Source organism: Phascolarctos cinereus, unplaced genomic scaffold, assembly GCF_003287225.1.
Source record: "Phascolarctos cinereus isolate Bilbo 61053 unplaced genomic scaffold, phaCin_HiC Scaffold_5;HRSCAF=322, whole genome shotgun sequence".
NCBI lineage: Eukaryota > Metazoa > Chordata > Mammalia > Diprotodontia > Phascolarctidae > Phascolarctos > Phascolarctos cinereus.
The window spans coordinates 121,476,614-121,548,702 of NW_027555958.1; the positions used below are offsets into that span (position 1 = coordinate 121,476,614).

The following is a 72,089-nucleotide window of genomic DNA, read 5'->3' on the forward strand; positions in this document are numbered from 1 at the left end:
GAGAAACAAGCACCCAGGAAATCTGCATTCATTGCCCAAATGTGAATTATTTTTACTTATATTAAACTTTTTAAAAATGTAAAACATGGCTCTTTCCCTTTTGTATAAGAAATAAGCAAAATTGGAGAAATATTTTAAACATTGGCACCATTGGTATTTGGATAAGTGATAAACTATGAGGATGGATTTATTACATTTGCTAGACCCACTAAACACTATTTGTCAACCTGAGTATGTTTCCTGGAAGCTAAACTTTGGGCATTTCTGCCATTTGTCCTAATGTCTGTTTTTATTTTAGTGACTCTCGTTTAGCAAAGCCTTGGTCTTGAAAGTTGTCCAAAGCCCATTGTTTGCATATAATCAGAGGTACAGTCCAACTATTAAAAGTGTGGGAGTTCTTGGCTACAGGTGGTATTTGGCATATTCTTTTACATACATCTGAATTGAGCTCACAAGTATCAGTTTCTACTGGAGAGCAATTGCTCTCCAACCCAATAAAGAGACATGCAAAACAGAGAACAGATTTTGGCTGATCAACTGCTCAGGATTTTTCTTAGTTATACATGAGATCATCTCCCTTGAACGAAGTTTTTCTCTCTGAAGATGACTTTTAGGACACATTTGAAAACTGAAATATGGTGTCATCGCTAAACTGATTATTTAATCGATCGATGTTGCATCTGATGCTTATTCTACTAATCCCAGACCAAGAAATAGCTGGGCAGGAAGCTGATTACTGTAATGAGCCCCACAAGACATTGCAAAGTTCCTTGTAATTACTCAGCACTCTGGGAGGGGTTCAACATTTTATGCTAAATTATTTCCAACACAAATCATGCTTGTTGTGTCTTGTTTCCTCATTAAATATGCCACCATTCCCCCTTTTCCATCCTAATTTCCTCCTTAACATTAGAGCAGAAATAATGAAGGCTGGTGTCAGCCTGGTACTTTGGGGCTTAAAAAGCACATACTTTATCTGATTTGATCTGGAAAATAACCCTGTTAGAAGCATTTATACCCACCTTCTGTATGGGGAAACTGAGACTCAATGAAATTAAGTGATCTGTCCAGGATCACATAAAGTTGAAGGAAGGATGCAATCTGAGGTCTCTCTTGATGCCAAGTCTGAGGTTCTCTTTCACTAAGACATTAATTATAATTTTATCCAGATCTGTTATTTCATTGATAAAAGGAACTCCTAGTTTGGAAATTCACTCCACTAATGTGTATTAGCCACTGTTCTACATCATTTGGGGGTCCTGAAAGATTAAGTGACTTTTCATAGGTCATATGTCAGACATGGGACTGGAAGCCATGTTTTCCTAACTCTGAGACTAGCTCTCTTTACATTATACTACTATCTCATGCTTCTCATATGATAGAAACAATATTATGATGTTAATCATAATTATTTAAATTATTAATGAAACTCAAATACTAATTGGTAATTTAATTAATCTTTAAAAAACATTGAATCAATAATGATTAACTAATGATAACATTATATATTGAATTATAAGCACTTTTAGCTTTTCACATCTACAATCTCATTTTTTTTCTTCCCAGAACAGCTCTATGAAATAGAGGGGATAGGAAGGATAATAACAGTAATAATGGTGATTCAAGTTAATGCCATAAGCACTAATTAAGCACCAACTACCAATAAGGCACTCAGCAAGGGTTACAAAGATACCCACACTGTGCCAAAGACCTTGCCTTGATTTGATATATTATAGTTTTATGAAGTAATTACATGCATTATTTCATTTAGTCTTCACAATCCTATGATGTAAGTAGGGCAAATATCTTACCAATGGGGAAACTGATGTTTAGAGGAATTAAGTGAGCTCCCCATCACCACACAACTACTAAGTGGCAGAACCAGACCTTAAACCTAGCTCTCCTGATTCCAAGGGCAATCTTTCTATGGGGTCAGAAGAGATAATCATTGTAAAGTGCTTAGCACAGTGTCTGGCACATAGCAAACATTATATAAAGCTTAGTTATTACTGTACTACTACTAACTGCTACAATAACAACAACAACAACAACAACAACAATTGCTACTAGTAGTAGTAGGAGGAGTAGTAGTAGTAGTAGTAGTAGTAGTAGTAGTAGTAGTAGCAGTAGTAGTAGTAGTAGTAGCAGCAGCAGCAGTCTGCCTGATGTTAGTATCTCCAGTTGACAGATAAGGAAGTTGAGGCCCAGAAAACTTAAACAACTTGCCTAAGGTTGCATGGCTAGTTGGGGCTAAGTGACACAGTGGATAGAGCATGGGCCCTCAAGTCAGGAGTGCCTGAGTTCAAATCCAGCCTCAAACACTGACAGGCTATGTGATCCTCAGCAAGTCATTTAAACCTCATTTGCCTTAATTTCCTCATCTGTAAAATAATCTAGAGAAGGAAATGGCAAATCACTCCAGTATCTTTGCCAAGAAAGGCCCAAATGGGGTCATGGAAAGTCAGACATCATTGAAACAACTCAACCAGCACTGCTAGCTAATATCAGAATTAGAACCCAGATGCCAGGGTCTGATGCCAGGGCACTGGACTATTTTTTTGACTTTCAGGCCATATAATGATTTCTAACAAAGCCACAGGTTTTTTTAAAGGTCAAATGGAGAAAGCTGCATTTATCTAGCCAGTTTTTCACACTCAGACATGAAGGCTTATGTTCATGAATCTATGTTACATTGGGAGTAGTGAGTGGATTGTGCTCAAATGACCAGTTTTGACATGATTATAAATGTCCTTTCAAAAGGGAGATACTTGGTCTTCTGTTACCCTAGTTGTCCACTCCCCTTCAATAGCTCTCATCTAATCCTTGATACTTTTCCTCCAATGAGGTCTTGTTTTATTTAAAACTTCTTTCCATTCAGTGGCATTTGTGTCCCAGCTGGGAAAGAAAATGCAATCTGTCCTGGGGAAGTTTAAGCATGAGTCATGTGAAGATCAGGAGGTGGTGAGAAGGGGCTAGTTGGGTAAAACTCATCGTGGAAATGTCAAACCAAATATCATATGTCCATCTGACTCTGGTCTCTAGAGCTCATGACATTTATCCCAAGGCTGCTAAATGGGATCAATTTAAATGGGGGAAGAGCTTTTTTCTTATTAAAAGTGAAAAAGAAAAAGATAGCTAGTGCCAAGGAATTAATTTGTAAATGCATGTGCATGTGCTTTCTTTATTTTTAAAAATGGCTGCCCAATTTAAGGTTGCTGAGCATAATGACTACTGATTCACATCAGGATATTTATAAAAGCCAATGGATTTATAGACCAAAATAATTTTTATTTATTTTTTTTAATTTCATGACACTTTTTTTATATTACCATTATTTTTCAATGCCCCACAAAACTAAAAATTCCTTTGTAATAAAGAAAAAAGTTTAAACAAACTCAATAAGCATGTTAGTTGGGTCTACTAGTGCATACTACCCTCTACCTCTGCAATCTCCTATCTCTTTAATGAAAGGAAGAAAGTGTATTCCATTGTCATTTCTCTACGACCAAAACAGCATTAAAAATAAACATAGTTTAGCTGATTTTGGTGATGTTTACATTCATGTTATTCCTTACTTGTCTACAATGTTCTCTTGGTTCTACATAACTATGTTGGTTCTTACAGATCTTTCTACATTTCTCTGAATTCCTCATATTTGGTCCTTTTTAAGCCACAGTAATATTCCATTATGTTCATGTATGGATTTAGGATGTTCTAACTGTAAAACTAGATTAGGAGTAAGAAGGCCTGGAGGCTAGTAGCTAGCCATGTGATGTAGGGAAAGTAACAAAGTCTGGTTCTCCATTCCCTGTCTTAAAATGATGGAGCTGGATGAAATAATCTTTTTTTAAAAACAAAGTGTTATTGATATATACATTTCCCCCCGTATTTCTCCTCTCTGTCCTCCCAGAGAGCTGTTCTAAATAATGAAGAATTTTTTAAAAGAAAGAAAAAAAAAAGAAAAAAGGCAGCAAACTGATCAATACATTGAAAAATATGTGACAATATATGCTGTTTTTCACATTTATGTACCTATGACACACACACACACACACACACACACACACAGATGCGCAGGTGCAGGTATGCACACATACCTCAGTAAAGCAATGAGGATGGGAGTCTTCTATCTCTTCTTTTGAGAGAAAGCTCAATTTTTGTAATGATGCAACATTGTTGCATCACTTGTTTTGTTTTTTCACTTGTTTTGTGGTAGCTATTCCTTCCATTTGCATTGTTATATTCATTGTCTATTGTTTTCTGGGCTCTGCTTCACTTCATTTAGCACAGTTCTTGTAAATCTTTCCATGCTTCTCTGGACATCATAGTCATCAGTTCTTATATCACAGAAACATTCCATGACATTCATGTACCGCAATTTGCTACAGGATCTTTCACAATCCTTCCAGTTTTGAAACTCTGTGATTCAGATGAGATCCATTAGAACAAATCGATTCTTTAAGTATACCCAGGGAGTTTTATCTCAGCAATTTAAAAATCCTAAGTTTTCAACCCATATAAAAACTTTCTGGGGCAAAGGGTCAGGAGCAAGGAATGAGGAAAAATGAAAATGATCAGAATGTTTGATTTATCACATGGATTAAATTAAGGGGTTAAGTCAGGTTAAGGTCAGTAATTATTTTTTCAAAGCTCCCTGTCTCCCTGTCCTTCCTACTTCTTTGTGCTTTCCTGGTCACCTTTATATTCTCTTCTCTTCCTTTGGGCCCTTAAAGAAACAGTTCCGTCTGGCCAAAGTTTTAGGCAAACCAGGTTTAAGCAACAGGAAGAAACTGCTATGAAATTAGTACATGCAGTTCTTTGATATTAATGAAACTAATTGACTAGCAAAGGGATTTAGTCCTGCAAGTGGAGTCATCATAGTGATTCTAACCACTAAATCAACACCATCACTATTTTTCCCACTTCTGAAATGCTCTGTGTAGAGTGCTTAACATTTTCCATGGCCTTCTTAAGCCAAAATCTTGCCCAGCCAATCTTGCCCAGTTAAAACTAACTTCACAATCAAAGTAGGACTATTGAAGTCTGTATGTACCATTGTACTGTCAATAAGAAGAATGATAACTAGTATTTATTTAGTGCTTTCTGTGTACCAGGCATCGTGAGAAGTGCTCTATGATTATTATCTCGATTGATCCTCAAAAGAACTCTGGAAGTAGGTGCCAATATTATCCCCACTTTGCAGATGAGAAAAATGAGACCAAAAAAAGGTTATAAGCAAATTGCCCGTGTCACACAGCTAGTAAGTATCAAGGCTGGATTTGAACTCAGATCTTCTTGAATACATGCCTGGTACTCTCTGTCCACTGTGTTTCCTAGCTGGAATCTTAACACCCTACACACAAAGCCTTTATGAGTTATCATAAATGAGATTTATAGATGAGAGTAGGAGCATAAGTGTAGAGTGGATATTATAAGAACTACTCCTGTTGGAAGGGAGCCATTCATTCATTTAATAAGCATTTAAAAGTACCTACTATTCCTCACACTAGTTATACAAAGGCAAAAATAAAATAGTTCTCGCCTTCAAGAAGTTTATATTGTATTAGGGGAAAGGGTGGTTGGAATTCATACCTGAGAAGGGCAATTCAATAGTTAAATTGTTTTTCCATTCTACAATGAGAAATTCCATTAAGTTAATTTTTATGAAGATTTAGAGGAATAAAATATATGGAGATGGAAATCAATATGAGATCCCCTTCAGCATTTGGGTGTCCTTGAAACAGGGCCCGTCTCTGCAAGAGCAGCTTTGGCAAGAAACAGACTGTTGAGCAAGGTGACATTATTGCTGGAGCCTCAGAACTTTAATTTTTCAAAAACAAAACATGCACGAACTTGGCTCATTTGCATAGAAAGTTCTGGGGTTTTTGTTGTTTATTTGCTTTCTCAGATTGCGATTATTTTCATTTTTATTTATATAGCAGCTTCTTCCATATAGAGTATTTCTCTTGTTTTTGTTTTTGGTTTTTTTGCTGTTGTTGGGGAGTTTGTTTTGTTTTGTTTGTTTGTTTTTGTTTTTTACTCTGGTGCTATAACCAAGGTAAACCTGACCAACAATATTTCTTTCCATTGCTTAGCTTAAAATATTCAAGAGCCAAGAAAAAGCATGAACTTCAAGGGCTCTAGGAAATGAAATATCTAGAACTGGCATGTCCCCCTTTGCTGGGAGCACAGTTCTCTGCATACAGCAGGAGCTTAGTAAAAGTTATTGAATTGATTTGAGGCTGAACAAATTGGGGCTTATCAGGGGAGGCTTCCCCAGAGGAGGTGACTGTTGAGTATGATCAGGAAGACAATGATTGTTAGGGAAGCTAAGAAAAAGTGAGGGGGCGCTTTCAAAATGCCAGTGATAGACAAGACACAGAAGTAAGAAATGTGGGTATAAGATAAGGAGTCTTACTTTTCTACTATTTATTTATTTATTTGTTCATTTGTTCATTTATATATTTGTTTATTTATTTATTTTTATCTCTTTGGGGTGTATATGCTCAATGATGGATCTGACAGTTGGGTCAAAGGGTACTGATAGCTTGGGAACTTTTTTTGGATAATTCCATATGGTTTTTCAGAATAGTACCATAAATGGCACTGATGAAGTTCACAAAATGCTGCCATGAGCCTTGCAGAGAGGAGATGGCGTTGGCATCATGGTAGAAAGAGGCCTTTGACTAGAGCCTGTGTCTTTACTTCCCCCACTACCATTATCACTATACTTTTAGTACCAACACTAGACCCTGTACCCTCACCCCTGAGGTCCGTCCCCTTTGGTAAATTAAATACACTCTGCAAACTTGGCTCAGAAGATTCCTTCCTTCCTATGTCTTTTTGTTTTTTTACAAAAATTGGGAGAAGTGTTAAGGTTCTACCTTTGGTTATGTAAGACAAATTTATGAATACAGCAAGGAGACGTGCCTATAGGCGGGAACATACTTAAAACTGTGAGGTGAATATTATAAGCTATGGGGCATCTGGGCTGGAAATCAGAAAACCTGGCTTCCCTTCCTGGCTTTTTCATTATCTAGCTATCTGACCACTGGTAAGGTGACAGGGACAGGGTGTCACTTTTCTCTGTGGTCCACAATTTCTTCATCTATCGAATGAGATACTATTTGTAAAGTGTGTAGGACAGTGCCCGGCACATTTTTGTTGTTCAGTTATTTCAGTTGTGTATAATTTTTTGTGACCTGTTTGGGGTTTTCTTGCCAAAGATACTGGAGTGGTTTGCCATTTCCATCTCCAGCTCATTTTACCGATCAGGAAACTGAGGCAGACAGGGTTAAGTGACTTACCTGGGGTACACAGCTAATAAGTGTCTGAGGCTAGATTTGAACTCAGAAAGATGAGCCTCCCTGACTCTAGGTCAGCCACTCTATCCACTACACCACTCAGCTCCTGGCATATGCTGTTGTGGTTGTTGTTGGGTTTTCGGTTGTATCTGACTCTCTGTGATCCCTTTTGGGGTTTTCTTGGCAAAGATACTGGAGTGGTTTGCCATTGCCTTCTCCAGCTCATTTTACAGATGAGAAATTGAGGCAAACAAGGTTACTTGCTCGGGGTCACACTTTTAGTAAGTGTCTAAGGCCAGATTTGAACTCAGGAAGGTGAGTCTGGCACATATGCTTAATAAATGCTTGTCTTCTCTGCTTCCTCCAAACAAGGGATCATACTCAATGACCTCTCTGTTCCTTTCAAAGGGGATAAAATCCTACTATTCATTTGATACTTTAATTAAACTAGACAAAGGGTAATGTCTCATTGACTGAATATTGACCTTTGTAGAATAGAAAGCCTTAATACATAACAAAAATAGGCCTAGCCAAGTGGAAAAGATGTAGAAATAAGGGAGCAAGCATTTATTAAGTGCCTACTATGTTCCAGGCATTACGTTAACTACTTTAAAATATTTTTTTTATTTTATCTTCACAAAAACCCCACAAGATAGTTGTTATTATTGTCCACATTTTATACTTGAGGAAACTGAAACAGACAGGAGTTAAGTGACTTGCCTAGGGTTACTAGTAGGTGACTGAGGCCACTTTTGAACTCAGGTCTTCCTGTCTCCAGGCCCACCAAGCCACAGAGCTGCTAACAATAATAAATGCAAAAAAATACCCACTGTAACTTCTTCCTTATTTTATTCATTGATAGCAAGTATTTAAAATATCAGCATCTCAGGTTTTGAAATTATACTATCAGTGAAAGAAAATTAGAAAAATGGTACTTTAGAGCTACCAAAAGTAATTTTCTTAATGGTACCTTTAATGTAATTTATTCTCATTTCTTAAAAAAATCATTAGTTAAATTATTTCTAAAGCACTTACTACTACATGAGTAGTCACATGGTGGTATATCAATTCTTGATTATCCATCATTAGGATTAAAAGAAACATGTGTAGTAAGTCATTTTGACATTCAGTAAATTGTTAATATCCACTATAAGCTTATACTCCTACTCTCACCTTGAAATCTCATTTTAGCCCATAATTTCAGTCTCATTTTAAATATTCAGTCCCATTCATCCATCCAAGGAGGTTAAGTTTTATTCATATTTATTTATAAATACAATAGGTATTAATAAATGCTTATTAAAAGAATAAGTAAATGATGCCCTTCCAACAAATGTCATTTGTATAATGATCAATAATAAATCATAAAAGGGGTCAAAGTAATCCTAAGGCTCTGTCTATAAGATGCAAAGGTGTTTTTGTTTGTTTGTTTGTTTGTTTGTTTAATGAATGACAGAATGGTACATACGGGCTTAGACAGTCCTGCTTTAATGGTGAAGCTGTTTTTGGCCAGGTGTCCAAAAAGCAGCAAACAAGAGTAAGAAAGAAGGAACCCCTCCCGATTAATCACCCCTATAGAGGCCAGAGTTGACATTCTGAAGGAATCTCAGACACAAAGCAGTGGGTCCTCATGGTGTCAGAGACAAAGATTTTGATGCTTCTCCAAAACTGATGGACTTCTCTGTCTTTTCTCAATGAGAAGAAACAATGCACTGACTTCCTCTCTTTCACAACCATCTCAGCCCATCTAGCACATGACTTCCTACTGAATATTTATATTTAGCATAAGGTGTGTTTTTGTTTTTCCTTTGTGTTCTTGTAATTGTCCCATTCCTTAGTTACATAATTTCTATGCATTTTTTTAAATCATAAACTATAGTTTATGATTTTTAAAAGCATAAGACAGCATGATATAGTGGATAAAGGACCCAGTTTGGAGTCACAGAGATTTGGGTTCAAATCTTTCCTCTAACTAAACTAGCAGTTTGACTATAGGCAGGTTATTTAAGGTCTCAGTGCCCCCAGGGAAACTCTCTAAAACTACAAGTTACAGTGGAATTGCTAGTTTGCATTAGTGGAGGAAATTTCCTCAGTGGAAATTCCTTAGATGAACGAAATCACATGTCCACCTCCCCCCACCCCCACCCCTGGGTAAAAAAAAAAAAAAGCAGGAGTCATATGTGATTGTCTTTGTCTGGCACCTAACATTGCCATATGCACATAAGAATCTTTATACTTTTTATTGGTATCTTTTTAATATATCACCTTCATTTCTAAATATATCCTTTCATCTATGCTCACTTATCCATCAGTTTGAAAAAAAAATCTGCTTAGTAAAACTAACCAGCACATAAACAGTCTGACAGCATGTGCAATGTTCTACACTGATAGTCCACCACTTCTGCAAAGAAGGCTGACATGTGATCTTTGTCAGTACTATTTGATGAGAACTCGAAGAGGAATTTAGTCTCTTGTTAACAGTAATATCCGGTCCTGTCTAGTTCTGAGCATTGACCAATTTTCCTTCCTGGTGACAAAGGGACTCTTTTGTTTGTTTGCTTCTCCCTCCCCCATTTTTAGTGAATGTTCTAAAGCTGTAATACCACATTTTAACTATGCCATAGACTTACCAGAGAGATGATGAAGAAGAGACAGGAGCAGAAAACAAAATGTAGGCTATGATCTGTATGATTAAGCATGTATATAATCTATGGAAAAGGTAAGGTTTGTTTTTCTTCTTTTCTTTTTTTAAAGGCTTAATTAAAAAAAAATTCTAGGAAGCAAGTATTCCAATCTTGCTACTCAACTTGATATGAGAGGTTTCTGTGCCTCTGGAATTGATTTTGAGAGGCAGGGTTGGGTAGTAGGATTCAATCTGTGTTCTGATTAGATTCAAGTCAGCAGTGGGGAGGGAGGGTCCATAGTTCATGACCACAAAAAGTCAGCCTGTTCTCTGAGGTGGGGGCCTGGAGCCAAGTCACTTAGAATAACCAGGTCATTGGTCCAGTTTATCTTGGCCCAATCCGAGCCATGGTTCCACTCATTGTCTTGGCTCCCTATGGTGATTATGTGAGCTATGGGAATTGAAGTTGGAAAAAGAAGTAACAGGTTATCTAAGCCAGCTTCCTCTCTCTATAAAGGGACCAATGATGTGGTCTTCAATGTCTCTAGCAGCATGGCTATCATTGCTTTTTCCTTGAAAGGTCAGTCTGTGATGACTATCTCTTTCAGGAAGTTTGTTTCAGTGCATTCCATCTAATTTTAGGTTTCCTTAATTTCATCCCATTTTTTAAAGATATTGGCTTAAACTGTTCCAAATGACTCCCTGCTCCCCTGGCAATGCAATGAGACAGAGATTCTTTGCTGATACATAAAAATAGGGCTGAAGCTAGGCAGGAATCAGCCACTTATAAAACGTTTTCCCAGCCAAGGGTCAGAAAAGCCAGCTCTAGATTGGCTTCCCTGCCCATGTTGATACATCATGTGATGGACTTTAGTGAGATGGATGACCTCAGTGAGCTCTTAATATCCTTCACCACCTTTTGGCTCCATCCCCAGGATTGTCTGTAGAGTATTGCACTATCTATTATCTATTTGAGTGAAAGATGGTATTTGTAGAGATGCAAATAGGGAGAATAAAAGAAAGAGAATCACATGATTCACTGCTCTGCAGCAGTGAACCCGAGGCAAAGGGAGCTATTTTCCATGCCAGGAGGGGCAGAAACCATAGCAAGGTCAGGAAGCATACAGCTCCAGGGGCCAGACAAATGTGGTATCCACCCTGTCCTATGCTGGGCAGTGGACAGAAGAGTTGACTTTGGGGGCAGTTACTATCATAAGTAATATGAGGAGCCTCTGGAAGCTGAGGAAGGGAATAGAGAGAAGCCATGGGGATAACATAAGCATAAATCATTGGATATCATGCTCTGCATAAAGATGAAGGTGATATCATATCCAACAATTTAATGTCCATGAATTTATTTATTTATTTATGACACAGGAGAAATTTTAGGTTTTAATGTAATTCTACCTCATGTAATTTTAAGGTGGTCAAATGTTTTCCCTTTAAGGTGAGCCTCAGTTTTTGTTTTTGTTTTTAACCAGTAGCAACTAGAGAAATATCCCAGGAAATGTTCTTGGCTAGCAGTAAGTTTAAAGCATTACAATTATTTTGTGAATAACTATATCAAATTTTAACCAAGTGATAAAGTAGCTTAAAGAGCAATTCATAATGCTTTAGCTTAAAGACTGGTATACCTTTCCTGGAACGTATGGGTTGTTCAGGAGGACTAACATGTCTGGTGTGAGGGCTTACCTAGCAATGTGCAATGGCCATACCCCAGTAAGCTATTGTAGCACATGGGCTGAAGCTGGGTAAGGGTAACCAGCAGGCCTCAAACCCCTCAGTGAGTTAGGGGGATGTCTACCCCAAGCATGTGAAGACTTTCTAAGGACAATCTGTTCCAATGGCCATGAAGGCTGAAGCAGAAGCTGTGGAGCTCTTAGAGCTTGGTCAGATATCTAAGATGAAAGGTCATCCACTATATCCTGTGCTATCACCAATCATCTTGACTTTTGTCTCATCACTGGACTTTGATGATGCTGGAAGAGAGTGGGGTGACTTTGTGCAACTCTGCCTCACTTAAATCCAACTCGCCCGTGAGTCAAGTTATCCCTGTGATGTTATTGGTCCTCTTTGAAAACAAAGAACCAACAATTTTTCCTGGAGCCGGCCAAGGAAAAGGTACAATTTATGTTGAAGAGCACTAAGCCAACAATAAAGAGAAGTAAGGGAATTCGAGTGCTAACTAACCCTTAGTTCCATATCCTGCCCCAATACTCTATCCTGAATTTGACTAATTGGAAATATGGTTAAATTAAGTAAATGTATTCTTCCAGTTCAAATTCCCACTCTTTCACCTGAATATGATTCTTCCTTTACTGTCTTAAATGTTGAGCTTCCCTCTGTTTATTATCTTCAGTTTATCTTCTTTCTATTTTGTTTGTACAAAGTTGTTTACATGTTGTGTCCCTCATTTGACTGTAAGCTCCTTAAGAGTAGGAACTGTCTCTTGTTTTTCTTGCCCAATATTTGGCACAAGACCTAAACATTTATTGGCTGACTGACTAAAATTCGTGTAAAGTACAACACAGTAATTACTTTGCAAACAATAGAAAGTGCATTGATGGTTGTTGAAGAGACCTTCATGTAGTCCACTTACCCCTCCCCACCAAGAAACAGTGTGTTGTGGTGAAGCAATATCAATTCTTCTTTACCCAAGGACACTATTTTAAGCTCCTTGAAAATCCATACTCCTGCTTGCATTTGGAATGATTTAGGTGACTAAAAAGAGACTGCCTATTTCAAAATAAGATGGAAATTTAGCCATTGCTAAATGGATCAGAGACAAGAATATGAAGTTTATAATAGATTACTGAAATTTAAAAATGATTTACTGCACATGTTTTGTTGAAACATAGATATGCAATGTGTTTGTTTCAATACAGCTCACAGAGAGGCAAGAGTAGACATCTCTAGCTTATTCTTCTCCAACCCTTCTCTGAGGGAGTCTATAATTCCTGCCAAGAAGAAGTTGGAACTAGAGGTTAGCCATTCTCTCCTCAGAGAGAGGGGGTACTGGGTTAGAATTATGTATGTCTACTCCCTTAAATATTATTAGTCTAAGGGGATGGAATTTTAAGGTTCAAGCTAAACTCCTGATTGCTAAATGCTAATGAAAAAAGGAGAACCTCAAGTTTTATATTCGTGGCTTGAGCCTTTTCCAACTAGATGCCAGTTCCACAGTGAATGCACACCGAAAATATCAAAGAAACTCATTTATCTAAGTCAATAGCAAAACAGAAAGCAGAGACAAGATACAAATGAGAATGTGTATTTGACAATACAGATTGAAGGAGCTCACCTGTTGGGAGATAACTCAACAGAGAGAGAGAGAGAGAGAGAGAGAGAGAGAGAGAGAGAGACAGAGAGAGAAAGAGAGAGAGAGACAGAGAGAGAGAGAGAGACAGACAGACAGAGATAGAGACACAGAGAGAGAGAGAAAGTGAGAGAGAGAGTTTCTACTGTAGAAAGCCGGAAGTGGAGAGATGATTGAAATTCTACAAGTTGGCTTATTCTCGAAGTATTTCTCCCTTCATGGCTCTGAAGAGAGGTTGGAATCCCATTTGTCTTCTCTTGAAGCCAGAAGATCCAGAGGAGATGAAAGAACCTGGATCTCTCTTTTCACCCACTCTTGCCAGCTCCACTAACTCTGCACCCAGATGTGCAGAGTATTGAGTAATCAGTCCCTACCAATGAGGAGAGTGCCCCACACAATGGATTTTGAGGGTCAAATCACCGATGCAAAAGTAAAAGGACTCTCAGAGGCCATCTAGTTCAATCCCTTCTTTTTACAGACGAGGAAATCAAGGTTCAGGGAGGTTAAGTGAATTGCCCAATGTCAACAGCTACTACACATCAGAGGCTAGATTCGAACCAAGATCTTCTGTCTCCACATGCAGTGTTCTTTCTACTATGTCACAATTTCCTTTGATCATAATGAGAATAGTAAAATTTTCAAGAGCTAATAGTACATTTTCACTGGAGTAATCACATCCTATTGTATTAAGTGTTTATCATATATTTATTACAACTGACAATATTTTTCTTGAATTAGACCTATAATTTCATTGGTATAGGGAACTCCCAGTGAGTAAATTTCCTCTATCAATTCAATGAAGCAACTGTTCTTGGATTTAGAGTTTTGGAGGGTTACCTGGGACCTGAGAAGTTAAGTGATTAGCCCAGAGTCACACAACCAGTACATATTAAAGGCAAGCCCTCCTCCCAGATATTCCTGCCTCAGTGGCCAGTTTTTTGTCGACTACGGTGGTACTCTACCTCAGCTGATAACAGCCCTTTTTAAAAAAGGCGAGAGAGATTCTATTTAGAATTAGAAAAATTCCAATTAGAATTTTTGCCATTAGAAAATTCTCTGTTTTGCCTAAAATAAATATTATTGGCAGTCCCTTGAGTCTCTTCAGGCTCTAAAGTTATCGTCCTATAATTTTTCAATTATAAGTGCTTAGAGTAGAGATTGAGACCCTGAGATCAAAAGGGCTAAATATAGAATAGTAGCATGTCATTAACATTGTTTTTCCTCCTCCTTAAATATGTACTAATTGCAGGACATCCATCTTTTTCAAGGGGTGCTTAGAATAGCTCTCAGCAAAATTGGAGGCTGCAGAACAATGCACCTTGAGTCACGAGACTTTGGATTCTGTGAGTCAGCCCTGGAGTGGTATGAATTCTGTCCTTCATCTACTAGTGGCACTGGGCCCCCATGCCAGCTTGATTAATTGGCTCAGAGTATCATAAGAATGGAAATAGAAAGGTGCTGAAACATTAAAAATGAAAAAATATATTATATAATATTTGATGTTAGAGTTTCATATATATATATATGTGTGTGTGTGTGTATATATATATATATATATATATATATATCTTGCTAAATTCCTTTGCTAAAATCTAGGTGTTCGATGCTATAGCCTTCCCTTGATCTAGTAGCTATAACTATACAATACATTGTTATATATAAAAATTCTTATAGATAAATTTTATATACGTGTATAAATATATAACATGATATATTTATCTAATAGATCAGGAGAATGCTATGGACATCAGATACCTAGATTTTAGGAAGTTGTTTGGAAAAGTCTCATTTTTTCTTTATGAATAAGATAGAGAGATGTTCATTAGTTGATAATAAATTTAAGAAGATGTGAAACTGTTCGGGTGATTAGATACAATGAATATTTATGAATGGGTCCATGTCAGGGGAGTCTCTATAGAATGTTCAAGGGATCTGACCTTGATGCTATTCAATATTTGTTAGATCTATTAGATAAAATATATAATCAAATAGATCTCAGGGGAATTCTATTATATGTATAATGTTACTGTAGCATCATAATATTATGTATAATAGAAAAAATGTAAAATCTTACCCTTGGGTTAAAAAACTGACTACACAAGTACGAGGCATGGTTAGACAGTAGTTTGTCTAAAACAAATCTTAATGTTTGAAGGTTTATAAACTCAAAGTCAGCTAACAGTATGATATGAAAAAAAAAAGTTGATGCTGTCTCATAATATACTAATTGGGTCGGAGCTTCCAGGAATAAGGAGGTGCTACCCTACTACACAGAAGGTTAAGTGGCATGCCCAATGTCACATAGCTAGTAGGTTTTAAAAGTAGATTTAAGCCCAGATCTTCTGTATCTAAGGCCAGTGCTCTTTCTACTCTACCTCTATGCTATAGTCAAACTTGACTGCCAGCTGATCTCATCCCATATGCTTTCTTCTCCATATGTTTATAAATGCCACCAATACCTTGACCTGAAACTCCCTCCTTTCAAACTCTGTTGAGATCTCTGTGTTCCTTCCAGCTTCAGTTTGGGGGCTATCAACTCTATGATATCACCTTTCCCTGAAAGGACTAATTTGCCTACCTTTCTGTCCTTATCATATTCTGTCTTGTATCATACATATTTTATACATGTCAGACTTCCCAATTAAGTCTCTCTTTAAGGGCAGGTTCTATGGCATTTTTATCTTTGTACCCTCAGCAGCTAACATAATACCAGGCACATGTGAGCTACTGGAGATACAAAAAATAAGGTTCTTTTTGCTGAGTTTAATTAAATAGGATATATTTCTCAGACTCTTTATCATTCTCATCAGCCTTACCTAGTTTTGCAAAATCTCCCTTGAAAAGCCAGTACCCAGAATTAAATACAATATCTCAGGTAGGAGTGAGGAGGTATTGGAATGATGCAGTGGAGCACATAGTAGGTGTTTAATAAATGCTTACTGATGGACTGAGTGATTCAAAATCCGGTATGACCTTCACTTAACCATGTTCTGAACATTTTGTTGGTCAGCCTATTGTAGTCTAATATTACTGTTTTAATTGTCAACAGTTAAGCACCTACTAAATGCCAAGCAAGATGCTAAATTTGAGGAATGGAAAGTAAAGCAAAACATAGTCTCTGCTCTCTAGGAGCTCACAGTCTAATAGATGAGATGCAAACAACTATGTACAAACAGGATATACACAGGATAAATCAAAGATAATCTCAGACAGAAGGCACAAGCATTAAGGGGAGTGGGAAAGGAGCCTTGAGGAAGGTGGGGTTTTAGCTGGGATGTTAAGGAAGCTAGGAGGGAGAGACGAGGAAGGAGAAAGTTCTAGACATGAGAGATATTTGTTACAATGCATTGTTGGATCACATCAAGCTTTTGGTTACCCAAAAAGTCATAGTCCCTCATAAATATGGAGACATTTCCCTTATATACTTTTTAAAATGTTTTTGTTCATTCCTAAAGAATCAACCACTTAAAGGAAAAATTATGTTAAAGGTAAGATTGTGAAGAAATATCCCAGCCCTGAAAGACCAGAAACACCTTCCATAAATGAACCCCAAAGCCCAAAGCCTTTTCATTCGAAAATTGTTTCCTTCTCTCTTTTCCTTTGCCAACAGGCTAAACTTGACCCTCAAGGAAATCTGAATATCCCCTCTGAATCTCTAAGTGGGGTGTTGGCAAACTCACCATCCCTTAATTTAATCAAGATGAGGTCAAGATTAAAGACCTTTCCTAAGAAATTAAATGGAAGAAAAATGATGTGCAGAAGTATTAAACTTTCAAATCACAAGGGCATGTGATGGCTTTCATTTTAACCCTACCTAACCCTGTCTCCAGAGCTATCATATGTCAGCAACACAGTATATTCACTTGGCACAGGTAAGGCTGATTTTCAAGAGGATAATAAGATTTCAGTCCTTTAGAGATTATCAGGACCAACTCCCATATTTTATAGATGAAGAAACCATCTTGAAAACTCAAGTATGGGGTAAGGGAAAGGATGCTATACTCAATCAGGAGGACCTAGGTTCAAATCTTGTCTTTAATACTTGTTAGCTTTGTAAATATGAGTAATCCCTAAACCTGAGTCTCAATTTAAAGAAACTAATCAAGAGGAGAAAATGATAACTCTAGTAACTACCTCAATGCATTGTTATAAGAACTGAAATAGTGATATAAATGTAAACAAAGCTCTATTTAAAGTGCTATATAAATGCTAGTAGTTATTAATAAATAATCTGCCCTGGCTCACATAGATAGTACAGTAAGTAGTTCTCTTTAGATGAAGTACAGCTCTTCACCTGGAACTAGTATATCAGCCTAAATTGTGCCGTTAAAAAAATATTCAGCTAGCTCTTTCCAAATTCAGAACCAATGGCTCTTCTCTTCTAATATCAGCACCTCTTTTTACATCTCCCCTCACAAGTTTCAGCTTTCCACCTAAGTAAGTTTACTGCCAACTCTGGTTCTACTCACCCAGTACCTGAAAGATTATACCTTAGCAACTTGTCTCTACTTAACCAGTACCTGAAAGATTGACTCTATATGTGTCTAATTAACACCCTATAGCTATCCTAGCAGCCAGGAGACTTGAAGTCAGAAAAACTTTTCCTGAGTTCAAATCCATCCTCAGACACTGACTAGCTGTGTGACCCTGGGCAAGTCACTTAACCCTGTTAGCTCCTGTTTCCTCATCTGTCAAAGGAGCTGGAGAAGAATATAGCAAACCATTCTAGTACCTTCACCAAGAAAACCCCAAATAAGGTCACAAAGAATCAGACACAACTGAAAAAATGACTTAACAACGACAACAAAGCTATTCCAGCTGTCCTCATTTTCCATTTCTCAAAGTGATCTGGAGGTTGGCTTTCCACGGCTTCAGGAGAAAGTATGGAGGAGTGGAAAAAACAAGGTTCTAGAGTCAGAAGACCTGTATTCAGATCCTACCTTTGATGTTTACTAAATGTGTGACCTTGGGCAAGTCAGTCAACCTCTGTAGGCCTCAGCTGTTGGATTAGATGATTTGTAAGATGCTTTTCAGTTTTTGATCTTCAGTAGCCCCTCCTTACCACTGGAGTTTGATACCACTTCATTACATCATGTTGCCTCTTCCTGTTACGAGTTCAAGGATGATCATCACAAGGGAGAAAGGCAAAGGAAAGGCTACATAGGTTCACAGAAGTGAAATGTGAGTGTAACATGACTGTGGTTAACATGACGTGGTGTCAAATGACCCGTCTGGGAGTCTAAGAAATGGAAATGCTCTTCTGAAACAAATTCTTTGAGGCAACTTGTGACCTGGAGAGTTGATCTTTCAGAGGGGGCAAGTCCCTTTAGCTAGCCATTGGGGATGTCAACCAAGGAACATATTTTACATATGCTCAGAAATTCACCATCAAGAAACATTTTCTGGGGCAGCTAGGTGGTGCAGTGGATAGAGCACCGGCCCTGGAGTCAGGAGGACCGGGGCTCAAGTCTGGCCTCAGACACGTGGTGCCCACATGTGATCCTGGGAAAGTCACTTAACCCCCATTACCTCGCAAAACAAACAAAAACCAAAAATGAAAACAGAACCATTTTCTTCAAGACTGAAGGACAATGATTAAGCTTTAGCAAGCTTGGACTTAACTCAGTGCCCTTATTTTCCATGGTATCTAAAGACAAAAGGGTTGCATGATGTCCTTACCTGGTCCAGATTGTTTTTCATAGTCCAAAAATTAAAATGGAGCAATCAGTAAAGCACAAGATATGGCTATAATCATAATAGTAATAATAAAAATGCAGATAGGATCATCGAATCAGAATGGAACTCAAAGGCCATCCCAGTCCAACTCAGTATCTATTCAGGGATTCTCTTTGCAGCATACCTGATGGAACCTCTGCTTAAATATTTCCATTGACTAAAACCTCCAACAGCCTCCTAGTTAGTTTCCCTGTATCTAGCCTCTCCCTTCTCCAACCATCTTCTATAGAGGTGGCAAATTGGTATTTCTAAAGCATAGGTCTGACCACGTCATTTTCCTGCTATAAGAGCTGTAATGTTTCCCTATTGCCTCCAGGATAAAACTCCAGAATACCTCTGTTTGGCATTTAAAGACCTTTGCAACCTGGTCCCAGACTAGCTTTTCCAAGTGGTCATGTATTACTCCCCTTCCCACATTCCATAGCCCAGGGAAACTGACCTACTGATGCTCCCTAATAAGGGCATTCTATCTCCTACCTGCCTGGGCACAGGTTTTCCTCTTTCTCCCCATGCCTGGAATGCTTTCTCTTCTTATCTCCACCACTCAGAACCCCTATTTCCCTTCAAATTTCAGCCCAAACACCCCATTCTTCAAAAAGCCTCCCTATATTCAGTTGTCAGGGTCCCCCTAACACACACACAATGAAATAGTTTTGTAGCTATGATATATTTACTTATTTATGAATATGTGGTATCTTCCACCACCACCACCACTACCTAGAGTGTAAGTGTAAGCTCCTTGAGGGCAAGCTTTGTTTCATTTTTTTAGATTTATATCACAAGTAGCTGACACAGAACCCAGCACATAGTAGGTTCAGGGTGGCAAGCCACATATGGTGCTGAGCTGTACTGATTGGTGAGTTAGTGCAAACTTGCTTATCCAACTATATCTAGCCAACCCTAGATCATACTTCACATGCATCTACCCTGGGCATCTTGCAGGTGCCCTGCTGCTCACTCATATATATATAGATAGATAGATAGATAGATAGATAGATAGATAGATAGATAGATAGATAGATAGATATAGATGTATCTATATCTATATCTATCTAGATAGATAGATAGATAGATAGATAGATATAGATATAGATATATCTATATCTATCTATATCTATATCTATCTATCTATCTATCTATCTATCTAGATAGATATAGATATAGATACATCTATATCTATCTATCTATCTATCTATCTATCTATCTATCTATCTATCTATCTATCTATCTATATATCCTACCTTTTGAGCTCTTACCCCAAGAACAGTAATCAAATAAATTTAGTCATTACTACCTCTTGACTACGCTATGCCTCTACTCATCATTCCTGTGATTCCTTAGACCAATGTTTCCTTTCCTAACATTATTTCCCTATTTGTGTTGTCTCTTCCTATTAGAACATAAGCTCCTTAAGGGATTTGTTTTTGCAGCTCTAGAGCCTAGCATGTTGCCTAATACATTAATTGGTTAATAAAAGCTATTTCATTCATTTATTCATTAATGCTTAATAAATGCTTATTGTACTAGATCAGAATACTTCCTATTCTAATTTAAAAACTAAATCTGCCTCCCTTTGATTCATACCCATTGGTTCTAAACCTGCCATCTGGAGCTGCACAAAATAAGTCCAGGCCCTCTTTCAGATGACAGAACTTTAGAATCAAAGATGCAGGGCTAGATGGAATTATTTAGACCAAGTGCCTCATTTTACAGATGAAGAAAATGAGGCCCAGAAATGACTTGCCCAAGGCTGCATAGATAATAAATGGCCCAGCTGAGATATAATTCTAGTTCTTCTGACTTCAAACCCAGCATTCTTTCCACTGTACTACAGGAAACCTTGGAAAACATCTAGTGTAACCTCTACCTGCCAGCCTCCACATGTTGTAAAAGGAAGAAGTGGCCAGTTTGGGACTCCCCCAAACAAGTCTTCCTCTTTGCCTTGCTGGTGGTGGATAAACCATATTTAAACAGCATACCAGTGGGGCGACCAATTGTTTCGGTTTTTTTCTCCCCTGTGGGTATATCGTAGCCACCAATCAGACAGCTCCTATAATTATGGCTTCTGAAAGAATGTAAATACTTGCTTTGGATGGGGGTAGGTGGATGTGCTAAAAGGCTTCTATATCTGTTTATTTGCTGGTTTGATTTGGTACTTAGGGGCCCCCACCACTCTGAGATTGGCTCCTTAAGCTTTAACCTTCCTTGAGGACTTTCTGTTTCTTTGTTCCCATGTCCTCAGGTGGAAATCTTGGCTGAACCTTAGAAAGTTTGACCCCAGCTCTGGATACCATAGCATGACCTCACATTACATAACAGCAAACTCCCAGGCATCCAGCTTAATCCTATAAAAGTGCTATTTGAAGTTAATCCATTGCCAGTTCTGTCAAAATAATCTTCCAAGTCCCCTTAAAGTTGAAGAAAAACATTTGTTCCACAGGGTCTCCTGACTGGACTCAGAATCCAGTTCCTCAGATGTTCCACTTGATCAAGCTGTCTCTTAGAAAGCTTGGATTGGAGACAATACGAAGGAGGGAAGGAAAGCATAATGCCAGGCTGTGGTTTGCACCAGCCTCTTCTGCTCCAGGTCCTCCTTCTGCTTTTCTCTAGAGACAAAGGGAATGAGAGAAGATAGAGCAACTGAATGTGTATCTGTGTTTGTGCCGGTGTGGGTATGTGTGTGTATGGGGAGGGGGGTAGGCGGTATTAAAGGAAGAGTGCCCAGCATATAGCAGGTGCTTAATAAATGCTTATTGACTGATTCTTGTGAGCTAAGATACATTCTTGCACTGCTATCTCCAATGCAGAGGGATAGGGAAGCCTGTGGCACACATTCATGTAGAACATCAAACAAACTTCCTAGGTTCATAGACCCAGAGCTGGAAGGGACCTCAGAAGCCATCTAATCTACCTCTCCCCCATCATTTTATAGATGAAGAAATTGAGATCCACACTGGCTAAGTGACTTGCCCAAGGTCAAGTGGCAAGTGGCAGGGGCAGGATTTAAACCCAAGAACTTTGACTCTCCAGCAAACAACCTCTCCACCATCTCCAACATCCATGCTACAAAGTTCATGAGTTCATTTTCTCACAGTAGTAGTTAGGTTAATGACCCTTAGAGGTCATTAGATCCATACTGCCTGCTTTTTTCTTGTTGTTTAGTCATTTTTCATTTGTGTCTGACTCTTCATGACCCCATTTGATGTTTTCTGGACAAAGAAACTATTTACCATTTCCTTCTCCAGGTCATTTGATAGATGTAAAACTGAGGCAAACAGAGTTAAATGACTTGCCCAGGGTCACACAGCGAGTAAGTATCTGATCCAGATTTGAACTCAAGGTCTTCCTGACTCCAGGTCTAGTGTTTTATCCACTGCACCCCATGCTGCCCTATTTTCTGGATGGCTTCAATTTAAATCATCTCAATCAGCACTACCTTTTTTTTTTTTACAAACTAAAAAAAGAATAAGAACAAGAAGAAAAGAAAGAAAAACTTTTTTTTTCTTAGTAGCTCATTGTGAAAAGCTGCTGAAACCTGGGCTCTAGGTTTGACTCAGCTATTTAAGATTTTCGACTTAGTGAGCCCATAGGGGTCAGGCATATACTACAGTGGAATGAGCACTAGGTACAGTTATCGAGGTCTTAGGTTCAAGCCTTGCAACATGTATGGCATCAGACAAGCCATTTAATGTCCCTAGACCTCAATTTCCTCCTCTTTGAAATGAGGGGATTTGGATTAAGTGGCCTAGGATACAGAGTTCTATGATTCAAGTGTACCATGTAGTAGAATGAGCTGCGTACTGAGTCAGAATCCCAGCCCTGTCAATTAAGAGTGTATTTAAGAAAAATTAAGAAAATAATTTTTTCTCTTGGTCTGAGTTTCCTCATAAGCAGAATGAGAGAATAAAATTAGATGACCTTTCATGTCCCTTCCAACTCTAAATCTATAACAAGAGTGTCATGGGGCCTGGCGCACACCCAGAGTGCCAGAACAGAATCTCCCCACACAGAGAGGCTCAAAAGACTAATTTTGGGAGAGTCCTAATGATGTTTAATGGGAATACCTTGGAGAAATGTTAGTGCATGTGCAGATAGTCTGTAACTGGTTCTGGTCTATTAACCATATGGTAAATAGAAGGTTTTTTCCCAGCCTGCAGAGGCATTAAAAAAGGCTTGAGTTCGCCTTGCCCATTTTCTTGGTTGCTTTGTTAGTGGCTGGTGAGAGTCACACTTAAGAAGAGAGGCCTTGGGCCCTCCCTGCCAAGGGTAACGTGTGGTTAAAAAAAAAAAAGAATCTTGGCTCTTGACCTCTGCTTATTCTTTTCCACTCCAGGTGAAGGGATCAGAACCTTTGGCATCCTAGTATCCTATCATTCAAGTTGTGTCCCTAGCTCAACAGTGATGCCCTGAAGACCAAGAAGTGACCTTTAGGAGTCCTTTTCCAGACTTGGACCATCAGTAGCTGGTAGCAGTCATGTTCATCTGGAAATGAAATTGGTGGAACCAATGCTATATAAGAAGCAAAATAAGATTGAGCCCATTCTCCTCGGAGAGTGCCCAGGAGGACTTGAGATAAAATGTTTATACTTTTGTTAGTGATGTATTTTAATTAATTTTAATTTGTAATTAATATTTAATCAGTTAATTAAATTAATATCCATTTGTAAGATCTAATTATTGTTAAGTAGTTAAATGTGTCTGGAACCTAAGGGGTAAAAGAGAAGAAAGGAAGGGGTTTCCAACCAATGGCATTAGAGAAGAGACATTTCAAAACACCTCAGGGTACCTCTAGAACCCTGAGGGGGCAGATATTGTCAGTCTGGCTGCGGCACAGTGGGCCAAGGCATATTCTCCATCCTTTTATAGCTATGTAATATTAGGCAGGGCCTCTCTGTGCCTGAGTTTCCTCTGTAAAGTAAGAGCTTTGGACTAGATGACCTCTAAACTCATCTAGTTCTAAATCCTACATGCTAAATAAATTCAACTTGTTTATTTCTATTTTTTTTCCCAAACAGTGATTAAGGTTTATTTCAAACATCTTATCCCTCCAGATGTTTAATATGGTCTCGTATGATTGGGAGGTTGGGGATAGCAGTATGCAAGTGAGAAACCATGAAGCAGTTAGTATGTTTGGAGTAAAATGCAAAATGAAGGTCAGTAAGGTAAGGGCAACATCTAAACTGCCTTATAAGGAGATTAAATTTGATATGAGACACAATTAGGATCCTTTATGGTATTTGGAGCAGTTAAAGTATGAGCAGAATGTAAGTTGAGGAAGATGATTGATTGTTTCAGTAGAAAAGCCTGGGGTGGGGTGGAGGAGGTCTCTAATAGGTGGTTAGAAAGTAGAGAGATGTATGAGAAGGGAAAGGGGGAGAGGAGAAAAAAGTTGAGAAATGTTGCTGAACTTTTGATGGACTAGATGGTGGAAGAGAATGTATTTATGGCTCTTGGAATAACCTAGATTGATGGTTTCAGAGTGTAGCCAGCTATCTTTAGCTCCAGGACAGATAAGAATCTGCACACATAATCCCTGACTCGTTACAGTCCTGACCTGCAGGAAGTCAACTCAAGGTGATAAAGTTTGGTAGACTTGTGTGGCCATTGGAGGTAGGAAGATGAAAGTAGCAGTCTTATTTGATTCTGTAACATTGGGGGGGAGGGTGTAAAAATATTTGGTTTCCTTAATACTCCCTTAGAATATGAATTAGAAAAGTATGTTCTAAGTCTGTTCAGCACATGTGTGTTGATGATAGGCAAAATCAATCAGCAAACAGTAAAACAGACAGAAAGATAGGATCTCACACGTGATTGAAAAGCATCTTGAGTGAGGAGAATCTGAGAGTAAAGTGAATTGTTCTTGATTCCAAAGAACCAATAAATTTCCACTAAACACCTACAAATCAATTTCTATAGTTCCCATAGACACACTGTAATAAGCAAGAGCTTTTGGTGTGGATGAAATATATAGAAGCAAAAGGAATATCCTTCTCCACTTTTCCCTGAAAACTAAATTTGCATTTGAAGACAGATAAAAATGAATGTGCTTATTCTTTATGTTTGGAGTTGTCCAGGCAACCTCGTTTTGCCAAGTTTGGTTCAGGGTGGCTCTTCCACCCCTGCAGGAGAAGATAAGACTCTCTTTCCTGACAATCACAGTTTTTTCCATGGCTCAGGTATAAGCTTTTCTCTGAAGTCTTATGCAAGTGTTGCCCTTAACCTTTACTGTCCTAGAAATTCAGGACCCACATTTGAAGAGGCAGACCATCTGCAACAGCCAAATTAGGAAAGGAAAAGAAGTTGACTTTTGTTTTAAACTTGGCAAGAGAAGAACTGAGAAGTTTTGTGGCCCCCCCAAAGTAGGCACTGGATGGAATCAAGGAGGTTTGTCATTAACTCTTAGCAAGTTGCCCTCTACGACTTGCAAAGAAGGGCTACACAACTCTTTCTGGGCTAAGAGTGCTGTCTGCCCAAGGAGAAGTGTATCCATTCAGCTGCAGGCAGAGGCTGATCAAATTCATGGACTTCCTGATTTGAGCAGTTTTTCTTTTTTGTTGTTGTTTTGTTTTGTTTGTTTGTGTGTGTGTGCTGAGAGAGAGAGAGAGAGAGAGAGAGAGAGAGAGAGAAGAGACAGACAGAGACAGACAGACAGACAGACAGACAGACAAAGACAGAGAGAGAAAGAGAGAGACATGGAGGGAGAGAGAGAGAAAGACAGAGGAAGGTAAGAAAAATAAGAGAGAGATGGAGGTGGAGAGGGAAAGAGACAGGGAGACAGAAGGAGGAGGAGGAGGAGGAAGGGAGGCACAGAGAGAGAGAGAGAGAGAATGAGAGAATGAACTCAGGAAACCCCAATGATTTCTAGAAGGGAAAGATATAAATAGCATTAGTAGTCCCTCCTGCCTATCATCTGTGGAGTAACTTTGGCAAAAGGTTGTGTATGTGAAAGAGTTTCCTAGATATTTGTTCTACCTTCTCTCTAAATAATGCAAAAATTTAAAAAAAAATCTGTGACAACAAATGTGAAATGATTTTTTTTTTTTTAGGAAAAGCTCCTACCAGCATCTGTTTCTGGCTCAGTATGTGGTGAGCAATGCAGATTGGGCAAGGCAGCTAGCTAGCTAATGTAAGTTCCTTATGCTGATGCATGAAAAGAGGAGTAAGGGGCAGGGAAGGGCTACTCCTTGACCAAAATAAGAATGCTTCTCCTGCTGCAGCTCCTGAGTATCATTCAGGTCTGCTAAACAAAAGGCCCCTTTGGAAGTAGCTAGAGGTCTTGGGGCCTCATGCAACCCATTATTAAAGCAATTCCCAGTCCTCGTGATTTGCCTGGGGATTCTTCATTTACAAAGGCAGAACAACGGAATTCAAGCTGCTGATGGCTGTGAAAACAAGTGATTTTGAACCTCAGGTAGCATGGCAGAAGTTGTCAGGAGAGTCTTGAGACAGAAAAGATTTCATTTTTAGAGAATAGTTTCTTCTGTTCTAAAAGCAAAAGGTCTTAGATATACTGTTGTCAATTCTCAGGGCCACTAAATAAAGCAATATGCTATAAGGGCCCCAGCTGGCATGTGCTGAGGAGTCATTTTCCTTTTTCTCCTCCACTCTTTTCAAGACTGGAGAACCTCTCCTTTTTTTTTTTTTAAGGCAATTGGGGTTAAGTGATTTGCCGAGGGTCACACAGCTAGTAAGTGTCAAATGTTTGGTCTGAGGCAGGATTTGAACTCAGGTCCTCCTGACTTCAGGGATGGTGCTCTATCCACTGTGCCACTAGCTGCCCCAAACCTCTTCTTTTTAAACATTCTTTCAGAAGCAATGCTAAAAGGCCAACTTCTTTACAAAACAGACATGCAAGAATTTGAGAAGGAAAAAAAATGTTTGGGAGAAGTCTGTGCCTATGTATTATTTCCATAGAAATGAATTGGCTAAGGTTGGTTTTTCATTGTTAGTGGCATCTGAAGCAACCAGTTCAATCCATCTCCAATTTCAGATGCTTCGCCTTGTTACTCTGTAAGTACAGATATCTTACTCTTCCCTTCCAATCCCATTTCTAACCTTTGTTTAACCTGTATTTATCTTGCCTGCACGAATTTATATATGCTGTCTACTCCATCCTAACGTAATTTCCTTCAGAGTAGGGTTTATTCCTACTTTTTCTTTGTCTCTCTGGTCCTTAAAACAGTTCCTGGAGCATTAGTAATTGTTCATTGATTGGACACAGAAAAGGTTAAGAACTCCTGCTGTAAGACCACAGAGAACCATTGAACCCATTGAGGATCTTTAGGGCAGGAGTCATCTCCAGTCACCCTGATCTTTATCTTACCACTGGACCCAGACGGCTCCAGAGGAGAGAGTGACTTTGCACAGCTCTGCCTCACTTAAATCCAATTCACTTGCAAGTCATGACATCACCTTGCTGATGTCATGGACCTCTTCGAGAACAAAGGTCAAACAAAAACAACAACAATTTCATCTGCCTCCATGAACTCTATCAATGATGACAATGATGAAAAGTGAAATGAAGAAAACAGGAATAACAACAAACTATACTGAAAATGCACATGGAACACTGCCACAGACAACTGTTGTCCACAAGTACCCATATGTGATGCTGACCCATAAACATTTAACAATGTTTTTAACCTCTGAACGACATAGAATGAAAAACTCTCAAAAGGCAAGACAGAAAATCCAAAATGGAAATCCACTAGAAGGAAGGAAAATGACATGAGACCAGAAGATCACCTTTTGTTTGAATCTTAAATATTTTGCTTATAACCTATGTGACCTTGGGCAACTCACTTCTTCTGGACTTCAGTAGCTTATCTGTAAAATAAAGAGGTTGGACTATGTTGGCTAAGGGCTTAATCTCTAATCCTATCCATTACCACTTAATGTGTTAAGGCCTTGATCCTATGATCCCATTATCCTGTCTGCTACAGGAGTTGTCCCAAAGATGCTTTTAGTGTGCCCACACAAGATGAGCCCACATCCTGGTAATATCATTCACTTGCAAAACAAACAAAAAAACCCTGTCTTTTTATCCATCAGGGCAGTTGTCTGTTGAAAATGAAACCTGAAAGAATACTGGCAGGATAGCGACATGTTCCAGTACCATTTCTATCCAAACTCCATTGAATACAATGAGAAGAAAGGTATAATGATCTTTGGCAGTTATTTGGAATTTTTAAGATTTGCTAGCTGTTTTGCATACATTATTTCATTTGATACTCTATGAGGTAGGTACCAAATTCCCATTTTACAAATGAGAAAACTGAAACTCAAAAAGGTTCAATGTCTTGCCTATGATAGCTAGTAAGTGATGAGTCAGAGATTCAAACTGAGTCTGAAGTCCAAGCCTCTTAAGATTCCAAGTCTCATCTTTTCCGTACTATACTACTCTGCCTGAACAAGGCCTATTTGAGAGAGGCTACCAATTATAAAGTGTCTCACTTGGCTAGAGGTTGTCTGCTTTTGGCTGAGCATACTTTGTGCAGAATCAGCTAACGTTGCTTCCAGGACATTTCAAGTAAGGAATATGAACAGCTGTAAAGATGCAGACAGGCTATTAAAATAAAGCAACTCAGCCTATTGGAAAGAACACCAGACCTGCAAGTCACGGGATCATAGATTTAGAACTGGAGGTCATCTGGTTCAACCTTTCATTTTGCAAATGAAGAAACTCATTTCAGAGTTCAGCTCAGAGCATTTCAATGACTTGCCCACAGCTAGGAAGCGTCAAAGCCACGACTCAAGCCCAGGACCCCTGGTCTCTATGGACTGCCCCCATACCTCTGCCATGAACCATCTCTATGACCTCAAAAAATTCACTTAATTTCTCTGGGCCTCAGTTTCCACATCTGTGAGATGAGCAAGGAGGGACAGAAAGGAAGTTGCACAGAGGCCCAGCCAGGCCAGCTCTAAAATCTGATGATTCTTATATTCTTGTGTTCCTGGTATCTGTGTCAAGACACTTGGCCGCAGCTTTGGTTCTCCCGGAAATTACTTGATATCTTGATAGCTGTAAAAGTGAAATCATTAGGTCACAACAAGTTGATGAATTATTTTGTTGGGTCCATTTGTTCCTGCTCATATTCCATTTGGATTAGGAGACGCCTCATTAGTCTAGGATGGCTGGACTCAAATTGAACTGTCTTTGCTTGTTTGGGGGGGTTCTTCTAGGGATACAGTTCACTCATGGTTCATAAGTATGATTATCTGCTGGAAACAGAGCAGGCTTTTATAATGAAGATAGGCTTGTATTTACAATTCCTGAGAAGTGTACATTTTAATTTAATGTAAATTAAATTACATGTAAATAATTAATGTAAAAAAATTGTAAGTTGCTCACTAATTCAAGTGAACAATAGGGTATACCTCACTTTTCTTATCACCTATTTTCCCTATGAGAAATAAGGAGAAATATTTTTATATGAGACAGAAGGTAGAAAAAATGGACAACCAAAGAAATGAAAAACCTGTCCCCCAATCCCTGAGTCTAGATACAAAACAATCACATGCCCTTCATAAAAGGGGAAAGAGGAAAGGGAGGCGAGGTAGAAAAATAAACCCAAATTATTTGCCCCCATTTCAATCTAAAATCCTTGTCTGAAATTCCATGTTGCTACTTTGGGGAAGTGGGAAAATTACCCCATACAGGGGAAGAATAGCATCAGATTTTTCAAAGTAAGGGGGACTTCTAGGACACAGATAAAGCACATGATACTTTTCCAAGACTAATGAAACTGAGTCTGCAGACTGGTTCATGTTACAGTTATAAATATGAAAAGCACAGCAAAGAAAAAGGATGCTGTTTGGCAGGTACACACAAGTGTTATTTTGCATTCCTGCAGGCTAACTGAAAATCCATAAATACTGGAGGAGGTCCAGGTTTCCTTCCCAATGATCTATATGGTCCAGACTGGCTTAGTTGTCCTTTCCAGAAGTGTCAAGAATGGCAACAGAAAACAAACCTACTGATCAGCTGCTTTTCTGAGACCAGCCATCCATTGGATGTTGCTGTGGAAGATGGTCAAGAATGGCTCCATGCCTGAGTTGCTCCTTAAAAGATCAAAAGGAGATAAATCACAACAAGGTGATGGGTATTAAGCCCACTGTAAATGTGAACGAAAAAATGGATGACTAAATTCTATCTGCTTCAGATCAAATAAAGTTAATACATGATACATTCACTATTTATCTCACGTTCTGTGATAGGTGATCCTTTCCAGGTCTATGATTTAATGAACCTAATTACATAGGACTCAAGTCCTCCTGATGCCTTATCCTTGCTTGGAGGTGAATCTGAGTTTCAGAAGGCTTTGTTAACAGAGTGCAATCTTCAGCAGCTTCTGCCATGCTCTGGAGAGGCTCTGAGATTGTTTCTGCTGCCCAAAGGGCAGCTTCTTAAGGTCAGAGAATTCCATCACCAGGATACTGTCCATTAGGTGATGAATTATTTAGCCACAGCAATCCACGAAATAGTTCTTTTCGTAGATAACTAAATGTGAATAGAATGATGCTTCACATTTCTTATATGAAAGAAGCAATGCACATTCAGAGATATTTGTAAGACTATATTGAACATCAAAAAAATTTTTTTAAACTCCACTATCAATGATTGGGAGGCATAACAGTAAACAGCAATGTTTTTGTTGTTGTTGAGTTATTTCGGTCATGTCCAACTCTATGGGGTTTTCTTGGCAAAGATATTGGAGTGGTTTGCCATGTACTTCTCCAGCTCATTTTACAGATGAGGAAACTGAGGCAAATAGGCATAAGTGAGTTGCCCAGGATCACATAACTAGTAAGTATCTGAGGCCAGATTTGAGCTCAGGTCTTCCTGAGTTCAGGCCTAACACTCTATACCTTATACCACTTAGCCCCAAAACAACAATGTTACTAGCTATTTACTACCCTCACTTTATACATGTATACACTTCAAGGCCAAGATATCCAACATGCAGCCACAGGCCATATGTTGTGTGGTCCACAGCACTCCTAAGTGTGATCAGAATCAGATTAAAATATAATTAGGAAATGTTTTATGAAATAAATAAAAATACAATAAAACATAGATAATGTTTATCAATCAATTGATAAACACTTAATAAACACCTACTATGTGCCCACAGTTTACTATGTGCTGAGGATACAAAAAGGTAAAAGACAGTCTCTGCCCTGCAAGAGCTTATAATCTCATGGTTAATATGTAGTTTCCTAAGTCAGTATGCCTCAGCAGGGCTTCATATATATGGTTCAGTGACCCCCATTTCTACATGAGTTTGATACCACTGCTTTAAGTTTACAAAGCATTGTCATCACAATAACTCTGTGAGGTAGGTCAGGTAATTATCACCAGCTTCATCTTATGGAGGAAAAAAGCTGAGATTCAGACATGTTAAGTGACTTGCCTATGACAATTTCTGTATTTCTGTTCTTAATCAGTCCAGGTCTCCAAGTAAGAGACTGATTTATTCATTGATTCAGTTTCCCATGAAAATGATTGCTCATTGGCTTTTTTTTTAGGAGGAAAACCTGAGGGTCACTTTCAAAAAAGTAATTTTTTTTTATATTATAAACTTTAAAAGCCATTAACAAGCATGAAAATTCAGGATAAAAGAACAAAAAATGAACTTAAAGCCAACTGGTAGGCAGTATGATGAAGGGTCATGGGAGCCAGAATGACCTGCATTCAAATCTTGCCTCTCTCTGACACATACCAACCATATGATTCTTAACAAAGACACGACCTCTCTATACTTAGAACAGCTCTGAAAAACCATAAACCTCAAAAAAAGGTGGTGACCTGCTTTGGTAGGGGGAGTTCCCTAGGCTAATTAAAATCACAGACTTAGTCCTTATCCTTACTTAAAAAAAACCCCAAAATTTTGAACCTGAATACAAAAAGACAAAAAAAAATCATTTCCATGTATATAGCACAACATAAAAAGAAGATTCAACATAAAACTGTGAATTTCCATTTCAGTTTGCTTTAAAAAAAATGTATGTAATAAATAGTACGTGTCGTTTTCAAAGCTACCCTGCTTTTCTGTGCTACCTTCTAAGTTTTTTTTTATTCTCTGCTGTTCACTTTTTAATTTTTTTTCTCCTTCCCTCCCCAGCCTGCCTCAGAGAAGGCTACCATCAGACAAAAATATGTGTATGTATGTAAAACCATACCATACACACTTTTTATCAGTTCTTTCTCTAATCCCTATCCCTACTAAATTTAACACAGTTATAATATCCTGTTTGTTAATGGCCTTTGGTCATGGTCCTTTTACCTACAGTCCCCACTGATATTGAAAGCAGTGGTAGGAAAAACATGGATCTCCTTCAGAGCCCTCATGGAATGAAACTGAATTTTGAATACAGACAGAGTATTGTTCTCATTTCATTCAAGGACATTAACTTGTTTTTAATCTAATGATGACCAAGAAACCATGGCGCTAATGGAAAATAAGCAGTGTCAGCTCTCCTCTTACTGTTTGCCAAACTGATGTTCTGGGAGCGAGAGGACAAGCCTCTAGCATTAGCTGGGAAGGGATGGGTAAAATTACTAAAGAAAAGTGAAGCAACCAAGTCTGGGAAAGATTCAGCTAAGGCACTGCCACCTGAATCCACATTTAGTTTCACAGATCCCCTGTATCAAAACATTTCACTCTTGGCTGGAAAGAATCTTAACATTTCAATTTTTATCTGTACCCAATCTTTCTGTTCACTCTTGATATACCCTCCACTAGCTTGGAAAATAGGTATTTGGCAGACAGACTAAGAGCTATGTATTTTTTTATAAGGAATGTAAATGTCAAAGAGAATACTGTAACACATTCAAACAACTTTGAAAATACTACATCTTTCTATTCTACCATAGTCTGGTCCTTTGGTTCTGGGTTTATGCCCCAAAAGGAACTAAACATTTGAATGATTTGAAGTTTTGTTGTTGTTCCAGGTATATCATCTCTTTGTGATCCCACTTGAGGTTTTCTTGGCAAAGATACTAGAGTGGTTTTGCCATTTCCTTCTCCAGCCCACTTTACAATTGAGGAAACCGAGGCCAACGGAGTTAAATGACTTGTCTAAGGTCGCACAGCTAGTAAGTGTCTGAGGCTGGATTCGATCTCATGAAGATGAATCTTCCTAACTCCAGGTGGGGCACTCTATACCCTGTGCCACCAAGCTGCCCCAAATAAACTTTAGACAACCCCAATAACTAGCAGAGTAGAAGCAAAACTAGGCAGAATCTTTCCATGTACCCCAATTCCTCTTCTCCTCTTACTCTTCTTTTCTCACCTCTTATGTTGTTGTTACTTCTTTCCAAATCACTGACACCTGAAAAAAAAAAGTTCTTCCATGTGGTCTGGAGCTGTGGGTGCTGACCACAGTTTAAAGGTCGGGTAACTGAATGTGAGGGTAGTGAAAAATTTGGCAATAGTAAAAGGTTTCTGAACGTGCAATGACTAAAAATTAATTAAAAATCAAACACATAATGAATCCGAGGTGCTTCTCACCACACTTGCTCGTGTTGCATCACATAACTTCACTGCAGCCTTGGTTGCACACACAATATGCTCACTTTGAATTGCGCAGGCCATCACACCATGCAATGCCAGCTAACACTGCCAGAAACACCTCGGCTCAGATTCGAGACCATTGTATGTTGTGAATTGCAGTGTTTTTACTGTATGTACAAAATCGTTAAATGAATTTTGGCTTGGGATTAGAACAGAATTTCCAACAATTTCTGAAATAGCTCTTCCATTTTGTACTACATATTTATGTAGTACAGCATTGACTATTTTAATCAAAATATCGATCAACTCTGAAAAAGGTTGAAGATACTCTATGTCCTGCAGTATCAAAAAATCGACCAAGATTTAATTCTTTATGTAAAAATAAACAAGCACGTCCATTTCATTAGACTGCGAATTTGCTTTCATCTTTAGTAAGTGGTAAGATTATAGGTACACCAAAGAATTGTTTTAAAATAAATTTCTTCATGATTTATTATCAGTAAATGTTTGATTTGTATACCTATTTTATATACCTATTTACCCAGGGTCATGTAAAAATTTCTCAGGTGAAAAGCAGTCACAAGTGCAAAAAGTTTAAAAAACCCTGGTAGGGTACCCAAAAATGTAATCAGCAAAGAAAAAATTTAAAGACCCCCAAACTCCTGTGTTGTCACAACAGAAGAAAAGGGTGGAAGGAAAGGAAGAACAAATTAATAAATTCAGAATAAAACACAACAAAATATTCTGAAATGTAAACATATGGTGATTAATCAACTGATTCCATTTAATTCAACAAGCATTTATTAAGTGTCTACCACATTCTAGGAATTGTGGATACAAAGGTTAAAAATAATCCCTGCCTTCAATAAGCTTACATTCTATTGGGGGAAAATAACGCATATAAAGACAAGCACAATGCCTGGCAAACAATAAGTGCTTAATAAATGCTTGTTGACTGGCTAAAATAAATGCAAAATATATACAAAGCACTAACAATAGTGCTCTAGTCATACTGGTTGAAAGTTATTTAACTGAATAAAAAGACATACCCAAAGAGCTTAGAAAATGAGATGATTATTTGCAAATGTCCACAAAACTGTAATTTGCCACTTCATTTACATAGTGCTTCTATTCAGCACTGCTCAGTCTGAGAATATGTATTTTAAGCATCATGAGCTATAAGCTATAAATAAGAATATTTGGTATTGCTCTTGTAAATCCATCCAGGTCTGCTAGGAATTTGGAGATTTTTTTGCCAATCAACTCAGTTTCTCATGACATTATTTGCTGTGTTCCCTTCCCCTTCTTTTAAAAGTATCAACTTAATAAACATCCACAAATATGAACATTTCAACAAAAGAGAAAAAGACCATATATGAAACTGAATTTTGTTATGTACTTTTTTTAAAGAGTTTATAAAATTTAACCCAGTAGTGACAAAACTGCCCTTCTGAATTTCCTCTTGCTTTCTTCTGTGTATTAAAAAAATATATATGTTAATGCCCTTTTCTTTACATTCTTTAGTTTTCCAGTCCCTATTATTACCCTTCTGCTATGCTTCCTCTCTCTCCTTTTTGAAGTGAATCCAGAAATGACATTGGGATTTTATTTCCCAGGGTCCTTTTGCATATAAGTCCAGATGCACCCTAAAAGCAAAGGAGATGGGGTAAAGAAATGGGAATCCTTCTCCCTGCATTTTGTAAATCCTCTTGACAAACTCTGAAAATATCTTCACTTACTTAAGCCTCCAGAGAAGGAAGGCATTCTCCAACTGTCTTATGACTGTTATTACCAGTGTGATGAAGTAATAATGCAATACAGATCTCTACCCAGCCCTGTTATTTTAATTTCATACTTTTCTTGGTCTCTGCATCTCATCGCCCTTGCCCATAACTCTCCATCATCAGCTAGTAACCAAATCCTCTATCTGATATGTTAGATATGAGTGAAAAAAGCATACATGCAAGTCTTTCAGAGGCTGTGACTCCTGTTTCAGCACCTCTGGGCAGTTCTGTTGCATAATTCCTACAATGAACTCCTTCCAGGGGCCACTTGGGTGCTATCAATCAAACACATATTTCCTGCAGATAGGCATAAAGAAAATGGTTGTTTGTTTGAAAGAATCAATCAGCAAAGTTAGGAAGGGTATAAATAATGTCTCCCCACAAGTGCACCTCCGTGCATTTTCAGAATCATTTTTCTTAAAGGTCTGAACTGTTTGAATGAGTTGTTTTTCTCTTCCAGCTGAGAACGAATAAGATGAAATGCACAAGGAAAGCTGATCTGAACATTTCCTTTATAGTAGATAAAATCAGAAATGGAGAGAATCTTGCAAGTAAGCCTGATTCATGATCTTTCTAGGCCAATTTTACTGATTCTACATATTCTTAGAGTTTGGATTCATATCTAAGCATTGGAAACTGATCTGAGCAAAAGCAGAGCATGAATTAAAATAATACTTTTCTGCAGAGGATTTTGTCCAGTTCTTTATGACTCCATTTGCGGTTTTCTTGGCAAAGATCCTAGAGTGGTTTGCTATTTCCTTCTCCAGCTCATTTTACAGATGAGGAAACTGAGGCAAACAGGATGAAGTGATTTGCCCAAGTTCACATAGCTAGTCAGTGTCTGTGGTCAGATTGAACTCAGGAAGATGAGCCTTCCTGACTCCAGGTCCAGCACCCTATCCACTGTGCCACCTAGCTTCCTTACTTGAGGTTTTGAGGAGAACTTTATCTATTTGCTTGAAATCCATGTTCTAGTTAGCCCATAATGTTTCACTTAAGGAGGCCATTCAAGAAGACATACGATGAACATTTATCACCTACCAACCTCATGAAGGACCACAGAATCCTCCTTCTGGGCCAGCCCTCTCATTATATATTAGATGTAACCAAAAGGTTAAGTGACTTGCCCTAGATCACACACATAAAGATCAAAGGAGGGATTTGAACTCAAGATCTCTGATTCTAAAATCAGTGCTTTTTCTTTATATCTTTTTAGGTGAGGTACAGTCTGTCCTCTCACTGGGGTTACTGTCTAGCAGGAATTAGTTTAAACTTGCTTCACAAGTTCTAAAATAACAGGTTACTTTTATGTAGCACTTTGTACATCCTTTCCTCAAAGCAACCTTTTCAGTAAGATCATATTAAGAAATTTTATCCCCATTTTACAAAGAAAGAAACTGAGTCAGTGAAAAGATAAGAAATATGCCCAAAGATCCATTGGCTGGTAAGTTACAGAGACAGTACTCACTCCTCTACTTTCTTGTTCTAAATCCAATCACAGCACAAAGTCTTCCGCCTGAATTTTTATTTTCATAAAGCATGGTATAGTTCACGTAGCTCTTTCCTTACAGCAGTCCTGTGATAGAGGCAGTTAGAGTATTATCACGACTTTATTAGTCGAGAAAACTGAAGCCTGGAGTGGTTAAGTACGGGTACCCAATGACGGTGAATACTCACCCGACAGAAAAAGGCATGTGGAGAATACAAAGCAGCTACCTGAGTCTGGTGACCACATTTCACCTTTGAGAAGTCTAGCCTCTATGCACTGCCTGATAATGATAGTATTGCTCTTCTGGTGAAAGTTTTAACTTCTCAAGTTTATTCAAAAACTTGTAGACCAAAGAAACTTTTTTTTTCCATTTAAGGAGAAGAAATTTCTAAATCATAAATATTTTTGAGGTACACAAAGTTCCTTTTTTAAAAAAATATTTAATAGTATTTTATTTTTTCCAATTACATGGAAGGGCAGTTTTCAACATTCATTTTTTGAAAGATTTTGAGTTCCAAATGTTTATCTCTCCCTCCCTTCTCTCCCCCCTCCCTAAGAGGGCAGGCAATCTGATACAGTTATACATGTGCAGTCATTGCACAAAGTTCTGAAGCAACTTTTATGCTTAGAGATCACACCAAATATAATTGCTGGGTAATGGCCCTTCAGCTTGAAAGAAAGTAACTGAACCATTTACAGTTGTATATAAGATCGTATAACCTTGGACATGGATGGGCACCTGGCCCTTGTTTTGCCCTTTGTTCCTTTACCCTCACGCTAAGTCATGTTCATGGATCAGCCCTTAGAGGCTAGAAATATGCAATAATAGAATACCTGACTAGGTTTCAGACTATGGTAAGTAATCATGGAAAACAAGACAGCTTACCTGGACTACATAGGGATTAAACCCATAACCTTACCATCATGGTATTCAACACAAGTGAGCTAGCCAATCACCCATTCTGGTGATAGTGACCCAAAGTAAAACACACCCCACTGACTATCACTGAGTCAGTAATAACATATTGATTTGTTATTTGAGTTTGTCTCTGTTTCTTATTTTCAATCATACTTTCTATATTCTTCCTACTGGCTCAATTTTTATTTTTCAAAGTGACTATAGAAGAGGCTTATCATGGGAAGGGTGGGTATGCACTGCTTCTTTCAGGAAGCTCAATGTACAACCTGTTGTTAGACAGCCAGATTACATTCTTTTTTTTTTTTGCCTTTTTTTCTTTCTCCAATTGGAGTAAACAGTGGAAGCCCTTTATTTATAGACTGCATTGCGCTGTAAACATCTGTGGCTGAAACGTGCACTTGCTAGGCATCCCTATCATTAAAGTGAACCAAAGAAGAAAGGAAGGAAGTACCAACCCACCAGAAAGAATGGGACCAAGTGAAGGAAGTCGTAGACAACTGTAGGAACTTATTGGTTCCAGTAAACTACTCTGATGAATTTCAAGTTCATTTTCCCCCAGTTGTTTTCTTTAGAGTCAGAATGGCAGAGAGGATCAAAATGCTAGCTGTTCAGACAGAAATACCTGGATTTAAGTCCTACTTCTGAAATACAGTGGCTACATGATCCCAAGAAAGGTCACTTAGCCTTTCAATATTCTAGGCACCTCTTTAAGACTATAAATCGCAGATGGAGTATTGACCTACATTAGTAGAGAGAGTATCCTCATCTAGACTAATCTCTATTCTTCATTTAGACCAATGAACTTCTTGGCTTTTGCTTTGAATATCCATCTTTCTATAACTAAAACTATATTTACATAGTGTTTTCAGGCATGCAAAATGCTTTTTCCACCACAACCCTGTCAACCTCAGAAAACTGAGGCTCCCATAAGGAAACTGCCCTTCCCCCCAGAGCTGGAGATGGTATTAGAAGAGTCTCTCTGACTCCAAGTCAGTACTTCCCACCAAACCACAAAACTCTGGGCAAATAGATAATAAATTATAAGTATCTTTCTATTATAACCAGCCTGGAGTAATTATTTAAGGAAATATTCCAAGGGCTTTTTATCAATACACATTGAAGGTTTGGATGAAAACATAGGTTCAATGCTTATCAAATTTGCAGATAACACAAGTCTGGGAGGGGGAGAGATAAGAAAGAAATGAGATCCAAACATATTTCAAGGGGTTTAAATGAAGGCTGAACATAAAAGAATGAGATTTAATAAGGAAAGTTGCAATGTTTCACACTTGGCTTCCAAAAATCAACTGTATAAGTTAAGAGAGTGATAACTAGTGTACTAATATAAGAGGTTGGAAGTATTTAGGTTAGCAACAAACTCCCTGCTCGCTCTTAGATGATACTCACCTTTATGCAGTCAGAACCTCTGTTTCTCAGCTCTTCCTTCTGCTAGCCAATCTCTTGGGCATGACTTGCCTTTAGTCAACATCTCTGCTTTGTTCCCCCTTAGGAGTGGAGGGGAACGGGTTGGTCACAGAGAACAATAGGGAAAGAAAATTTAGTGAAGCTAACCGCCTCCAAGGGAAGCATCCTCCTGCTTACCAAGCATCATTTCTCTGAACCAATGTTGAAACTTTGTTGCACCGACAGAGAATGTTGAGACCTGGACTCACAGATTGGTCTTTTCTCTTCTTTGGAAAAAATCAATAAGATTTTATTTCATATAGCACAAGTCACCCCATTAGGAAAGCTCTTCCTCTTCCTCTGTGCCCACCCCTGTATTCAGAGAGAATGCTCTGTCTCTTTCTTCATCTCTGTCTCTTTCTGAGTAATATGCCACTGCTCCCTTCTCTTTTTAGCAATCCTGTTTCAAATAATGAAGTACACGGATCAGAAGTAGTTATGATGGATCAAGTTTTATCTTAGATAGTATTAATACTAATTAAACAGAAATCTAAACACTTTAAAGAATAGATAATAATATAATATATATTATATGTATATGTATACATATAATATATATATATATATATATATATATATATATATATATATATATTACTCTGAGGTTTGCAGAGTACTTTTAAAATATTGCATTTTATCCTTACAACAATCTTGAGAAGTAAATGCTATTAGCCTCATTTTACAGATGAGGCAGACAGAAATTAAGGGACGTGCCCAGAGTTGTACAACTAGAGTTTGAGGCAGGATTTGAACTCAGTCTTCCTGATTCCAGGTCTAGTATATCTAGATATATCTATTGTGCCACCTTGATGCCTTTACAAAAGTCCTCCAGGACAGGGTGAGGGAGGGGAGAAGGCAAAACTACGACTTATAATATGTTCACCTAAAGTGACAGTTCATTAACAATCAGTCCATTCCAGATATGGGTCAGCTAGATGGTTCAGTGGATAGAGTACCAGGACTTAAGTTAGGAAGACCCATCTTCCTGCACTGAAACCTGTCTTCCAACACTTACTAGTTGTGTGACCCTGGGCAAGTCACTTAACCCTGTTTGCCTCAGTTTCCTCATCTGTAAAATGATCTGAAGAAGGAAATGTAAACCATTCCAGTATCTTTGCCAAGAAAACCCCAAATGGGGTCATGAAGAGTTGGACATGACTGAAACAACTCAACAACCATTCCAAATATTTAAGCTGCTCCATTGTCCATGACTGGAGAGCTGCCACGGAGCTCTCTATGGTGGTTCAAAACTAGCTTCCTCTTCTAATGCTTTGCTCCCAGCATCCAATCTCTTGCTTGTATCTCATACCAAAGCTGAATGGCTCAGCAACCATGAAGGAACTCTGTCCCAGCCTCTGCATTCTTGCTCACTTCTTGCAGTCATTGACAACCAAAAGTTACACTAGCGAACAATCAGGTGAAAAAAAATATGGGGAAAATATCTGGAATTTTGGTAGAATATAGACTTAATATGAATCAAGTAGTAACACCCCACCCCCAACAAAAAAAATTTAATGGGTTTTTTTTACTGTATTAATAGAAATGTAGCATTCAGAACTAGGGACATTATAGTTCCACTGTACCCTATTGTCTCCTATTGTAGCCAGACTCCATCTAGTATATTATGTCCAATTCTGTGTAGCATATATCAGAGGAGACAATTCCAAAACAGAAGGCAACCAGAATGGTGAAAAGAATAAATATTATTCCATAGGAAGATGACTTGAAGGAAATGGGAATATTTAGTTTGGTGAGGAGAAGATTGAGGGTGAGGGTAGCATAATAGTTACCTTCATATATTTAAGTGGGAATCATATAGAAATGAGATTATAATAATTCTACTTACCCCAGAGGGAAAAAGAAGGCCAACATGTTGAAGTTACAAGGAGGCAGATTTTGGTTCAACATAAGAAAAATATATGTTAATTAGAGCTACCCAAAATGGAATTGGCTGGTTCAGTGGTAGTGAGTGCCCTCTCATTATAGGTGTTCAAGCAGAGTTTATATAATGATTTTCCATAGAAACTTTATGTGGGATTCATGCTTTCAGTGGGATTTGAAACAGATGATCTATAATCCATTCTTCCCTTTGGGTACACAAGGAGAAAAACACTTGTCTTAGTTGAGCCAAACAAATTCAGAGTACTGAGTTATTTATCTGACAACTTTTATCTGGGTCAGAAAACTTGTCACGAAACAAAAAGCAACAAACTGTTCCATAGCCACAGACATACCTGTCTACTTTACAAATGGGGAGACTGTGGTATGTGGAAAAAGCAAGGGAATGGGAGTCAGAGATCCTGGGTTCAAATTTTAGTTCTGCCTCTCTGTGGCCTTGGGCAAATGTCACCTTACTTTCTGGGCCTCTGTCCTTGGTAAAATGAGAAGGCTTCATTAGGTAACCTTTAAGATTCCTTCCAGCTCTAAAGCCATGAGTCTTTAATCCCTCTGCAGCTGCGATATCATGAGTTGTTGTTTTTTCCTTCCATTCCCTTTCCCCGACCCTAACCACAGAGCAACAGTCTTTCACTTTCATTGCCTGGTCATTGCCAAGGGGAGGCAGGATCTGCCCCTGAAAGGTCTGCAGAAGAATCAGAGGCCACTGCTTCCTTGTAACTGATGAATGAGGGGTGAACACCCATTAGGGCCCAGTAGGCCCAACCTCAAATTTCCTAGAGTTCACCATTTGAATTTTTAAAAGGAAAGTCCTGCCTCCTTCCTGCCATCATGCTTCTTTCTAATTGATTCCTTCCATTATTTATTTCATATGGGGAACTACGGCAAGAAATAGACAAGTTGATGGATTTCTTTTCTTTCTCCACAATTCTAATATAATCATCTTGGTATACCTTAACTCACAATCTGATCCTCATATGACGAGATTCATAAAGAAAAAAAACAAACAAAAAACCTTGAGTTAAAGTATCATTATTCTTTGAAGAGTCCAACATATTTTATAACATTTTGTATTTTTTCTCATATTTTTTTTCTATGAGAAGATTTAAGTCAGGTAGTACTTGCTGATTGTAAAATACAAAAAGGGGATTAATTAAATAAGCATATAATTTTTAAAAATTAACACTGTCCCAAAAAGCACGAAAGAAGGCACTTTAAAAATCTGTATAAGAACAGAGGGACTAAATAAGTTACTTAAACTTACACAATTTGTGGCAAAGTGGAAATACAATCTAGTTTTGATAGTAATTATGTCATGAGATAGTATAGCATTGTAGAAAGAATGTGATCAGATTCTGGGTTCAGATGCTACCTCAGGCACTTATAAGCTCTGGAGTCAAGGGCAAACACTAAGAGATTTACTTTCACCATCTGTAAAATGAACATAATATTATTACCTACCTCTTAGAGCTATTAGAAAGTACTTTGTAATCCTTTGAGCCTTGTAGAAATTTAAGTTATGTCTTCATTTCAGCAAATAATTCTACTAAGAAAAAGAAGATATTTTCCATGTTTTTCAAATTTTCTTTCTCTTTTAAAAAAATTGTTTAACTTAAAAAATAAAACAAGCATGTCCATAACATAATAGAATAGTAAAAAAAAAAGATAATTATGTTCATGAAACCACAAATCTCTTGTGGTACAACTTGCTATTCCTTTTAAATATAGAATATATTAAGATTAACAAATAATTGGTTATATATTAAATATATAATAAAATTATCATGTAACTTTCTTTTCTTCTGTTTCCCCCCTCCACTCTCCCATCCCCTCACCTGCTCTAGAGATGACTACCATTAGACATAAATATCTTTCTTTATATCTAGATCATATATCCATTTTTACTTTATCTTGGTAAATGTCATGATGGAATACTACTGTACTATAAGAAATGATGAGCTTGATGATTTAAAAGAAAAACATGGATAGACCTGCATGAAATAATCAAAAGTGAAATGAGCAGAACCAAGAGAATGTTGTCTACCATAATAGCATATCGTTTTAAGAACAACTTTAAACAGATAAATCACTGTGACTATTATAAATACCCAGATTAACTGCAAGGGACACTTGAAGGAAGATACTATCTGTATACAGAGAAAGAATTGATAACTAGAAGTATGCATAGAATAATTTGACTATACAAACACACACACCAGCTATTCTCTTTGTTATTACAAGAGTTATGTAAAAGATGCTGTTTAGTGATTCTAAAGATGAGCCTGTATCCCAATACTTTTATTCAATTACAAAAATCAATCATTTCAATCACCCTTTTCCAAACACCAAGCACCACAAAATAACAGCAGGATGGTGACTTGTCCCATGATTGTTTCTATCTGATGTCCAAAGATGAGAGTAAAAAATAATAACATAATAATAATTCACATTTTAAAAGCATTGTAAGGTTGGCAAAGCACTTTCATCACACTAATACTATAAAGCAGGAATTACAATTATTATTATCCACATTTTATAAATAGAAAATGGAAACATTGACTCACTCAACAGGGTGTCTGCAGTTGGATAGACAAAGAATTTAGATTGACTTTGGATTTTGGCATGGGATCACAGTCTGAATCCAATGCTTTTTGAAAACCAGCCCTTGAAAATTTGGGGGTCAGGGGAGGAGATAAGATCAAAATACTGACTATAGATATTTAGCCTTTTAATTTTCATTTTGTGAGAAAATGTAAAACCTTTAATTATTTCCTACATGTGTATCAGGTCACCCAAGTCCTCCATATACATGATTCCTGTCTTTCACAGTGTTGTTTCCTGTATTTTCTCTATTCTAAGAAACATTTAGAAAAACAAATGTAGCTATCAAATTTAAAAAGATGAGGATCTGTTGACTTATTATTCTCTATTTTCTCTACTTTCTAATCGTCAGAAGAAAATGTCTCTCTGACACTTTGTATTAGGAAAAAAAGAGGTCAGTGTAAAATAAACATGCAATTAAAAAAACTAGAAAATTAACAGTACCAAAACACAGAAGACGGTTTTAAAGATCAATGAAGAAATAAAATTAAAATAAAGACAAATTAATTAAAACAAATAACTAGACAGCTAGGTGGACAGTGAATAGAGTACTAGACCTAGATTCAGGACCACCTGAGTTCAAATCCTGCTTTAGATAATTAGTAGCTGCATGATCTTGGACAAGTCACTTAACCTCTGTCTGTCTCAGTTTCCTCATATAAAATAGGGATAATAATAGCCAGAGTTGTGATGATCAGATAAGCTAATATTTACAAAGTGCTTAGTGTAATGCCTGGAACATAGTAGGTACTTAATAAATGCTTGTTTCTCTCTTTCTTTAAAGAGTTTTTTTTTAAGATAACAAAATCAACAAACCATTAGCTAGCTTGATGGAAAAAAAAAGAGAGGAAAATTAAATTTCCAAAATAACAGATGAATGAGTTGAATTCACAAAGAATGGAGAGGAAATAGAGAAAACTATTAGAAACTATTATAAGCAATTAAATGCTCTCCTCCATTCCACCCCATGCCCTCTCAAAAAACCTGAGACTTTAAAGGAAATGGGTAATAATTTTAAAAAGCATAAAATACCCAAATCAGCAAAACAAGAAATAATGATTTTAAACATCCAATTTCAGAGAGGAAAAGATGAACAATAAATGAATGACCAAAGAAGAGGTGGAAACTCTGGCCCAGAGGGATTTATATTTATATTCTTTCAAATGTTTTAACACCAATTAATTACAACACTTCAAAAATAGTTTTCAATTAAAAAGAAAGAAGGAATTTTAACAAGCTTCCAGATACCTAAATTAAAGAAAGAGAATGTAGATCATTACTACTAATAAATATTGAACAAAAAAAAAAAGAGAATACTTTAACACACTTAAACAATAAATATTAAAAATTATTCATTATGACTAAGTAAGCTTTATACTTGAGACACAAAAATGAGTCAATGGTAGGAAAATATGCATAATTAATCATATGAACAACAAAACCCAATGATTATATTACAACGTGCTGAAAAAATCTTAGAAAACTTCTAGCATTCCTTTATATTTAAACAAGAGCAATTTTGTAGATGCTTTCTTTCCCCTGTTCATGTAGTACTCACATTTATCCAGGGGTGTTCTGAAGTCAGCTAGAACTAGTTCTTGAAAGCCAATTGTTAAATTTTCAGTGTGAATGTTTACAACTCAGAAATCAGAAAAGGCTACGGATCAGAGTTTGATTTTATTGTTTGGTTTTAATTGTCTAGATTTAAGAAAATGATGGAGAAAATGCAGATTAAACTTAAAAGCATGTCCTGCCTGTATTTCCCCCTGAAAAGCTGGTTGTTAAACATATACCAATTTTCCCCTGCTTTTCCCTCTCTTTATGTGTAACACAGGACTAAGGTTATAATGTTTGTTTTGGTTTGGTTTGGTTTTTTTTCCCAGAGCTACCCCAAAGCAAATTACTAAGTACATAGAATTAGCTATTATCCATTGACCCTAATTAGACCTTTTGAGCAACACAGAATGAATCTAATTCCTTTTCCATGTGATTTCCCTTAATGAATTTGAAGACAGCTTTTCTCATTCCTTCATTGTCTCTAAAGAATTGTCTTCTTCTTGACCAGTTGAAATGTAAATGATGAAATTCAATAAAAAAGTTGTCTCTCTGTGAGTCTGGAGTAAAATACATCATAATCCATTTAAATAGGTTTCCTTAATTTCTTTCAATAAATGTTTAAGTGCCTGCCATGTGATAAGCAGCTATGAGGGTAGCTAGGTGGTACAGTGGATAACTTGTCAGGCCTGGGGTCAGGAAGTCTTGAGTTCAAATCTAGCCTCAGACACTTATGAGCTCTGTGACCCTGGGCAAGTCACCTAACCCTGCTTGCTGCAGTTTCCCCACCTGTCAAGTGAGCTGGAGAAGGACATGGCAAACCACTCTAATATTTTTGCCAAGGAAACCTCGAATAGGGTCACAAAGAGTCAGACATGACTGAACAGCAACAACAAAAATTTATGCAATTGTGGTTCAGAGAGTTTTGTATTACAAAATATATATGGGGAAATAGTCATTTCTTTTAAGCCACATATAGGTGACTTAGTGTTAAAAAATCAATTAAGGCAATTATTTTCTCCATACAGTACCAACCAGCCAGTTTGACAGATCATTTTCACACTGATCTGATTTATGGAAGAAATTTCCTGTATCAACAGGTTGCCTTGCTGTTGAATGTACTAGAGATGAGTTTCATGGTGTGGGTGGGATTTAGTAACAATTTTGAAGAAAGAGCCATGAAAACATTCAGGTATTCCAAGATAATAGCAAGTCATATGTAGATGCTTCTTTTAGGTTTTAAAAGTAAGTGCATCCTTTATAACAATCCTATTTGGTATGAAAAGTAAGTACTATTGTTCCTATTTTGCAGCTGAGGAAACTGAGTCCCAGTGAGGTTAAATTATTCTTCTGAGGCCACACAGATAGTAAATGACAGAGCTGGTACTCAAATCCAGGTCTTCTAAGAGCAGTCCCTTGCTTTTTCTACTATAATGTGCTGATAAAGGAATGAGAGGAGGGGAATAGAGAAAAGGAAAGGGCTTCATATTATAGGCACTCTCCCCATAAATGCTTATTGATGCTCAACAGAGGAGACCACATGGAGTAGGGGCTCTTGTTCTTTGATGTTGGACAAATGCTCTAGTCTCTTGCTAAAAGGCATAATTGGGCAGAAGCCTCTGTTTGGTCCCTTGACCCCCAAGTCATCATGGACAAGGGTTGGTGGTTATGTGTGGTTATGGAGACCCATGATGCCTATATTGCCTCTTACCCAGATCCTCTCTTCAAAGGGAATGATGCCATTCTAATTGATTTAGAGACTGGTAAGATCATTGGTTTGATCAAGCTTGATACTGCTAACTTATATATAGTAACCAGTGAAGCTAACTTGGGTCTAATTGATGGGATAAGAAATAAGGAGAAACATCTGGGCTTTTTTGTAATAGCATTTTTGTTATTGGCAAAAGTTTGCATCTCTCTTTCCTGAAGAAATAACTGTCTCACCATTGCTGAAAAGACAATCCAAACACAGAAGTGGATAGATGACTGAAAATCAGAATTAGCCGATTATTCAATCACACAGAGATGTTATAATGTGATTTCCTTCCTTCCTTCCTTCCTTCCTTCCTTCCTTCCTTCCTTCCTTCCTTCCTTCCTTCCTTTCCTTCCTTCCTTCCTTCCTTCCTTCGCTTCTTTCCTTTTTTCTCTCTTGCCCAGGCTGAAAGTACAGTAGTTACTCACAGGCCCAGCCATACTGCTGACAAGCACAGCTTGGTGGCCCCACACTCCTAGAAGCTCACCGTGTAAGTGCTAGACTTACCATGAACACCCAATCGACTTTAGCCCCATTTAAGTTCAGAACTCCAAAATTTAAGCAACCCACCAGCCTCAGCCTCCCCTGCAGCAGGAGCTATAGGCATACACAACCAGAGATTTTTAACAACAAAAATAATGAGATAATTACCTCCAAAAATATAATATGCCCAAATTAACAGAACAATCCAAATTGAACAAGCCATAAATATACCTCCCTTCTTTCCTTGGATTCGGGGGGGGGGGTTGAGAGAAGGCTTGGTGGGCATGAATGTTGAATAAACTTTGCTGCATTTGGTTAGTTTTGCTTAAATGGTTTTTTTTTTAAACATGGAGGGCTCACTGGGTGGAGGATAGGGGGATGGCATATCACAAAATGACTCGTGTTAAAACAAAAAGCATCAATAAAACTTTAAATAAAAAATGAAAAGGGGGACTTGGATTAGATGGCCTTCCAGCTGTGGATCTGTGGTCCTACATGCTTTTGTATCTGTTTATAGGCCTCTACCAGCCCTTCAAGTGCCTCAGGCATTCCTGGATTTGTTTATGAGCTGCTATGATTCCTTTGTCACAGGTCACTGTGTCATATTTTAAGCATTTATCAATGCAATTTATGAGTTTTTGTTTCTGTTTCGTGGTAGAGGAAATAAATAACTGCCCTATCCTGATATCTACTATTTTATGAATAAATTGAGTAATTTTTCTAGACAAGGCAAATTCCTTTTGAGGAAAATATATATATATATATATATATATATATATATGGAAAACCTAAGCTTTATTGAAGAGATCTTCCCTAATGTTCTACTCCAAGGTGAATGAATAATGGACCAAAAGGCCTGAATCTTCTCTAAAGAGAACAAACCAGGGAAGAAACCAAAAGCATGCCCTTTAATAAAAGGCCAGAATATATTGCGTCACTGAAAGTGACCTAAGCATATGCTTAACACCATCACCCTCCATTCATGGGGATGAAAGGATCAAACAGTAGCCTCTGAGAGTCATGCATTCCCTTTAGCAAGAATTCAGGGCACATGTACATACTCAATAGGCATGCCTCTTTAACAAATTATTAGAATGATGAATTGTGGTGGATTGTTTTGAACTGAGCACACAGAGAGGCATAGGGTGAGACCGTAGAAATTAAGTTGACCTGTAACTTGGAAGTTGGCAATGAAGTCAATAGCCAATGCAGGGTCATGTAAGAGTCACAGAACAAGGAAGCAATGTAAAATGGCTTCTTCGACAAAGTAAATTATTGTGTTTACATGTAAGTGTTGGCCAACAAATTGTTGGGTAAATATAAACCACCATAAGTTGTTGTTTAGGGCTGTGTGTAAATGATAGAACCAGTTCCTCTTGAAGAAAAATTCCAAGCAATTTTACCCTCCAAAGTAAAGAGTTCTCCAAGAACTCTTTACTTGCTGTTGTAACTTTCTCTTTTTTATTTTTTAAATTTTGTTCTGAATTTAAGAAATAAAACAAGTGTTTCCATAACATAGTATTGTGTCCTTTCTTTCTCAGTTTCTCTTGCTGGATCATCATGCATATCTCACCTCTCTAACTACAAGTGTACTCCAAAGTTCTGTTCTTTGCCCTCTTTCTTCTCTTTACACTGTTTCTTAGTGATCTCATCAGCTCCCGTGAATTCAATTGTATCTCTATGTAGATGAGCCCCATATATGTCCAGCTGGCTCTCTCTTCTATCCTGCATCATCATCTATCAGATATTTTCTAATCACTATTACATAGGCCCTCAAACTCAAAGTGCTCCAAACAGAATTCTCTTATCTCTTCCCTAAACTCATTCCCTTCTGAACTTCCTTATATCTGTCCAGGTGCCATGATCCTTCTAGACCTGCAAGTTAACAAACTGAGTCATCCTTAACTCCTCACTCTCATTCAATCTCTATATCCTATCTATCCTGTTATATCTGCCCCCTTTCCTCAACTTACACAGCTACTATCCTAGTTCCTGTCCTCATCACGTTTCACCTGGACTATTAGAGTAGCCTCCTAATTGGGCCCCTGCCTCAAATTTCTCCCACCTATAATCCATTCTATACACAGCTGCCAGTTATTTCCCTAAAGTACAGGTCTTATGTGATCATTACATTTCTCAATAAAATCTAGTGGTTTTTTACCTCTAGAAGCAAAAGCAAACTCTTCTGCTCAACATTTTAAGCCTTTTCTAACCTGGATCAAACTCCTTTTCCATTCTTATTTTATATTACTCCTCTTTCTCTGTTCTTTGGTCTAGCCAGACTGACCTTTTTGGTATTCCTCACACCTGCCTCTCCATCTCCCATCTCCCATCTCTCCTATTTTTGCACAAACTGTCCCCTGTGCTATGTATGCACAACCTCCTCACCTTGCCTCTAAAAATTCCTAAAAGTTCATTTCAAATACCAACTCTTACCTGTCTCTAATTCCTTCCCTATTATCCTGTGCTTGCTTTGTTTGTATATTACATTGACTTCTATTAGTACTCATCTCTTCTCAAGAGAATATGAGCTCCTTGCAAGCTGGGATTGTCTTACTTTTGAAATTGCAGTGCCTGGCACATAGACAGTAGCTAATTAATAAATGTATGATTGATTGTAGAAATACTATGTGGTTTTTTTCTTAGCTTTCCCGTTCAGTAAGCTGGTAAGGGTGGAGTATTACATTGTAATTACTGAATAAGTTGATCAACAGATATTAGATAGATAGAGATAGAGATAGAGATAGAGATAGAGATAGAGATAGAGATAGAGATAGAGATAGAGATAGAGATAGAGATAGATAGAGATAGAGATAGAGATAGAGATAGAGATAGAGATAGAGATAGAGATAGAGATAGAGGTAGAGATAGATACAGATATAGATATAGATATAGATGATATAGATATAGATAGACATAGATATAGATATAGATATAGATGATATAGATAGATATAGATATAGATATAGATATAGATATAGATATAGATATAGATATAGATATAGATATAGATATAGATATAGATATAGATATAGATATAGATATAGATATAGATATAGATATAGATATAGATATAGATATAGATATAGATAAAACCACTGTGCCAGATGCTGTGAAAGTACACAGATGCTCAAGACTTGGCCTTCCCCTTCAGAACCTTGAAGTCTAGATGGAAAGACAAGACATGCAACCTGTAACACTATATAAGACACCACATCTGTGATACAGATGAATGGCACCAGATCTCACCAGAAAGACAGAGCACTTCCAGTTGGAATGCTCAGAAAAGGCTTCACAGAGATATGGAAAAATCTGATTTGAGCCTGGAAGGATGGATAGGATTTACACAGATGAAAGAAAAGAAAGACCTTCCAAGAACCAGGAATTCTGTAAGAAAGGCATGAAGGTAGATGTGGGTATAGATGATGGGATAAGAGATTTAAGGCTGGAAAAGATCTCAGAGGCAGACTAAGTGACTTGTCCAAGGTAGCAAATGTCAAAGGGGAGATTCGAATCTAAGTCTCTTTTCAAGTATACCACATTGACTCTTCTAGTCCAACCCTCATTTTACAGACGAAGAAGCTGAAGCCTAGAGAAGTGATGTCACTTGCCAAGGTCAGATTTAGTGACTGGGCCACTTTAGACAACACCATAGCATCTTCCACACCTCAGGTCTAATAGTAAAGGAATCTTAAGTAAACCCAGTCGAGTCCCTTGCGTCATACCAGATAATTTTCTGAAGTAAGATCCTTGTATTTCCTCCATCTCCTGAGGGAGAAATTTCAAAATCTTTCTACACTAAGAAGAAAGATGGCATGAGGTCTTCAAGCCTCCACCTTGGGGCTTTCCTCTCCTCATTGGTAACTCCCTCTCCAGGACCACCATTTTTGAGAAGATGACAAACTTGTTTCACCTTACCCATGCCTCAACTCTTTCTGGACTTCTCCTCCTCATCTGCCACCTCACTCTAATGGACATTTGTTTCCCTTGCCTTCCAGTTTATCTGAGGCTAACCCAGCCAAACCTGTAAGTCAACCTACCAGGAAATCATGCCTGTTATATTGGCCCCAGCAAGGCAGCAGTCATTATCATTGTCATTATTATTACCAAAACCATTCATTAAAGACAGGATTGAGCAATGTGCTTGATATAATACACGTATAATCTCTACTTCCTGGTGACTTAAACCCATGGCAGACAACACTGACACAGAGATACATTGGCAAGAAATGGAAAAAGGTTTAAACATTCTACCAATATATGAATTATAAGTAAGGTATTCAAGTAAATTTTGTCATACATACACATATATACATGTATGTATGCACACATAGTTAGGTGGTACAGTGGATAGAATGCAGGGCCTGGAATCAGGAAGACTCATCCCCATGAGTTCAAATTCTATCCCTCCCTTCCCCTCCATCCCCTCCCCCCTCCTTGAGATGGTAAACAATCAGACATAGGTTATACATGTACAATTATGTAAAACATTTTCATATTGGTCATTTGGTACAAGAAGACTCTAACAAAAGAAAAAAAAATGAAAGAAAGTGAAAATAGCATGCTTCAGTCTGTATTCAAACAATATCAGTTCTTTCTCTGGAGGCAGATAGTATGCTTCATCATTAGTCTTTTGGGACTGTCTTGGATCATTGTATTGCTGAGAACAGCTAAGTCATTCACAGTTCTTCACTGAACAATATTGTTGTTACTGTGTACAATGTTCTCCTGATTCTGTTTTATTTCGTTATGCATCAGTTCGTGTAAGTCTTTCCAAGTTTTTCTGAAATTATCCTGTTTGTCATTTCTTATGGCACAATAATATTCCATTACAATCATATGCCACAGCTTGTTTAGCCATTCCCCAATTGATGGACATTCCTTTGTTTTCCAATTCTCAACCACCACATAAAGAGCTGCTATAAATATTTTTATACAAATGGGTCCTTTTCCCTTTTTTTTTTTTGGATGTCCAAAGACATCCCAAAGTATATCCCAAATCTATATCCCATATATAGACTTAGCAGTGCTATTACTGGATCAAAAGGTATGCACAATTTTATAGCCCTTTGGGCACAGTTCCAAATTGCTCTGTAGAATGATTGGTTCAGTTCACAACTCCCCCCTAATAATGCATTAGTGGGATGCAGTTTTTCTGATCACATGTAAAATACCCTTGCTTCTCCCTTGCAAAGCATTTCTTATCTGTCCAAGTAAAAATCTGGGCAAGATGGGTGTATCCCTTGAATGGATAACCATTAAACAAGCAATTCTGTTAAACCAGATTGAGCATTTTCTCAAAAGGGTGTCTCTAGTGAGACCAAGATTTGTTGTCCCTCATTGCAACTACATGTAGTTAAACAATTATATCAGGCTAATATCATTATTTTTTCCATGTGTGTATATGACTATATATGAAGTAGACAACAATTAGAGAAAGTTTAGGGAATAATAAGATTTACCAGTTCCTCAGATTTAACTAAACAAGATGGGAAGAGAAACATAAAACAATGCAAAGTACCTAGCATCTCTACCCCAAAATTTACTTTTTACAGCACTGTGAACCACCAGGTATACATTTTGCTCATTTAAAGATAGTTTTTCTTTTAGGCAAATTCAGCAACATCTTGTAGAGAAAGTATGCCATAGCACTTTGTTCTCCAAGAGCCTGAATAGCATGCATATGAAGGAATCAAATCCACAATGTAAATTTTTATCAAGAAATAATGCATCCTCCCCTAAGTAGGCACCATGACACCATGGGTAGAGTGCTAAACTTGGAGTCAGATAGGCTTGGTTCTAAATTTCAACTCAGGCACCTACCAGTGGTATGACCCCAGACAAGTTATTTAAACTCTCTGTGCCTCAATTTCCTCATCTATAAAAGCATAGGGTTAGACTCACCTCTGAGGTTCTTGATGCTCTAAATCTGTTATGCAAGATCCTCTTTGTATTCATCATTCAGTCTTGGCAGAGGCTCTGACTCTTGATGGTGATGCCAGGAGAGGGAAAGCTTTATACGTTTTTTCAAACTGGAAGAGCTTTGAATTCAGGCTGGTGGGTGGATGGTGAGTCTCATGTGATGTCCAACCTAAGTATGGAGGGCTTTGTAATCCACATGACCACAAGGTGATAAATTGTTCAGTTACTACTAAGATGGCAGCCTAAAGAGACTGTGTTGTGTGTCAGTGAAGCCAATGAAAAATCTACCTAGAATGTCGAAATCACTGATCCTTGAATTACATATTAGAGTGTACCGCTGCTGCTTGTTGACTTACTTGTTTGTTTTCATGGGAAGATCCATAATTTCATTGGTCTAGAGTAGATATTAGCAAACTTTTTGTGTAAATGGGTAGATAGTAAATATTTTAGTCTTTATGGGATAAGAGGCAATACTGAGCATATTATATAGCTACTTACATAGTAAAAGAGAAAACAAATTTCCATAAATTTTAATGGACAAAATTCAAAATGTAATAATAATCATTGAGTTCAATTTTTTTTTGCAATAAAAGTCTATTAGGAAGAAGAATTGAATTTTTATATTTTTTATTAATTTTAAACTTAAATGTAAAACGAGAAAAGAAATTTAAAAAGAACATTGCCATGCACATAGCAGAATATAAGACAGGATTCAATATAAAACAACAAATTTCCATTTCAAGAAAACCTATATAATAAATACTACTCATTGTTTTCAAAGATACCCAGCTTTCCTTTGCTTGCTTGTAGGTTTTCTTTCGTTCTCTGCTGGGGACTTTTTAGTTTATTTTTCCCTCTCCCCTCCCCAGCCTAAAGAAGGCTACAATTAAATGTGTGTCTACCTATACACATATGTGTGTATATACACAATACACATATATGTATATATGCACATACATAGATATCTATAAAAATGCATACATATACACTGATACACATATATGTAAGACCATACCATGCATATTTCTACTTGTCATCTCTTTCTCTGAAGGTAGTTAGCATTTTCCTTCAGAAGTTCAAATCTTTCCACGTTTTCCTAAATCAACCAGTTTATCATTTTCCACACCACAGCAATATTCCAACACGATCACATCCTAGCTGAGAGATTGTCTATAGAAGTTTTCGCCCCAATTTTCTGCATTCCCTCTATTCCTGGCTACACTAGCTTTATTCATACAAGAAAAGCTTAATTTAAAATAATTGAAATTACCCATTTTATACTTCAACAATGCTCTCACCTTACAATATAGTTTAAAGTCAGATACTATTTCCTTTATATCATTTTTTCCCCTGGTTTCCTTGAAATTCCTGACTTTTTGTCCCTCCAAATGAACTTTGTTATTATTTTTTCCTAACTCAATAAGATAATTTTTTTCAATAATTTAATTGGGATGACATTGAATAAATAGATTAATTAGGTAAAATTGTGTTTTTTTATTATTGTATTGGCTTTACCTACCCATGAATGATAAATATTACTCTAATTATCTAGATCTGACCTTATTTGTATAAAAAGTGTTTTATGTTTATGTTCATATAGTTCCTGTGTCCATCTTGGCAAGTATAGTCTCAGGTATTTTACACTGTCTAACAATTTTAAATAGTCTACAATGATATTAAATAATATTGCTAACACATAGTGTAGTTTCCCTATTTTTCTCTTTTGATTAAATCTGTTTTAGCTTTAACTTTGTCTGAGATCATGATTACTACTCCTGCTTTTTTTTGCATAATACTTTCTACTCCTGTCCTTTATCTTTGTGTGTATCTCTCATTTTTATAGTGTTTCCTAAAAGCAACATATTGTTGAATTCAAAATTTTAATCTGCTATCCATTTCCATTTTACGGGTAAATTCATCATATTTGCATTCTAAGCTATAATTACTTGTTGTGTTTTTTCTGCCCTTCTATTTTTCCTCACTATTCTTCTCATCCTATTTACCCTGTCCCTCCTCATCTCTCCGCTTTAGTTCTACCCACTATGTTGCCTTCCTATTCCTTACCCTACCCCACTTCAAAGAGTACCATCCTTATCCTCTCTCCCACCCTTTCTCCTTGCCCCTTTATTTATTTCTGAATTTAGAACACACACACACACACACACACACACACACACACACACACACGTATATATGTTGTTCCCTCTTTAACCCATTCCCAATAAGAGTGAGGTTCCAGCACCATTTGCCATCCCCCCAGTAGCTTCTTCTGTATTAATTCTTCCTTTTATGCCTCATTTGTATGAGATAATAACTCCTTTTTATTTCTCCCTAGACAGTTTTTTAAAAGAATCATCCCATCATACACAGCTCATCCCAAACCTTTCTTTCAAACTACCCAAATAATGACAGTCATAAGAGTACTAATAACTTTTTCACATATAAGAAGTAAAGAATTTGACCTTATAGAGTCCCTTATAATTTGTCTTTAATGTTTATCTTATATTTCTTCTGGACGTTCTGCATCAAACTTTACCTTAAGTTCTGCTATTTTTGTCATAATTACCTGAAAATCTTTCAGTTTGTTAAATTTACTTTTTTTTTTTGATTCAGGATTCTACTTAACTTTGCTGGGTAAGTCACCTTTGGTTGTAACCTCAGCTGTTTTGCTCTATGAAATATGGTATTCCAAGACCTACAGTCCTTTAATGTAGTAGCCGGTAGGTCTTATGTAATCCTTGTTGTAGCTCCATGATATTTAAATTGTGTTTTTCTTGCTGCTTGCAACACTTTTTTTCCTTAACCTGGGAGCTTTGAAACTTGGCTATGATATTCCTGTAAGTTTCCCTCCTGGGATGTCTTTCAGGTGATCAGTTAATTTTTTCTATTTCTGCTTTGCCTTCTTGTTCTAGAACTTCAGAGCAATTTTCATTGACAATTTCTTATATTATATCAAGATTCTTTTTATTGTAATTTTCAGGTAGTCCAACTACTCTTATATTATTTCTCTTCAATCTATTCTCCAGATCAGTTGTTTTTCTTATGAGATGTTTCATATTCTCTTCTATTTTTTCCATTCTTTTCATTTTGTTTTATTATTTCTTGGTTTCATAGAATATCATTAGCTTCTCCTTACCCAATTCTAGTTTTCAAGGAATTATTTTCCTCCTTAAGTTTTTGATTCTCTATTTCAAGTTGGTTGACTTTCTTTTTATAATATTCTTGATTTTCTTGGATTACTCTTTTTTTCCCTAATTTTTCATTGATCTCTCTTATTTCACTTTTAAAGTCCTTTTCAGGTGCTTCCTAGAGCTCTTTTTATGGTTGGGACCATTTGATGTTTCTCATTGAAAAAGAAAAGGCTTTTTTTTTAGCTCCATTATATTCCTCTGAATATGAACCCAGATCTATTTCATCCCCACAGTAGCTGCCTATGGTTGGGTTCCTTCTCCTTTGCTTACTCTTTTTTATTTTCATTTATTTTTAGCAGCTATTAGTACAATCCAATTCTAGTCCTGAGGTATGGGGAATGATGCCCCAAGCCTCAGGTCCTTCTAACTGTTATTTTATGAGATCTGTCCCATGGCCCAATCTTGGGCTCTCCTCTCCACCTCTTAGTCATGACTAGGGCCCCCAGCCATACTGTCCTGCAAATGAACTTGCTCCCAGCAGTCCCTTGGGTGACTGCAGACTACAGCAGTCCTTTCTGCCCTGGAGCTGAAACCAGGACTCTCCTGCAAATGCTACAGCCAGCAGGGTCCCCATTCCTCTGCTAGTGCATTCATCAAACATGTGCTAGCTCCCTTTCCCCACAGTGGGGGAGGGGAGGAGGGTGGGGACGGGGACGGGGACGGGACACTGTGCTTGGTGTCCCTCTACAGTGGAAGCTCCTTCAATCTTTTTCTACTCAGCCTTCGACCCCCACACTGTTCTTGAGGTGAATGTTCCTGAGGCAGAGGCTCTACCCCAACCCAGATGCCCCCAGGGCTCATTTATTGAATCCAAAAACTCAGACTGGAGGTCTTTGCACTTCACTCAAGCTGAACCTCTGCCCCTGGAGGTTGGATCTTTTCTAGGGTCTTCTCAAGTTGTCTTAGAAGGACAACTGCTTTCTCCTGGTTTTTGTTATTTCTGCTGCTCCTGAGGTGATGTTCTGTCTTCTTTTTCTTTCTTTTTTTTTTTTATTTGGAGGAAATTTGGAGAGCTGAAAGTTTTCTGACCTACTCCTCCATCTTCCCAGAATCCTCTCTCAAATCTAATTTTTTTTCAGGTGGATAGCATTTCACTTAATAAGGGTTCAAAGTTAGTGTTCTCTTATCCAAATTATTTGCAAATGTTCATCTATTAATAGTGACCTGTAATGAGGTTTTTTTCCATATTTCATCTTTGAAAATGTCTTTTCACATAAATCAATATTACCAAATACTGATATCAATCTGTGAGTATATGATTTTAGTTGATCCAAAAGGTTAATAGTGATAAACAAGTTTATTTCCTCTGGACACATTTCTTCAGCTGCTGCAATCAAACAAGGTTTAATTAACTCACCATCAGTGAATGTCTTTCGTTTCATGGCTGACAAATGAACCACTCAGAAACCTGCTTTGGCTGCAGCTTTATTTTCATCTTTGTTCTTATTTTTGTCAAGAAATTCTGCTGTGATGAGATATTCCATTTTAAATTTTCTAATTTTTCTGATGTTGCTGTCCTGTGAGTTGGGAATAGTGTGATGAGTGTTTAGTCTGGTAATAGCAGCTTATTCTTTTAGCACAACTATAGTGTTATAGCAGAATAAATGCATTTCTTTGCCATCTAATTTGATAAGAAAATATGCCTTAAAATATATTTGAAGTCTACTTTTCCTTTCTTGTTCTGACATGATAGATATCCACTGGTAATAAAGAATAAATGAAATGTCAAGGTGCAATGTGATACATGTGGCACTCGAAATTCTGTCGAGTTCTGGCTTTGTCACTATGATACATAGCATGCCTAGCAGCAGTGCAAAGAATAAGAAGACCATACAAAGTCTCTCTTCACAGAAGGTCTCTTTTAACTACTCAGATCTGCCTTTATAGAGTAAAAGCTTTCATAGACAACATGTAAATGAGTGTGGCTGTGTTCCAATAAAACTTTATTGATAGATGTTGAAATTTGAATTTCACGTAATTTTCATGTGCCATGAGATATCTTATCTTGATATAGGGAATGCCCACTAAGGAAACTCTCCTAATCAAGACAAATCAACAACTCTCTTATATCCAAATAGTCTTCCAGAGTTGATTGGATCACTGAGAAAATTATTAGTATTAGTATTAGCTCATGGTCCCATAACCAGTATTTATCAAAGGCAAGACTTCAGCCCTGGTCTTCCCTGTTACTGGGACCAGCCCTTTAATGTTATGCCACACTGCTTCTTAACATACTACTATACAGTGTAGACACATCATTACACCGTTTCTAATCTGTGCCTTGGAAGTTATTACTTTAGTGTTTGGTGCTCAATGAAGAAAATTCCATCAGTAGCCCTTGATCTCACTGCCTTTTCTAATAATAAGCAATAACAGTAAGGCACAGCATGGCATAGTGGGTAATAGATTGGCTTTAGAATCAGGAAAAATGAATTAATTTCAGCTTTTGATGCGTACAGGCTAGGTGATTCAGGACAAGTAATTTTCTCTGCCTCAATTTCCTTATCTATCAAATAGAGTTGTAAGGATAAAAAAATGAACTAATATACGCAAAGCAGTTTGTAAAACTTGGCATTTACATGTTAGGCAATATTTCTTAACCTCTGCCTCCAGGCAATTCTGTAAGACTATAAGTTACACATGAGTTGCCAATAGGCATTGGTGTTTCCTCTGCAAGAAGTTACATGCACTGATAAAATCAGAAGATCAGAGCAAAATCAAATCACAAAAAAAAACTCCAATAAATAACTCATCATGCTTTGTAGTTACCCAAACATTTCTCTATTCTTTATCTCAATTAGTTTTCTTAGAAATGCCGTGAGGCTGATAGAGTCACTTCAGTAGCTAAAATTATTCCCCATTACCCATTCTTTGCCTCCTGGATCTTCCTCTGTGGCAAAAAGCACCCAGGATCTTCTCGTTTTACTGCATGCTCAAAAGGCAGATACACTCAGAGAGATACACTGGGACAAACCAATCAAATTTAAAAAGCTCAAAGAGAGGAAGGTAGAAAATCAGTGAAATTCACATGCATTGTATGGGTTTTCTGCAGGCTTTATTCCTACTATCATCCATCTGACCCAGTGACCACCATCCCTATCTATCCTTCTAAAGCAAACTTTCCCTTATTTTTTTTCCCACAACTTAACAAGTAGGACAGGCCTAGGAATAGTTTTAGTAGGCAGATTGCCTTTGGCACACCCTCCTCACTCCTTTTCCTAGCACCCTTCTCCCCACACAAATACACTTTGCTTCCAGGTAGGTGCCAAATAATCCCCAATGGTTTAAAGTGTTATCCCTCCCAGAAGTATTTGTGACTTGGGGGTGGGAGGACATATGACAGCCATCTACAAATAGCTGTAATGTGGCAGATGGATTAGACTCATCCCATGTGGGTTCATGTCCTTTCATTCCTCTCTGAGGAGTATAATTTTGGGTCTATAAATCATTTTAGTCAAGTTTGCTGAAGCCTCTAATAAAAATTCACACATATATATACGTATATATAATTATACATGATGTACCCTATGTGCTATTTTGCATTATACTATATTAATATTATACGTGCATAATAGTTAATGTTTACACAGCACTTAAAGGTTTACAAAGCACTTTATATATGTCATCTCTTTTGGTCTTCATAACAGATGAGGACACTGGGCCAGGGAGATCAAATAACTTGTCCAGGGTCACAGCTATAGTAAGTTTCTAAGGCAAGATTCAAACTCAGATTTTCCTGACTCCAAGTCTAGGGCTTTATCCTTTACATCACCTACCTGTCTAAATTGTTGTTATTTACATCAATATAAAGGGCCACCTAGATGGCACAGTGGATAGAGTGCTGGGCCTGGACTCAGGAAGACTTCCTCTTAAAATTCAGCCTCAGACACCAGCTGTGTGACCCTGGGCAAGTCACTTAATCTTGTTTGCCTCAGTTTCCCTATCTGTAAAATGAGATGGAGAAGGAAATAGCTCCTGAATCTTTGCCAAGAAAACAAAAAAGGGGGAGACAGTCATAAAGAGACTGAAAAGACTAAACAATAATACATCAATATGGGAAAGCTCTATTTTAAAATTCAATTAATTTAACTTAATCTAACATTGAAATAGTTATTCCAGCTACCAAAGTTCCACTTAGTTTCAATGCAAGCAAAAGTTACAGAATCTTCCATACTAACGTTTAATAAAAGGATAGATATTAATGTGACTGAGGTGGAAGAGGCCAAGTTTTTTATTCAGGCAGAACTCGGAAGGCAGATATTAGATCTGGAAAAATTCTTCAAAGTTTTCTCGTATCAGGAGATTGCTGAAGACAACCTCAACCAGATGGACCAATTGTTAAATTTACCATGTGAGCATTCCCACCTCGGAAGTTGGCAAATGCTAAAACAAACAAACAAAAACAAAGGGGCTGATTTCTTGTTTTATTAATTGTAATGGACAAAATATTAATAAAGAAGACAAAACTTTAAAAGTGTCCTTGGTAAAGAGGGTTATTAAATATTTACCAGCACACACTACCCATCAAATATGCCCTCATTTTGCAGTTGAAGAAGCTGTGACTCATAAAGGTTACTCAAATTGCCCTGTGATGTATAGAGTACATAGAGCTAGGATTAGGATCTAAGTTTCCCAATCTTGAGTCCAGTACTTTTCTTTTTTTTTGGTGAGGCAATCAGGGTCTGAGGCTGGATTTGAACTCAGGTTTTCCTGACTCCAAGGCTGGAGCTATATCCACTGTGCCACCTAGCTGCCCCCTTAGTCCCTTTCAACACTTCATTTGTTCCCTTATTGTTATCCAATTTCCTAGCATGAACCCACTGTATTAATAGGTAGAGTAGAATTTTGTTGTGTTGTATAATTTGAAGAGTATAAGAATTCTACCCTCCTAAAGTGGTTCTCTTACTGTCCTGTGGCCAATATATGAAATTCCAACTTTAGAGGTTCATTCATCTAGGTTGAAAAGAGGCTAACTTATAATAGCCTAATTGTTTTGCTCCACCTTCCTAACAATGGTTAGCTGAGAGCAGAATGGAGGCCAGACCCAGGTGGCTAAATGTGGCCATGGACAGCTGGGAAATATTTGGTTAACTGAGCACCCGACAAGGAGAGGAAGGAAAAAAGAGAAGAAAGGCATGGGAAAATGGGATGACCGGGACCAAGACAATCTTGCCAAGTTAAAAATTTTGCCTTTAACTTTATGATTCTCTATAAATTATTTTTTGTTTAATTCAGTGTGAATTGGATAGGGAATGAGGCTGTTCAAAGAGACCATCAAACTTAAAGAAAATTTCAGTATAGAGTAATAAAATCCCACTTGCATTGATAGATCAAAGGATTATAGTTTTAGAAACAGAAGGGACCCAAAAGGTTGTTTAGTGCATCCCCTTTATTTTTAGAAATTAGAAAGCTAAGACCCAGAGAAATTGAATGACCTGTCAAAGTCACAAAGGTAGTAGATGGCAGAGCCAGAATTTGTCAGAGACCCAGGATATCTGATGCCAAATTCAACACTCCTCAAGCACTTTCTTGGTCTCTTTCTTCCTAAAACAGGTGAGAAATTCATTTCTGAATCATGTATGGGGTAAGGGAAGTTTTAAGAGCCATTTGATGTCCACAAAGTTTGAATCTTTTTTATGGCTTTTAATATCCTTTAAAGATGAAATCAGATTTTTGCCAAAGAAAAGCAAGCTCAAATCTCCAAAAGCTTGGTGTTCCACTCTTAACTGAAAAACCATATGGTATGAATTCAAAATGTGGAAAAACATATTTCTCTCTCTCCACTCCTCCTTGCTAGCTAAAAGTTTAACAGTTTATTGAAAACAAAGGAGTCAGGGGCAATGGTTTGGACAGCTCTCTTCAGGTCCCTTTACAAAAAATATAATGCTATTTCTGATCTCATTCCCTATGGAGCCCTTTTCTAAAATGAATTTTTTTACTCAAGGACACCTTTTTTCTAAGAGTAATGAAAAACAATGACTTCTGAAACACTTTAAGTGGGAGCAGGGTGATAGGTTTCAGTTCAGGGCTGGCTGTGGACGAATGTCTCCTAAGACTTCAGGGCTTTAGTGGAGGAAAAACGTTATGGTGATCTGAAAGATGAAAATAGCAATTAACATACATAGACAAGCATTCAAGCCGACATAACACAGTGAGAAAATGTCAGATTTAGAGTCAGAGGACTTGGGTGCAATTCCCAGAAAATCACTTAACCTCACTAGCCTCAGTTTCCTCATCTGTAAAATCAGAGTGTCAGACTTAGATGATATCTGAAGTCCTTTCCAGTTTTAAATTTGCAATCTGGCAGCTAGGTGGTGTAGTACAGTGGTTTGTTGTTGTTTAGTAATTTTTGAGTTGCATCCAATCCTTTAGGACCCCATTTGGAGTTTTCTTGGCAAAGATACTGGAATGGTTTGCCATTTCTTTCTCCAGCTCATTTTACAGATGAGGAAACTGAGGTAAACGGGGTTAAGTGACCTGTCCAGGTCACCCAGCTAGTAAATGTCTGAGGCTAGATTTGAACTCAGGAAGATGAGTCAGGAAGGCACTCTATCCACTGCATCAGCAACTGCCTACAATGATGTCAAACTCAAATAGCAACAAGGGCCACCAAGCCCTAGATAAGGATCCCTGATGACATATTGACTTGGAAAACCATATATTAACGTTAGCTATGTTCTATTGTATTTTTATTTATTTTAAAAGTATTTTCCAATTGCACTATAATCTAGTTCTGGGGTCACTAGAAGGATTGATAGAATGAGGCCCACAGGCAGCCTATTTGACTTCTGTGGTGTAGTGGATCAAGCACTGGACTTAGAGTCAAAAAGCTCCTAGTTTGAATGACGCTTCTGAAGTTCACTAGCTATGTGACCTTCAGAAAATGACTGATCTCTCCTTGTCTCAGTTTGTAAGAAAGGCGTAATAATATCCCCTATCTCACAGGATCAAGTTAAATAATATATGTAAAGTATTTTGAAAACTTTGCCATAGAAATGCTATGATGATGATGATGATGATGATGATAAAGAAGAAGAAGATAATGATGATGATGATGGTTCCCTAAAGCAATGCTTTACCCCCATGACTCAAGATCAGGTTCTCTGAAGTAAAGAAATAACAATCTTGATAATCAGTTGTTAATTTCTTCATACTCCAAATTGGTAGTTCCTCCTCCTAATCATGGTTTCTTTTGTGTATATCACATATCTATTTATCTGTGATTATGTTGTACCCCCTTCACTGAATGTAAGCTCTTTGAGGGCAGGGGCTATCTCACCCAATGCCTGCCTCTTAGTAAGTGCTTGCTTGATTGGTTAAAGCTTATCATCAGTACTTAGTTTCCTTCTCTTCTCTCTCTTATTCTGTGTGCATGTCTCTGTCTTTATCCCTTTGTCTTTCTGTCTCTCTGTCTCTGTCTCTATCTCTCTGTGTGTCTCTGTCCCTCTGTCTTTCTGTCTCTCTGTCTCTGTGTCTGTCTTGGTCTTTTTGTCTCTCTGTGTCTGTCTCTGTCTTTCCTCCTTCTCTTCCTCCTCATACACAACCACACTTCCCCAATCCCTCCCCCCCAAAAAAAATCAGTTGAAGTTGAAAAGTCCAGTCAAGATGGTTATTTGGAATATTGTACTTTACCAACCCTTCAGCCCCACCAGTTCTTTATTATTGTTGCTCTTAATTAGATCTCATTGCTATCCTCAGCCCCCCAACCCCACCTCCCACAAAGGGTCTGGGGAAATAGCCACTTTTCAAAGAAGAGAATCAGCAACTTTGCTTTGATTGTTAATGACCTGGATGCTTGAGAAGGGCTGTCTTCTAGCTGTCCTTTTTCACTATGGTGACTCTGCTTCCCATATTCCTAGCTATGCCATTTATTATTCAATGGTGGTTCTTCAATATATCTTTTTTTTTTCTAGTAGGTCTTTGAGTTTCCCCTTTCTTTCTTTTCCTGATCTCCAACTCTAAAGTGCCTGAATTGCCTTTTGCAGATCCTTTCAAGTTGATGAATATAACAAGTGTCTTTCAGGTACATAGCCTATTAGGAGAAAGACAGAAATGATACTAATAATTGTCTCCAATGGTTAGTTCAGGTCTGGAAAAAAAAAAAGTCAGTCTGAGATAAGAGAGCAAAAATAGTTCCAGACAGACTGTTGAGTGGGAAGGGGAAGGAAGTGTACATAATAAGTGGTATAATGGTTCCTTCCCTTATAAAGGAACTTTTTCACTAGTGTTTCTGGCTGCCATGGAATCTGCCTGGGCACCCAAATTGTAAACATTTACAAGTGAACTTGCAGGCCATGAACTTCCAAGATTCCTGCTTACTGTTGGGAAATGGTGGATCCCATCTGCCTCTGTCCTATCTGGCAGCTCTTGTAAGATGTGGAACATGATAGCTCTGTTCTAATTATGATGATCCCCTGGCAAAAAGTTTTTGGGTGCTGTTCAAACTAATCAAATCTAATCTTACATTAGAGTAGCCAAAACTCAGAGCATAACATCTGGGATAATAGTTACTTGTCAATCAGTATTAGTGACAGACTTCTGTTGTGTCAGAAACTGTCCACAGACAACCGAGAAAATTTAAAGAACCTGCAGTAGATATTATAAGAGAATACAGAAAATGTGTAAACATGGGCAAGTCACTTAATCTCTCTGATTCTTACTTTCCTGACCTGTAGAATAGGAATGATAAGGCCTGTGCAACCCATTTCACAGGGCTGTTGTGAGGATCAAATGAGATAATCTGTGTATAGTGCTTTGTAACCTTGAAAACACTTTATAAAAGCCAGCTATTATTGACATTATCCCATTCTTATCCTACATAAAAGTCACTAGAATAGTCCCAATCTTCTCGGTTCAGAAAGTCCCAGAAATTAGGGAGGGAGACATACACAGGAAAAGTTGAAGGAGTAATTTATGTTTATTTATTTTGCAAAAGTAAATAAAAATGCATCTACACAACAAAATTGTCTCATAGCAAGCTATTTAACTTTGAAATTGTATATATTTATAGTGAGAAACTACCCATTTGATAGTTTACAGCTAAAAATAGATTCCCCAAATCCCTCATCTCTGCAAAGCCCACTGAAATACATACTATCTTGAGGAAGCACATTTAAAACCCCAGGAATGACCATGAATTTTAAAAGCCAGTTATAATTTCAAGGGATTACTATGCGTATGATGTACCTTTGGTCTTCCCAAACACAATAAAATCATGAAGGTTTCAACCCTCAGAAGCTCATTGTTGTTTTTAAGCTCCCCCCCACTTTTTTTTTTACCAAGCCTTCTGGTATGACATGAATTAAAGTAGAAAAAAAACGCTATTATAAAATTCTCTGAGAATTATTTGCTCCACAGTTTAACCGGGTGTCAGTAGAATCACCAGGATAAGCATCTTATCTTAAAAACTGGACATCTTCAGTTATTGTAAACAAGACAATGGTGATCTTGGAGAAGCTTCTCTGCCTGTGATTATCAGGTCAGGAGAATATGAAGATCATCTGAGCCATTCTATTATTTTTATGAAACATTAAGAAAGACAGTTCCTGTCCACTCTCCCTCTCACAGACCCACACTCTTTCTCACTTAGCCTCCACCCTTCTCCCCAGCCCAGCCTTCCACTATCACTAGGGTATGGCATAGAGAATATAAGAGGGTGGTCAAGCCAGGAGGGACTTGCCAAGCTAGAAAGTCAGACCAGAGCCTTGCTAAGCATCAAACCCAGTTGCCAACTGGATAGGGCTGGAGTTGTCCAAAAGGTATGATTGATATCTGATAGATAGATAGATATAGTTATATATAAAACTATGTGTGGATGGATAGATAGATAGATAGATAGATAGATAGATAGATAGATAGATAGATAGATAGATTATGTAATAAAGATGATGTTGCTGCTTTGGGGAAATCCTCCTAAAATGGCAAGGAAGAAGAGTTCCTGGTGATAATTAAATGTGAAGCCTCCAACAACACTGACATTTTAAAAGGCTTTAAATGAAAGCAAACATTCATTTGGTAAACCCAAATGCAAAAGAAAAATATTATTTCAATGATTCCTAAAACATATTACCCAGCACAGAGCTATTTTTTGGAGAATTCAAGTTTCATCCTGTCTTATAACTCTTTATCATTTCTTTTTGTTCCTCATTTGTCCAAAAAAAGTGCTATTTGCTAATCTGGAAAACATAAATAGCAACCTCCCTGCCCTTCAGCCTTGGTCCCTGCTTAGCAAGTCTCTAACAATGTTTTCCCATTAGAAGTGTTCTATTAAGGAAAGGTAATGATGCAGTAGCATAAATACATCATAAGTGGTGGTAGATAACAGATACAATTGCCTTAAGTAATGGGTAAGTCTATATACCAAAAGATTATAGTCTTAAACCATGAAGTGCATACAAAGCAGGGCAGGCAGGACATTACTGTTGTTATTTTTCATAGCAATCATGTCATAATTTCATGTCATACTCTTCCTCCCAGACACTGCTTCTCCTCCTGACTTCCTTATTTCTATTCATGACATCATCACTTTCCTAGACTGTCCTTGAAACCTCAGCATCCCTTACAACAGTTCTCATATCACTCATCTCCTTTCTATTTTCACTGCCACCTCCATAGTTTAGACCCTTCTTCCTGGACAATGGCTTCTTTATTAGTCTCCCCATTTCTAATTTCTCCCCTGCCAACACCACTGCTAGATTGCTTTCCTAATACATATAATTCCACTGCTCCAAAACCTTCAATGGCTGCTCATTGCCCATAGAAATAAAAATTCCTTAGCTTAGCATTTTCTACAACTGGATTTGAATCTACCTTTCCAATTCTATCTCATTTTCTTTCCCCCTTTAAATGCTCTATTCAGTCAAACTAAATTATCTGCCTTTCTCTAAACATATCTCCTTACTTTACCTGTATGTCTTTGCCTGTGATATTAATTTCCTATTCTTCACATAAGGCTGAGTTTGAATGTCACTTAACCCCATGAACTCTTATCTGACCCCCTGATTTGGAAGTGGTTTTTCCATCCTCTCAATTGTCGTGGCATATTGTACTTATTGTATACTTTATATTCTACTGTATATTTTAAGCATTTATGGACATGTCCCAGAATTGAACAGGAAGAAGAAGGTAAACTCAATTGACTTTTGAAAATTTTGCCACATCATTAATGACTCCAAGCTTCTCCTTGAAACAAAGGCCCATCTTTTAACACCATCATCCTTCCAGGTAGGCTGGAGGGCTAAGAGTCATGAAATACTAGAGTGACTGAAAAACAAAATTTGAGGGTCACTCAAAGGGCAATGATGAGGCATATGGCGGGTGTGAGCAGGCAACACTTTACAAATGAGGAACGGAGCAGGAAAAGGAGCACAAAGAATATCATCCAAAAAAATATAACTGAGCAAAAAAAAAAAAGTTGTATTGGTCACATAGCAAAAGTGAGGGTCAGCCAATAGACAGTTGACATGTTCCTTTAGTGTTCACATGTTGCTAAGACAGAGGAAGGACCCCAGGAAATGGAGTGCACCTCCAGGAAAAATATGGACAAGAGCTGCGCTAAATGGATAGTCACAGATGGATTGTAATCTGTATTCCTGGAGGGAATGTCTATATAAAGGAGATTTGAGATCCATCTAAATATCTAAGTAGGTACATGCCTTGACTTCTCTACCAAATGGTAAAAATCTTTAGGGCAAAGACTAACTACTCTTTCTCAGCTTTGTATTGTCAAAAATACACATTACAGCTTAATAGGGTCCTGGAGTCTTGGACCTAGAACCAGATGGGAGCTCAGAGCCTACCTAGTCCAACTATCTTATTTTACACATGTGGAAACTGAGGCCCAAGGAAGTGAAGTTACCTGCCCCAAATCACAAGGTATTAATGCTTTTTGAATTGAGTGTGTATTGTATATGTACATATATAACATGCAAACACATATACATATGTACTTATATGTGTACATATGTATATTTTGTATGTATTATATATACATATACATGCATATGTGTATTGCATTGTGTGTATATATATAAATATATACATTATATATATAATATATATATATGTATATATAATATATATACATTATATATTTAAAATATATACATTATATATTATATATAATATATATAATGTATATAATATATACATTATATTATATATATATATATAATATATATAATATATAATATATATACACATATAGAGAGAGGGAACATGAGGCATATTAAGTATTATTTATCCAATTAAATAAATTGTTGAAAAGAAAACAAATGAAAAGAAAAAAAGTGACTCAGACATGGTAAATGTTCAGTTAATGTGTTTGTTTCCATGAGACTAATCTTACTGATCATTTTCTTTTCCCTGGATCTTCTATTTAATTCCCTTTCTCCAGCAATCCCTCTCCTTGTCTGCCTGTGTCTGTCTCTCTCTTAATAATTATTTTCCTGATAAAAAATTTGTACCACCCTACCCTCACAAAAAAATGTCAGCATCCACTCACTGAATCACACAGGGAAGAACCTAATTCATTTTCATCAAATATAGTTAGTAAGTGTAACGTAGAATCAAGAGAGGTTGAGATAAGGTTGCTTTTGTTATACTTTGCTTTTGTTATCAATCCTGTAATTCACTGTGATGGATCAGAAAGGTACAAAGAAACATTCAAAATACATTTAACAAAACCTAAGAGAGCAGAGCCAATAGAATCAGAAGTGAAGGAACATTATGTGCCTCTCCTGTCAATTTAGAAAGCATAAGCAACAACATAATCCAAACTGTTTTGAAGGTTCTTTAAGATTTCAAGGTATTTTTCTTTTGTTACAAATAAAATAAGAATTTTTAAAAATAACCAATAGTTTGTAGAATTCTAGATTTAAAGTTGGAAGGGACCTGAGGTCTAATCTGAGTCTCTAGTAGCCTGCTTCTCTTTGCAATGCCAGCATATACTGAAATTAACACACTTTAGACTTGCCATCTCTTGAAACTGAGATACATCAAAAACCCCACAGCTTAGAAATTCCGCTTTCTGATCACAGTCTCCTATTCTTCTATTTACTTCTCCCTCTTCCTCCCTCATATTAAACCAAATCTTTGCTCTTATCCTTATCCTCTGGGCTCACTTAACTTCAAGTAAATCAAAGGTTTCATATTGGTCTAGTTGGTTAATCAGTTTTGAATCCACCTGACAAGTTTCATCTCTTCATCTCATCTAAAAGAATATTGTGAAAGATTTTGTCCTGAACTCAGCAGTGGAATTTATATCCTTATTTATTAATTTTTATAGATAGATACCTAAGTCACACTTACCTTTTTGCGTCCCATGCTATTTTTTGTAAATTAGGTTTTTATAAGTGCTCATAATGAAATGTGGTCTCTAACTTGAAGGTGCTTCTTAACAAGAAATTAAGATCATTGACATATGTGTATACATATATGTACAAATATGCCAGAGTTTCTGTTTATGCTGTCAACTCTCTCTGTTACATATATGTGTGTGTGTGTATATGTGTATATATACATATATATGTGTATATATATATATATATGTATATCACTCTACCCTCACAAAAAAAAGTCAGCATCCACTCACTGAATCACACAGAGAAGAGTCTATGTGTGTATGTGTGTATATACATACATACATACATCAGTATATATACAGTACAAATTCTGGACATATATTATATGTGTGTATATAAACATAATAGATATCCCCAAGAATGTATTTGTGTATGTATAGATATATAATGCCAGAGTTCATACTGTTAAATTAAATACATATGCTTGCATATATCTGCAAACAAAAAGTCTCACCAAATGTTCCTCCACTTTAGTCTTGGCTTATAGCCTTTTCAAGTTAAATAATTTACCATCAGTGCAATAGCTGACCTTGATGCCATTTTTGTTCTCATTGAAGGTATCTGACAACATTGCTGAAAGCACCATGCTAAAAAACATGGGAGCAAGTGCATAGCCTTGCTTCATTCCATTGGTAACTGGGATAGCTCAAGGGTATTGTCCATTATCCAGAACTGTGCAAGCATGCCATCATGGAACTGATATATAATACTAATGAACTTCTCCGGGCAACTAAATTTTGCCATGATTTTCCGCAAGCTCTCACAACTGACATTATCAAAGGCCTTGATTAGATTGACAAACTTTGTGTACAGACTTCTGGAATTTCTCCTGGAGTTATCAGGCAGCAAACACTTTACTGACCATTCCTCAGCCATTTCTGAAGCCCCTCTGGCTCTCGGGTAGATATGCAATCTCCTGGGAGAGATGGACAAACTATCCTGCTCATAAATCCTGTGGAATTCTCATCTTTTTGTTTTGTTTTGTTTTCGTTTGTTTGGCAGCTTCTGAATTTCCCCATCATTTTCATTTTTTTTCAATGTTTACAAGTGTTTTGACCCAGATAAGTAAATGTGTTGCAGTACACCAAATTTCTGAAAGCAACCCACTCCTTTTCTTCTTTCCTGTTGCCCTACTGTGTGTTGGCTTAATTTTTGCTTCAAGTTGACGATGAACTGTTCCCTCTCAGAGAAGCAATTTAATCTATTGACATTAAGTCTTCTGGTAGTTGTCCTTCCTTGAGGCCACTACTTTTGTTGAATGCAAACTTTTAGCTTGGAGAAGATAAGTCTATGATCAGTCCAGCACTCCCTGCCACGCATTGCCTTTGTCACTCACACATCCTGTCACTTCCTCTTTCAATGACATAGTCTATTAAATGCCAATTTTTTCTGTGAGGTCTATCCATGAAGTTTTGTTGCAGTTAGATAAATGGAAGACAGTGTCGATGGTGAGAAAATTATGAGACGCACAAGTCTTCAGTAGTAAGTCACTGTTGCCGTTGCTGTTTCCAACTCCATTTTTCCCAAGGACTGCCTGCCATTTCTAATAGTCTATGCCTACTCTGGTATTAAAGTCACCCAGAATTATAAGCTTTTCCTGTTTGGCACATTGATATGAGGGTCTCCAAGTCTTCATAAAATTTTTCTTTGACCTCATCAGTGTTCGTCATGGTGGGAGTATAAGCATTAATGATGGTGGTGTGGCATTTTCCTGAAAGCGACAATCACATTGTCCTGAGCCTGTCCTTTATTTCTTCTGGGAGACATACAAGCTTGCTGAGTAGATTAGTTTTGATTGTAAAACCTACACCAGTTTCATCAAGCTCTTCATCACTGCAGCCAGTCCCGGAAAAAAAAATGTGTGTTCACCTCTGACTTCAGTAAGTTGGCTCTTGTTTCCGAGCCTTGTTTCACTCAGGGCTGCTACTTGGATGTGATACCTACTGAGTTTTCTCACAACGAGAGCTCTTCATCTTTCAGATCCAATGTATTTCATGTTGTCCATAAGTATGCACATGTTCCATGTACTAATAGTGAGTGGAATCATTTTATAAACATTTTTGTACATTTTTTTGTGTATATTTTGACCTCAGGGTAAGGTTCTTGCCTATTATGGTAAGCAGGCCAGGCTTAGGTTGGATGAAGCAGACAATTTTTAGGGCACCCTTTCTAGCCCC

The 72,089-nt window shown here is 37.4% G+C and overlaps 2 long non-coding RNA genes across 2 annotated transcripts; both read left to right on the top strand.

Annotated features, from left to right (window-relative positions):
* Positions 1-9,797: 9,797 nt before the first annotated feature.
* LOC144457545 (uncharacterized) lies at positions 9,798-23,977 on the top strand. The gene is made up of 2 exons (XR_013486935.1): positions 9,798-10,023; positions 23,313-23,977. It is a non-coding gene; the product is annotated as an uncharacterized LOC144457545 (long non-coding RNA).
* Positions 23,978-25,618: 1,641 nt separating this feature from the next.
* On the top strand, positions 25,619-30,171 carry LOC144457546 (uncharacterized). The gene is made up of 2 exons (XR_013486936.1): positions 25,619-26,105; positions 29,833-30,171. It is a non-coding gene; the product is annotated as an uncharacterized LOC144457546 (long non-coding RNA).
* Positions 30,172-72,089: the final 41,918 nt, after the last annotated feature.